We start from the raw sequence: 50,996 nt of genomic DNA, 5'->3' as shown, positions 1-50,996 counted from the left end.
CTACCTACTGAGAGAAATTCTAATGGTCTAGAATACTGCCACCCAAAGCATCAGCACACTGCTTGGCACATGGCAAGGATTATCCCTCACCCGATGTCACCTGTGGCTGACAGCACTAATTCATTACAGCATGCTTTCCCACGGAGCCCACTGGTGGCCCAAAAATCTGTCTCCAGACAGCTTCTGCAAAACCATCAGTTTTGCACTCAGATGAAATCCATGTCAGCTCTAAGTAACTGTGCCGTAGTGGAACTTAAATGCATGTTTCTGACCCCCAAACCTGTATTCTTTTTACTACATCAATTCTGTTGGATTAAAAGCTCCTTTAAGGCCAGAAACTCTGAGAGTCCTATGCAAGGTGCTATTCTGGCACCTGGCAAGGCCCCTGACACAGACCTGATGCTCAAGTTACTACTACCAAATGAGTGGGTGAGTGGATTAAAGCATGAGTGAATATGTCTTGCCCAGGTTTCATCAAATATCTTTTCCTGCATGCTTCCCACAATATCCGACATTGTCACCTCGAGAGCCAGTCCTTTGAGTTCTGCTGCCCATTTCCACTAAACTACCCAGAAAACCAGAAGAAAAGGATACGTCCCTGACTGGAATCTCAGAGGGGCTGTATTAACCGTGTCTTTTATTTGTTATATTCTTTTTTTTTTTTTTTTTTTTTTTTCCGAGACAGAGTCTCACGCTGTTGCCCAGGCTGGAGTGCAGTGGCGCAATCTCGGCTCACTGCAAGCTCCGCCTCCTGGGTTCACGCCATTCTCCTGCCTCAGCCTCCTGAGTAGCTGGGACTACAGGCGCCCGCCACCGCGCCCGGCTAATTTTTTGTATTTTTAGTAGAGACGGGGTTTCACTGTGGTCTCGATCTCCTGACCTTGTGATCCGCCCACCTCGGCCTCCCAAAGTGCTGGGATTACAGGCTTGAGCCACCGCGCCCGGCCTTATTTGTTATATTCTAATGATTTGACGTCTGGGGCCTTGCTGACCCTGGAGAGACTGCCCCTTCCGGGTTAGCCAATTCCTAGAGAGAGTAAACAACTCGCCTACAAGCACATTTTTCAAATACAAACCAATCCAGAGCCCACATCCCCACTAACCTTTTTTATCAGGTTCTCATACTCCAGGCCACTATCCTCATGCCCTAATCATCCCAGAGCTGGATATCAGACAACTAGGCAGAGTCACCATGCCTCAGAGTCCCCTGAAGTGATTCACGCTAGCCCATCCTAAGCCTGCTTACCCTGCCTTACCTGCTCCTTCCTGCAGAAACAATTAAGGCTCTTCCTCACAGTGCCTTCCCACCCCTAACCCTGTAATCAACCTGGGTGTTTTCTGGTGTGCGTGCCTTGCTTCCCATGGTGTAGTGTGGCTCACGCTCCCCTGTTGGGAACTATGAGTAATAAACTATCTTTTGCAGCAATTGTCTCCTGATCTATTGGCCTTGCCAATACCTCAAATTTCGAATTAGTATGTTACATTTTAAAGCAAGGGCAGAGCCAAAGAGAATCCCCTTGCCGGGCACGGTGGCTCACGCCTGTAATCCCAGCACTTTGGGAGGCCGAGGCGGGTGGATCACGAGGTCAGGAGATCGAGACCATCCTGGCTAACACAGTGAAAACCCGTCTCTACTAAAAATACAAAAAAATTAGTCAGGCGTGGTGGCGGGCGCCTGTAGTCCCAGCTACTCGGGAGGCTGAGTCAGGAGAATGGCATGAACCCGGGAAGCGGAGCTTGCAGTGAGCCAAGATGGCACCACTGCACCCCAGCCTGGGTGACAGAGTGAGACTCCATCTCAAAAAAAAAAAAAAAAGGATTCCCTTCCATGAAGCCTAAAATTTTGTCTTTAATATGGAATCAACCTAAGTGTCCATCAAGAGATGAATGCATAAAGAAAATGTGGTACATATACACAATGAAATATTATTCAGTTATAAAATAAGAATTAAATTGTCATTTGCAGCATGAATGGAACTAGAGGTCGTTATGTTAAGTGAAATAAGCCAGGCATAGAAAGACAAAATTGCATGTTCCCATTTACATGTAGGAGCTAAAAACAAAACAAAGCAAACAGAATGATGGTTACCAGAGTCTGGGAAAGGTAGTGGGGAGGGAGAGGGGATAAAGAACAGACAGTTAACGGGTACAAAAGTCCAGTTAGATAGAAGGAATGAGATCTAGTGACTGGTAGCACAATAGGACAACTATAGTTAACAATAATTTATTGTACATTTCAAAATAACCAAAGAGTGAGGCCGGGCACAGTGGCTCATGCCTGGAATCCCAGCAGTTTGGGAGGCTGAGGTAGGTGGATCACTTGATGTCAGGAGCTCGAGACCAGCCTGGCCAACATGGTGAAACACTGTCTCTACTAAAAAATACAAAAATCAGCCAGACCTGCTAGTGTGTACCTGTAAATAGATACTCAGGAGGCTAAGGCAGGAGAATCGCTTAAACCCAGGAGGCAGAGGTTGCGGTTAACTGAGATCACACCACTGCACTCCAGCTTGGGCGACAAAGCAAGACTCTGTCTCAAAAGAAACAAACAAACAAATAAAACCCAAAATAACTGGAGAGTGGAGTTGGAATGTTCCTAACACAAATAAATGATAAATACTTGAGCTGATGGATATTTCAGTTACCCTGATTTGATCATTATGCATTGTATACTTATATCAGAATATCATATGTACCCTGTAAATATGTACCCATAATTAAAAATATTTTTAAAAATAAAGTTGTATCTTTAATGTTTTATTCCAAATTTTTGTTTCTTTGCCAAAATACGTCAGTACCTATTTTCATAGGAAAGTAAATAATTCTCCTATTAACATACTGTTGAGTAAAATCAATGCTTCAGAAGAGAAATCATGTTCATTCTGGAGCTTTGAGTATACCTGGCACACTGCTGAGCCATGCTAGGGATAAATGTACCCAAGGTTGAAAATTTGGCATGAACTCATGTCACCAATTTGTGTTTCAGAACAGATTAATTTTAAATGACTGTATTTAAAAGGCATTGGCACAGTGGAAGGATTTTGATTTCATTTGTGCACAGTGTCCGGGAAGGTAGATTTGGGAAGAGCACAACAGTGAGATGTCCTTTGGGCAATGTGCCGACATAAGTCCCTGGGTAGATATGAGTGGGAAAGAGGAAGGAATGAGAGGAAACTTCAGCTACTGCACAAGCTGGCCAAAGCCAGCCCCACGTGCAAAAGGAGAAGGAGACTCATGTAAGGAAGAGCTGCAAGCCGAGACTGGGCAGGGATGTGGGGAGAAAAAGAACTGCCAAAGTACCTGATTCCCTTGCTCTCAGCCTGGCGCTGTCCAAAGAGGATGAGCAGGATGACCAGGAACTGGCTGTCCACATGCAGCCTGGGTCACCAGTGGCACTGAGGAGGGATGACCATCCTGCTAGACTTACATACACCCTAGGCCTTCAAAGCCCAGCACAGGCTGTGGGAGAGGTAGAGAGGGTGAGGTAAAGGGGGAGCAAGGGGCTCCCTCTCACTTAGATCTGGAGTCTTGCCTGACACAGAGGCCGCCCACAGCCCAGCAGTTCCTTCCACCCCTGCAGAAAACCTTGCTGCAATCCCTGCTTTATGGCCTCTGCCAAATGAAGCACAAACTTAACTACATCACCTCCCCGACAGGACGGGGGAGGGGGCTGGGGGCAGCGTGCTGGGCTTCTTCAGCCCCCTAATCTAATCACTGGCATGGGTCATTTCAATTACGGACACCAGAGTGTGGTGGGGGGCGTGGCTGCTCGTAAAAGCCTCCATGCTGTTGCTCAGCTAATTATGAAGCTCTTACTGTCTCCGCAGGTAAATAACTCAGGACGGAGCAGTTCCGGCTGCTGAGATGGAGTCTGATCCAGGGAACAGGACAAGGTAGGCTGAGCTCGACAGGGCGATGGCTGAGGTGGAGCCCAGGGTCACAAACGGGGTTGCAAGGAAGGAAGCCCAACCTTCCTGAAGGGCTGTCTGCCCTGAGGACAATCCACCACGCAGAAATTGGTGGATTTTACCTTAAAACCCAAGCTCTGAAGTTTCCTAGAAGCCTCAGAGCCACAGGGCAAGATAAAACTTAGACTCCACCCACTTCTACTAACCTTGCCTTAAAATGTGTAATTAGATCTCTGAGAAGTGAGAGCACCTGGGGAAGCCTTGCGGCTGAGCTGAGAGGAGGATGAATTCTAGCAAGGGCGCTTTCACTCTGGCTCCCCTCATGGCAACTCTTTCAGTTCTGGCTTATGCAGGCTGGGAAGTCAGACCACAGGAGACGTGCTATATCACAGTGGTTTAAAAGGTGAAAAAGCTCAGCTTCCTTTATCATGGCAGCTCCTGCTCCTCTAGGACAACTGCAAAAGGTGTGGCAGGTATCTCCGGAGGAAAGGGAGACCCTCTGCCACCTGATTATTGGCAATACTCAAGGCTGCAGAGGCTCGGGGAGGTCATCAGAGCAGCACTCAGAAGTCAGCTTGTAATATAATTGAGGCCAGGTGTGGTGGCTTGTGCCTGTAATCCCAGCACTTTGGGAGGCTGAGGCATGAGGATCACCTGAGGTCGGAAGTTGGAGAGCAGCCTGGCCAACATGGTGAAACCCCGTCTCTACTAAAAATACAAAAATTAGCCAAGTGTGGTGGCGTATGCCTGTAGTCCCAACTACTCAGGAGGCTGAGACACGAGAATCGCTTGAACCCAGGAGGTGGAGGCTGCAGTGAGCCAAGATCACACCACCGCACTCCAGCCTGGGCGACAGAGTGAGACTCTGTCTCAAAAAAAAAAAAAAAAAAAAAAAAAGAAAGAAAGAAAGAAGTATAATTGAGAGAACCAAGTACAAAGGGGGAAGATCCCTGGAGAATCCCTGACCAGCCTGCGTACTGGGAGAACAGGGTAGAGCCATGGAAAGTTCGTGCCCTTTGTCGGGGAGGGGGAGGAGCCTGGCCTCTCCTGTTCTGGGGTGTGGTAACTGGGAATTCAATTTGTGAGGTGGGAAAACTGGCTAGCAGACTCTTGCTTTGCTGAGAGTCCCTATTCCCTTTTTTTTTTTTTCTTTTTGGCTAGTAAATTCCATTTTTCTTACCCTTCAAAGTGTCTGCAAGCCCAATTTTTCATGGCTGAATGACAAGGACCCTGTTTTTAGCTGCACTAAGGAGAAAGTTCTACAACATGATGAACTGGGGCTGCCTGGCTGGCCTGGGAGTTAACTAAGTCTTTATTCTAGACATCAGTGAAGTCCCCAGAGCTGGAGCTGTGATTTCTTGGTGAGTGCTGAAACCACCTTGGATTCTGGGAAACAGCAGATGGTGGGAGCGTTCACAGCTGGGAGAATCCCATTTTTGCTCTGTTCCTCAGTTTCCTTTCTCTATGAAACAGGAATCATGAAATGTATGAACATTTGGAGGGGCTGAGCTAAAGCTGCTCGGCAAATAAGGGCTGCTGGCGCCCCATATTCCTCCCACCACATAGGACACTATTCCAGGAGGAGGTCTGTAGTGCCATTTGTTCACGATGTTGTCGAAGAAAAGAGTCAAACTCTGTAAAATATTGGAAGAGATTTATTCTGAGCCAAATATGCGAGACCATGGCCAGTGACACAGCCCCCAGGAGACCCTGAGAACATGTGCCCAAGGTGGTCAGGGCACAGCTTGGTTTTGTACGTTTTAGGGAGACATGAGACATGCATCAAATACATTTAATGTATATATTGGTTCTGTCCAGAAAGAGGCGACAACTTAAAGCCAGTGGGGCAGAGGGTTTCAGATCCTAAGTAGATTTAAAATTTTTCTGATTGGCAATTGTTTAAAAGACTTATTATCAATAGAAAGGAATGTCTGGATTATGGTAAGGGGTGTGGAGACCAAAGTTTTATCATGCAGATGAAGCTTCCAGGCAGCAGGCTTCAGAGAGAATAGATTGTAAATGTTTCTTTTTTTTTTTTTTTTGAGACAGAGTCTCACTGTGTTGCCCAAGTTGGAGTGCAGTGGCGCGATCTCAGGTCACCCCAACTTCCGCCTCCTGGGTTCAAGCAATTATCCTGCCTCAGCCTCCCAAGTAGCTGGGATTACAGGTGCACGCCACCATGCCCCGCTAATTTTTGTATTTTTAGTAGAGATGGGGTTTCACTATGTTGGCCAGGCTGGTCTTGAATTCCTGACCTCAAGTGAGCCACTTGCCTCGGCCTCCCAAAGTGCTGGGATTACAGACGTGAGCTACTGCGCCTAGCCAGATTGTAAATGTTTCTTATTAGACTTAAGATCTGTGTTGATGTTAATGTTGGTGCTGGCCAACTTTTCCAGAATTCCGAAAGGGAGGAGGGCATAATGAGTCATGTCCGACACCCCCTTCCCATCATGGCCTGAACCCCAGTGGTTCAGGTTAACTTTGGGATGTCCTCACTGAAAGGATGGAGTCCATTCAGATGGCTGGAGGGCCCTTAGAATTTTATTTTTGGTTTGCAATGTCATTGCTTCAGGACGCAGACCTGACACTGGGGCTTTGAATGAGTTCTGGGCTGCAGTTGAAATTAAGGCCACTTGGCACTAGACAGAGGAAGTGTACACGGGGACCAGTTTGGTGGCCAGGCTTCACTCTTAAAGGGCTGCTTGTTAGAGGCTGATGTAAAGAACCTGCGCAGTGTCACCTGAGAATGGAACAAAGGTGCGTTGCATGTGAGACGAAATGGGAAGTCCCTTTGGCAACCCATGCCACACAAGTTTCTCTGTAAGGAGGCATGTGACGGCTTCAGCCCTTGGCCTTTGGATCCTATAATAGTGGAACAACTAGGGGAGTACCAGAGCCCATGACTGGATTCTGAAAGAGGGAGCTGGAAATCGGATCCCACACCAAAACTCAAAACTGGAGTCCATCTGTTGATAGGAAGCAGGTCTTATCTTTATTTTGTGATACATTATTTACTTTTCAAAGCATTGTTCAATACATTCTTTCATTTTGATCCTCATAATTCTGTGAGAGGGGTAGAGTAAATATAAACATTCCCAATTTCAAATAAGGTAAATTGAAGTCTGAGAAATTAAGCTCATGGAGGTCCCCTGGCTAGAAAATGGCAGAGCCAGGACCACGATCATCAGGACTCCTGACTCTGACACTGGTGCTTTCTCCAAGACGTAGTTGGGAAGGAGAGAGACCCCACAGTGAGGAGTTCACCACAGGCCTTTTCCTGCTTTCCTCCTCTGTTAACTGGAGGAGGAAGTAGAGAAAGCCAGAATCGACATGGATGGGAAGCTAAGGGGCCATTGGGACCGTGATGCCTAACTGAGCACATCAAAGCAGAGGAGGCCAGCAGTAGAAAGTAGGAAGTGAGGAAGGAAACAGGTGGAGGTTTGCATGGACACTTCCTGTTCACAAACTTCTTATGTTCCTCATTTCATTAACAGCAGCAGTGGAATTTCATGGACAATTGGCGCTGAGCACTAACTGGGAGGTAATGAGAGAGGGAGGATGCAGGTAAAGGCTGTTTGAATTTAAATTCTTTTTCTTCGGGGGGATGGAGGGGGGCAGATTTTTCTAAAGGCAATTTTAGTGCTGGAAAAGGTTTCTAGCAAACAGCTTTTGGAGTTTTGCGTTTTCTGCTGACAGCGTTAGGACTGATGACTAATCACACAGCCCACTGTGTTCTGTCGACTTTTAGATGATGGCACCAGATAAGAGAGAGAAGGATGCCCAGAGACTGGGGGTCTGACCTTGGATAGATTTTGCCTCTCAGACGTGGGAAAACACACTAGATAGTTGTCCACTCATCAGCAGTGAGCTAGAATGAGTCTCCCGGCAATAGTTATTGCAGAATCACCATATGATATAAAACTCTGTATGGACCTGGGCATAGATGGGGCATTAAACCAGAAGGAAAAAATAGGGTAACTATTCTAGGAGTGTGTTGTCTATATGACAGATCACAAACACACACACACGAAGGCATAAAGCATTCAAAGGGAGAAGGATATAAGGTAAGGTAAGACTAAAGGTAGAGATAAGTGGGGAGTTGGGGTGGTCAGGTGAAAAGGCTGTGGGGAAGAAGGCTGTTTTGAGCAAGGCTCTAGGACAGAGTTGAAATACAGATTGCCGAAGCAACAGAAGAATACGTCAGATAGAAGTAGAAGCTTAGATGGAAATAAACCCTTTCCCGAAGATGGCAAGCGGGTCGGCTTGGCTGGATTGAAGAGACTGTGATAGAAAACAATGGAAGAGGCAAGTAGAGTCAAATACAAAAAGAAGGCCATTTTGTGGGAGGGTTGAATTCTAATCTTAGGATTCAGGTTATGAGGCCACAATACACATTGGTCTACTAGAGAGTATGAGCTGGAAGTTGATTAGTTACCCAAGTGCCAGGGTGACCAGGACCCTCCTGTTCTGGATGGGTGAGTGTGGACATAGATGGGAAGCTAAGGGAGCATCAGGACTGTGATGGTTAATTTTATGTGTCAACATAGATAGACCATGGTACACAGATATTTAGTCAAACTTTATTCTCTACGTTTCCAGTAAGGTAATGTTTAGATGAGATTAACACTTAAATCAGTAGATTCTGAGTAGAGCCGGTTACTGGTTATAATATGGGTGGGCCTCATCCAATCAGTTGAAGGCCTTAATAGAACAAGACTCACCTTCCTGGAAGAAGAGGAAATTCTGCCACTTTTGGACTCAAACTGCAACTGTTCCCCAGGTCTCCAGCCTGCAGGCCTATTCCGCAGATTCTGAACTTGCTAAACCTCCAGAACCATGAGTGTTATGGGCTGAAATATGTCCCCTCTGGCTGCTCCCCACTCCCCCAAATTCATATGTTGACATCCTAACCCCCAGTACTCAGAATATGACTGTGTTTGAACATAGGGCCTTGAAAAAGTACTTAAGGTTAAAAGAGGTCACTAGGATGGACCCTAAGCCAACAACACTAGTGCCCTTGTTAGAGGAGAAAATCTGGACACAGACATGAGCATCCACAGAGGAAACGTCATGTGAAAACACAGCAAGGAGACATCAGCCTGCAAGTAAAGGAGAGGGCTCAGAAGAAAGCCACCCTGTTTGCACCTCGATCTTAGGCTTCTAGCTTCCAGACTGGTGAGAAAATAAATCTCTCTTAAAGCTACTTAGTGGGTAGTATTTCCTAGCTGACTAGTTCAGGGACACTGGATTATAACTTCCTTGAAGCAAAGGACCGTGGACCATGCCTGTCCTCCCTCTCCGTGCATTGCCCCTTGTGTGTGGACTAAATGATGTGCTAGACTGGGCTTAGAAGCCTTGGCACCTGCTGGTAAAATACAAAATATTAGCCGGGTGTGGTGGCGTGCACCTGTAGTCCCAGCTACTCGGGAGGCTCAGGCAGGGGAATTGCTTCAACTGGGAGGTGGAGGTTGCAGTGAGCCAAGATTGTGCCACTGCACTACAATCTGGTGACAGAGCAAGACTCTGCCTCAAAAAAAAAAGAAAAAAGAAGCCTTGGCACCTGGGTTCTCTCCAGTGGGGATGCACTGCTGAGGAGGCACAGGAAGAGGGTGAAGGCAGCGGACTTAGCTGGGAAGTGGTAACAAGAGCCTCAGAAGGTGAGGGCTATGGCAGGAATTTTATGCTCTGGTTGGTTGGTACCATGTTGACCATGGGAATCACATCGAGTGAATAATAATCTGTACTGACTTATTTTGTATTCTCTGGTGTGCCTAACATAATGCCTAGGACTTAATCAATACTCAGTAAAGGTTTTGTTGAATGGGCGACTGAATAAATGGCCAAGGCAGGCCTGGAAAATGGAACCATCTTATACTTTTTAAAAAACTGCTTAAGCGTACATAAATGCATGTGTGTGCCTAGAAATTTTCCGGAAGAAATTACTAACAGTGGTTACTCTGGGTGAGTGGACTGGGATAAGAAGGAAAGTTAACTTTTTTACTGTACACTCATACTGTTTATACATTTTCATGAACATATGATTCTTGGCTCACACAGCAGACTATTAGGTGTATGAACCTGGACTCAGTGGAAAGGCAATGAAGGCAGAAAGCCTTTTATTTATTTATTTTTTTTGAGACAGAGTCTTGCTCTGTTGCCCACGCTGGAGTGCAGTGGTGCAATCATGGCTCACTGCAGCCTTGAAGTCCTGGGCTCAAGCAATCCTCCCACCTCAACCTCCCAAGTAGTTGAGAGTATAGGCATGAACCACTACGCCCAGCTATCTATCTATTTAATTATTTATTTATTTATTTATTGGTAGAGATGGGGTCTCACTATGTTGCCCCAGCTGGTCTTGAACTCCTGGGCTCAAGCAATCCTCCTGCCGTGGCCTCCCAAATCCCACCTCAACCTCCCAAGTAGCTGAGAGTACAGGCATGAGCCACTATGCCCAGCTATCTATCTATTTATTTATTTATTGGTAGAGATGGGGTCTCACTATGTTGCCCCAGCTGGTCTCAAACTCCTGGGCTCAAGCAATCCTCCTGCCATGGCCTCCCAAAGCATTGGGACTATAGGCAAGAGCCACCACACCCGACCCAGAAAGCTTTTTAACCCACTGTTATTCCCCCTCTTCTCTCTCTTAAATGCCAGCACAATTATTGAGATCAGAACACTTCAGTCTTCACACGCCACCCCACAGTGCCCAGAGGGAGCACAGAGTAATGGTGTAGAGCCCCAGCATGAAAAGGTAGCTTCGGAAGAGCAGTCGGTCAAAGCGGGACAGGAGGACCAGCCACTCTGCCTCCTGTTGGTCTGTCTGGTCCTGAGTTTGGAGGTAGTTGCTGATACATTGAAGCTGCGACCAGATTTCCTTCAGGGTTCCTGGCTGGGCCAGGTGCTCTCCATAGAACGAGGACTCTGCATGATGGAGGAAAATACCCTGGGTGAGCCAGGGACTACCAAGATCCACCTGGACTTTCTCTTGAAGCTGATGGCCTCATCCTTCAAGGACAGTTGTGGGTGAAACTGAGCAGTGGGTTGTGTTTGGGTTGGGTACTCTCCCCACCCGATTAGGGGAGGCAAGATTGTACTGCAGGAAGCCTCGGAGAACACGTCAGAGCTGTATTATGTAAGCAGGGTGTATGTGTGCTGGATCCGTTCAGGAGATTTTCTGAGCTAGAGGTCAGCCTAAATGGACTCAGTAGGAGCTTTAGGGGCTGGGATGATTCTTATACTTGTTCACGTTAAGCAACTAGAACCTAAATGTACACAAGCTCCATGTATGCATGTGTGCATGTGCGTGCCAGCACTTTCCTATTCTGAAATCAATGACTCAGTCACTTTGGGTAATTGGTTAAAACTGGGGATAAAAACTGACAAACAGGTCAGGCACGGTGGGCTCATGCCTGTAATCCCAGCACTCTGGGAGGCCAAGGTGGGCAGATCACCTGAGGTCAGGAGTTCAAGACCAGCCTGGTCAACATGGTAAAACCCTGTCTCTACTAAAAATACAAAAATTAGCCAGGCATGGCGGCACACGCCTGTAGTCCCAGCTACTTGGGAGGCTGAGGCAGGAGAATAGCTTGAGCCTGGAAGGCAGAGGCTGCCGTGAGCCAAGATTATGCCATTGCAGTCAAGTCTGGGCGACAGAGTGAGACTGTTAAAACAAACAAAGAATAACTGAGGGCCTGAACTTCAAGCCAAAATTAGACTTTCAGCTGAGCGCTGTGGCTCACACCTGCAATCTCAGCACTTTGGGGTGCAAAGGAGGGAAGATCGCCTGAACCTAGGAGTTCGAGACCAGCCTGGGCAACATGGCAAAACCCTGTCTCAAAAAACCAAACCAAAAAAAACCAAAAAACAACAAAATGAGACTTTCTAGAAAGCCAGAAGGAGGCCACCTTCAGTCTCCAGAGAGATAATATAAAATGCCACACCCAGGTTAAGAAGCAGTTGTTTTAGATTTTTCACATAAGCCAACGCAATACCTAGTACATCACCAACGGGAATGAATTTTTAAGGTGATCAATCCAGACAGGGGAGAAGCACAAGGCTTCTCACATACCTGTTATCAGAGCACGCTGGGCCCTGGGTTCCACTCTAGGCCTGTCAGCATCGGTGTTCCCTCGAAGGCACAAGAAGGGCTGCTGCTGTCCACCACGCCGCTCATCGTGGAGGAATTTGACCAACACGATGGACTTAGCTAAGCTGAGAACTAAGAAGGCCATGCAGATGCTGAAGAAGTGACCTGAGAGAAGCCAGAAGAGGTGCAGTTAGCCTCCAGTCTGAAATGCAGCATCAGATTTTTTTTTTCTTTAGGGACAGGGTCTTGCTCTATTGCCCAAGCTGGAGTGCAGTGGTGCAATCATGGCTCACTGTAGCCTTAACCTATTGGGCTGAAGTGATTCTCTCCTCAGCCTCCTGAAAAGCTGGGACTACAGGCATACACCACCACACCAGGCAAATTTTTTTTTTTTTTTTGTAGAGACAAGGCCACCTCACGGCCAGATGTGGTGGCTCACGCCTGTAATCCCAACACTTTGGGAGGCTGAGACTTTGTGATGCACTTTGGGTGGATCACAAGGTCAGGAGATCAAGACCATCCTGGTCATCACAGTGAAACCCCGTCTCTACTAAAATACAAACAATTAAACGGGCATGGTGGCGGGCGCCTGTAGTCCCAGCTACTCCAGAGGCTGAGGCAGGGGAATCGCTTGAACCCAGGAGGCGGAGGTTGCAGGGAGCGGAGATCACGCCACTGCACTCCAGCCTGGAGACAAAGCAAGACTCCATCTCAAAAAAAAAAGAGAGAGAGAGAGAGAGAAGGCCTCACTATGTTGTCTTGAACTCTTGGGCTCAAGCAATGCTCTCACCTCAGTCTCCCAAAGTGTTGTGATTATGGGTGTGAGCCAATGCATCTGGCTTGTTCTTTTTTTTTTTTCCTTCCTTCCTTCCTTCTTTCCTTCTTCCTTCCTTTCCTTCTTTTCTCTCTTTCTCTCTTTCTTTTTCTCTCTTTTTCTCCCCTCCCCTCCCCTCTCCTTCCCTTCCCTTCTTGCTGTCACCCAGGCTGGAGTGCAGTAGTGGGATCATAGCTTACTGCAGACTCAAACTTTTAAACTCAAGCAATCCTCCTGCCTCAGGTTCCTGAATCGCTGAAATCAATGACTCAGTCACTTTGAGTAATTGGTTGAAACTGAGGATAAAAACAAACAGGCCAGGCACGGTGGGCTCATGCCTGTAATCCCAGGACTCTGGAAGGCCAAGGTGGGTGGATCACCTGAGGTCAGGAGTTCAAGACCAGCCTGGTCAACATGGTGAAACCCTGTCTCTACTAAAAATACAAAAAATTAGCCGGGTGTAGTGGTGTGCACCTATAATCCCAGCTACGCGGGAGACTGAGGCAGGAGAATCACTTGAGCCCAGGAGGTGGAGGCTGTAGTGAGTATGCACTGAATGCCCTGTTGATTTTTAAAATTTTTGGTAGAGATAAGGTCTCACTATGTTGCCTAGGCTGGTCTTGAATTCCTGAACTGAAGTGATCCTCCTGCCTTGGCCTCTTAAAGTGCTGATATTACGGGCGTGAGCCACCATGCCTGGCCAGCATCAGATCTTTCACAGGGGTCAGGTAAGATGAGTGTCCAGTGACCCCAAGGCTGCTTACCAATCAGAGGGGTGCTCCCTACACTCCGTGGCACCTGGTTGGACATGTTGACCCTGAAGACGGTGTAGCCCACCAGCACACTGGTCTTGAACACAATCCTGGCTTGGCAGTTGGGTGGCATGTAGAAGCTCCCCAGGTCCACCAGCATGAGAAAGATGCTAGGAATCAGCAGACTCACGACATAGACCAGGGGGTGTCTGCGCATCACCACCTGGCCAGGAACAAGCGATCTGATGAAAAGAGGGTCTAGGCCAACAGACTCAGATTTGGCCAAATTCACAGCCAGGAATGCTCCCCAAAGTCCCAACATTTTTGCATCATGTGAAAAAGTCTGTGTAACTTATCTTAGAAATATGTTTCAGGTTACTTTTTGGTTTAGAAAAGAGAAAAAAATCCTTTAAATTTTACACAGAGCTAATATTAATACTATTAATAGTATTAACAGTTATAATAAGAAGCAGTAGCTAGCATTTACTTACCACTTGCTGTGTGCCAGGCACCAGACTCAGTGACTCATAAACTTAACTTATTCAATCTTCACAACTTTAAAGGCTGGGTATCATTAACTTCATTTTACAAACAAGGAAACTGAGTTTCAAAGAGGTTGGATTCCTTGTTTAAATTTACACAGCTGGTAAGTGAGAAACTGTTTTGAAACTAAAATCTTCCTTCTGAAACCATTTATTATGCAATATATTGTATTACTTTGTGTGTGCGTGTGTGTGTGTGTGTGTGACGAAGTTTCACTCTTGTTGCCTAGGCTGGAGTGCAGTGGCGCGATCTCAGCTCAACCTCCACCTCCCAGGCTCAAGCAATTATCCTGCCTCAGCCTCTCGTGTAGCTGGGACTACAGGTGTGCACAACCACGCCTGGCTTATTTTTTGTATTTTTAGTAGAGACGGGGTTTCACCATGTTGACCAGGCTGGTCTCGAACTCCTGACCTCAGGTGATCCCCCTGCCTCGGCCTCCCAAAGTGCTGGGATTACAGGTGTGAGCCACCGTGCCTGGCCTATTATATTACTTTTTGGTCTAATATATCTCCTTCCTTGGATTCTGAGCTCCTTACCACCTGTGTGTCTATTATTCTGGGCGAGAAAACTTGCACAATTAAATTTGGAAGTTTGAAGAGGGCTCAATAACGAGACTATCTGCAAGGTGTGAGCAGGCTATAGGGAAACCACAAGATGCAGGGCAGACCCCAGGGCTTTTGGGGGACTGGGTGAGCTGTTAGCACCCTTAGGCCTGAAGGAGCCAAGGGCTGGCGTGGTGACCAGACGTGAAGAGAAAGCTGTGCAGAGGCTGCCAGACAGGACCTGTGCTTTTCTCTTAGTCTGCCTGGTGTTGACTCCACTGGTGTTGGTGGAAATGGAGAGCTAAGTACCCCCACTCAGCCCTCCTCCCATCTCCCGCCACTTCTTCCCCTGCCCACTCCCTCTCCCCACTGGCCAAACATGACCAGTGGTCCCATCTTTGCAAGCCACAGCTCTGTGTCCAGGAGTACAGATGCAGGGGGTGGAGTAGTGGGTCTCAGTGGAGGCCGCCTGAAGCTGTCCTGCTGGCCTGCACCGTGCTGGCCACACAGAGCTGCTCTTGTAGCTTGGAATTTGAGTCTCATAAAATTACTAATATTGTTGCCAATTTTTATACCTCACTTCTTTGAAATGATGATGGACAGTGTCTTTAATAAGCACATACTCTATTCTCATCCTTCGTAAAGAGAAACGGGTGAATGGCAGGGCTGCTTCCCCACTACGGCCTGGACTCTCATCTCATCCCATCTCTGGGGTAATGATAATCCCCCAAGGGGCCAAAAATAAGACCTATCTTATAGTGGGCATTCAATAAATGTTTATGAAACAAATGAGTATTCTGGGCCCTTTGCTGTTGGATTTGGACAAAAATAACATTTGAAATCTCCCATTTCTCTGATTCACCAAACAATGAACTGCTCAATATGTGTCAGATAGTGTGCTGGACACTTTCACACATATGGTGTGATTTATTTAATCCTCACTGCAAACTTGGTAGGTAATAGCCTCCATTTTATAGCTTTTCAAAAGGAAAACTGAGCCCCCTGAAGTGGGTAAGTTGAGTAAGGGACAGAGCCAGGATGTGCCCCCATATCTTCTGATTCCAAGCCCAGTGCTTTTTCCCAGGACAGGATAGCTACAACTCTTGACCTGACTCAACCTCTCTGAGTTGAGTACAGGGTTCTTATCCTTCATCCTCATCTCCCACCGGAGAAGAGTGTCACAAAGAAATGAGCTCAGGGAAGAGATGAAGTGCAGAGACCAGCGATGGAGCAGGAGGTGCTGGGGGAAGAGCTTGACTGGGGGAGATGAAACATCGCCTTGCTGATAAGAGTGGGGGCTCTCCAGCCATTGGGTCTGGGAGCATATCCTGACTCTGTGGAGCTTGGCAAGCCAGAGTTGTTTGGCATATTGTCGTCTGGCTGTTGTCATTCGCATTAAGCCATAATTGGCTGCAAAAGCCTAAACCAGAGCGTCACTCACTGCTTTGCAATAATTTGGTTAAAACACATTTCTGCCGGGCGCGGTGGCTCAAGCCTGTAATCCCAGCACTTTGGGAGGCCGAGACGGGCGGATCACGAGGTCAGGAGATCAAGACCAGCCTGGCTAACACGGTGAAACCCCGTCTCTACTAAAAAATATAAAAAACTAGCCGGGCGAGGTGGCGGGCGCCTGTAGTCCCAACTACTCGGGAGGCTGAGGCAGGAGAATGGTGTAGACCCGGGAGGCGGAGCTTGCAGTGAGCTGAGATCCGGCCACTGTACTCCAGCCTGGGCGACAGAGTGAGACTCCGTCTCAAAAAAAAAAAAAAAACAAAACACACATTTCTACCAAAGTGCAGTCAACAAGAAAAGCAACAACAAAATTAACTGTCATCAGCCTGCACCCCTCTAGCTCCTGTCATCATGCAGTGACTGAGATGGCTGTGGTTAGGTGGGGGCAGGAAAAAGGGAGTCAAGTGGCCAGAGTCCATGGGGGTTTTATGTTGTGACCCAGTCTGGGCTGTTGGTGATCTAGCCTTGTGGTGTCAGGGTGAGGGGGTGACCACGCCTGCTGATTCTGGAGGGTAGAAATGGGAACACTCCCTAGCGACTTGGCAGATACTACACAAAGGGGAAGAAAAATATAAGCAAAGTACAAGAAGGCACGTTGGTTAAGCAGAAAAAAGCCCAGACTCAAAATCAAGGGGACAGGCCAGGTGTGGTGGCTCAGACCTGTAATCCTAGCACTTTGGGAGGCCGAGGCGGGTGGATCACTTGAGGTCAGGAGTTTGAGACCAGCCTGACCAACATAGTCAAACCCCATCTCTGCTAAAAGTACAACAATCAGCCAGGTATGGTGGCGTGTGCCTGTAGTCCCAGCTACTCAGGAGGCTGAGGCAGGAGAATCGCTTGAACTCAAGAGGCGGAGCTTGCAGTGAGCCGAGATCGCACCGTTGTCCTCCAGCCTGGGCAACAGAGTGAGACTCTGTCTCAAAAAAAAAAAAAATCAAGGGGACAGAGTTCCTGAGCCCCTTGATTCCAGGTGTCTACATGGGCTAGTTTAAGTCCTCCTGGATGATGTAGTCAACCCCTCCATGCCTTGATTTCCTCCTTTTTCAAAAAGCAGTTTACTTTTGCCTTGAAAATATCTTGGGTACAACTGAGATGAGCAGCTGTGCTCTCTACAGAAAGTCCCTATGTAAAGAAAACAAGCTGAGATGACACCTCTCCACCCAGAGGCTGACACAACAGTAAATCTATGTCTGGGACAGAACCAGAGATGGATGGTGTGGCCCCTCAAGGTCCCTGATTTCCAAGAAAGTGCAGGTTTATCAGATTATGTGTTCCCCGAGAAATCATCTGAGGGAGAGCTGTGGAAAGAGCTAAGAGGTTAGGAGGTAGGCGGGCTTTGCGGATATGGAGCCCGTGTAGTCACACAGAGCCTGCTCTTGAAAGGGTCCTGCACTTGGTTTAGTGCTCTACTGGTGCTATTTTGAAATTCTTAATAATGTTTGAATAAGGGGTCCTGCATTTTCATTTTTCACTAAGCCCTGCATATTATTAGCTGACCCTGTCAGAAAGATAGTCCTCACTGGATGTCAACAGTAAATGAAGGCAGAGGGAAAAGACACAGGGACAAGGGTGGACAATTAGCTTCTGCTGTAACATAAAGCAAAGACATCTCTCATCTTTGTTTGGCTTATAGAATCGTAAAACTAGATAGACCTTCCAAAACCACCTCATCCATTCTCCTACCTTTAGGAAAGATGTTCACATTTCTAAGACACACGAAATAGTACATATAGTTTCGGTTTTTGGTTTTCTTCCAGAAGAAAGAACCCACATTTTTCTTGTGGTTGATTTAGGTGGCAATGTTGCCTATGGACTAATTTTTTTTTTTTTAGACACAGTTTCGCTCTTGTTGCCCAGGCTGGAGTACAATGACACAATCTCAACTCACTGCAACCTCCGCCTCCCAGGTTCAAGCGATTCTCCTGCCTCAGCCTCCTGCGTAGCTGGGATTACAGGTGCCCACCACCACGCCCAGCTAATTTTTATATTTTTAGTAGAGACAGGGTTTCACTATGTTGGCCAGGCTGGTCTCGAACTCCTGACTTCAGGTGATCCACCTGCCTCATCCTCCCAAAGTGCTGGGATTACAAGCGTGAGCCACAGCACCAGGACTAGACCAATTTTCCCTGCAAACCCAGTGCAGCCTAAAGAAACTCTAGTTTTCAGAAATTTTTTGTTTTTATTATCTCCATTGGATAATCAGAGCCCTTTATTCCTTTGTTCAATAAACATTAATTGAGCATGAACAGGTTGTCTGGTACTATCCTAAATACTGAAGTTAGTACCATTAATAAGACAGTTCCCTGCCCTTATCCCATCTTGTAGGATCAGGAAGCAGATTCTGGTGATTGTTTCATGAGTCTGTTGCGGGAGAGAAAATTTGCCCCAGAATGGACCATAGTCAGGGTCCATACCTGCTTTAGATCATTTAAACAATGAGATTTGGGGCTTTTTGAGTTTATATCTAGATGATATTTTGGACTTAGAGTTGACACTGGAATGATGCTGGGTTAAACTTTGGGGGATGTTGGGATGGGGCTGAATGTATTTGTATGTGGAGCAGAAGTGGATTTTGGGTTGCAGACTCTACTAGGTTGAAAAGGGCCCCCAAGAATTCATGTCTTTCCTGGAACCTCAGAATGTAGCCTTATTTGGAAATGAGATCATTGGAGATGTACTAGAGCAGGATGAGGTCATACCAGAGTAGAGTGGGCCCTCAATCCAATGTGACTGGAGTTCTGATAAAAAGAGAAGAGACACGCGTGGAGAAGGCCATGTGAAGATGGAGGCAGAGATGGGAGCAATGCATCTGCCAGCCAAGGAACACCACCGGTTCCTGGCAACCACCAAGGGCCAGAGGAGAGGCAAGGTGCAGCTTCTCCCTCAGAATGCCCACAAGGAACCAACCCTGCCCAAGTCTTGATTTCAGATTTATAGCCTGCAGAACTGCAAGAAGATGAATTTCTGTTGTTTTGAGTCACCCAATTTGGGCTACTTTGTTATGGCAGCCTCGTGACACTAATACACGTGACTTGCCAAGTAATGCACAGTGGGCGAATGGCAAAGAATGGACCGGAATATACTGCTCTGCCTTTAGTTGTGTGTCAGCATAATATAGGATTAGGCACATAGTTTCTGGAGTCAAGTTGCCTGGGTTCAAGTCCAGGCTCCACCAGTCACTTTGCACCCTTCTGTAAGTTACTTAACTTCTCTGCACCTCAATTCATTTATTTGTAAAAATGCAGATACTTGGAGCACCCATCTCCTAGGGATGTGAGGATTATAGATACAAACTCTTAAAATGGTGCTTGGCATAGAGTAAGTGCTCAGCTTTGTGGTTATTGCTATTGTGTCTCCCTGGGCAGATTTTGGGGATCTGTGATAGATGTCAGGAACCTTCATTTATTCATCATTATGCCCTAAGTGTTCACCATGGAGCCTGGCACATGGTGAGAACCCGAAAGATGTTCGTGGAATTGTATTGCAGTCTGGTAGTAGTGCTACTTTTACTTCCAATATAATGGAAATGTGGAGTTAGCCCGAATGGGAGCTATCCTCTTGAGATCAGTCTTTCTGAGGGTGACCTCTCTGCAGATCATGCAAGAAGCAGTGACTCCAGCTTCTGCTAAGTAGAAGGCATGTCACCTGCTCAGTGAGACACTGCTCTCTGCAAAACTGCCCCTTCCCACAGCCCATCATTTCTAATGGACTAAAGGAGCTGGTGCCTTTAAATTCCACAGAAAGGGAAGAAAAAGCACTTTAGTTTCAGTCCATGTTCCCCATTAGACACCCTTCAGGTGTTAGCAATATTATGCCACAATTTCATTATCCATTAAAGCCAGGTAATAATAAGTACACAAAGGTATTTGGAGCCTATTGATGTTAATGAAAGAGATCAATCTAATTCAGAATGTGTGTGTGGAGAGCTCCTTGGAGATGGAATAGGCCCCAAGGTTAGCCTCTAATTGCCTCCTTGATGGTAGACCCCACCAGTACTCAATTTTGCATGACCGTCTTTATGACATAGTTGGAATTTTGACGCCCAGACTCCGCTTCATACAGAAGCCCATTTTCCTCCTCTCCAAAGCCCCTCCCAGCATTCCCAACTCAGAAAGAACAGGAAAGTTGCTGCCATTTAAGCACCAGAGTCAGAGTTTCTTGGATCTAGACTATGGGTTGCACTGGATGAGCAGAAAGTCAGTCCGTGAGTCCCAAATCACTTGAGTGACCCAGAAAGGATATCTGGGGCTCTAAATTCTCTCTCTCTCGTATTATCTGCTGGCACTTAGAGGGATCTTATCTTCTATCAAGTTTATGAGCTGCATTCAATAAGTATCTCAACAAAGTTACTCCACCTAATCTAGAAAAATATTATAACAGAAAAAGAGGATAAAGGCATTTCTTTCCCAAATGCCCCTTTGCATTTTCTAGGACACCCTGTGGGCACCCCAATTCCTGCCCAAATAAACACTTTACTTGGTGTGAGGATATCTGTGGTTGGGCTCGGTTTAGTTTCCACAGCTGTCCACCCTTTTCCATCCAACACGAGTTCCTAAATTGTATTCCTACCTCCTCCCACTTCTACCCTCATTCTTTAAAGAAAAAAAAAACCACTGCCATGCAAAATCAAATGCTCACCCTGCTGTTTCTGGGAACCAGCACCTCCAATAAGATATTGGAGGAAACCTCCCCTCCCATGGCTGCTGGACCGGGTCTCAGGCTGTGCACAGACATCTTTGTAAGGAGAAGTGCCTGTGCTCTGGGCCCCCTGTGGGACGTAGCCCGACTCCAAAGCATCCGTGGTGTCCTCTGATAAACAATTTGTGTCCCAGAGTCGGCAGCTATGATTGCACATTAGCTGAAACTCATAGGGCATCCGGAGCACTTGATTTAGGATAAATGGCAGCAGTGTACCTCAGGCCAAGGGTAAGGATGAATTTAGAATAGATTATTGCTTCTCCTGCCTTCCCTACCTGTCCCCAACCTCCTGCTGAGCAGCCTGGACTGAGACACAGCCGGCAAGTAGATTAAGAGGAGATGGTCCTTTGCTGTCAGGACCCTGGCAGGCCCAGTGTTGGCATAATAGAATCAGGCTCTGAATTTCACATCACTGGCCAATGGCTGTTGGAGGAAACCCAGGTGCCTTGGTTGCTAAATTCAGAGTGGGATGTCCGGTATGGAGTAAGAGAATGAGCCTAGGCGCCGTGCACAGAGCAGAAATGCATGGAGGCTGAGCGGGGTTGGCAGGCAGAAAACTGATCGTCACTGAATCCACTTTTAGTCTTTCTGAAGCTGCAGAATTGCTCCTGAGTCTGGCTTCCTGCCCCGCCAAATATGATCTGTGACTCTACTCAGGATTCTCTCCCTACTCTGCTCCTGAGGACCAGGGCGGAAGCCAGCCCTGCTAGATAACCCATGTCCACCCCCAGGGCAAAAGGACCCATAGAAAAGTTCCAAGAGCATGAAATTAAATTGCACCTGCCTCCAGCAGACTTCCACTTCAACACGTACCCAGGGGGAAGCATGGTAGTGAGGAGAGCAGAGGAACTGGACCATGGCTCTGAGATCCAGGGAAGCCTCCCCTCCATTAAACAATCTTCTCACTGTCTCTGTTCATCATAATTAAAATGGGGATAGTATATAGAAAACCTTCAGCTGCTGTTGACGAATTAACATTTAGGGTGAAGGAGGGCGACATGTAACTACAAATAATAGCTGCTCTATGGAGAGAGAGAGTGTGTGTGTATGCACATGTGTGCCTGTGCATGCAAGCTCACGCCTTGTTTACCTGCCCCATCTCTTGCCTGTGTTTGTCTCCTCCGTGCAGTGTAGGTAATGGTGTGTGCAGTGTTCTCAGGAGCGCTTGGTAGGTGACTATGTTCCACCTTGCATGTGCTACTCCTTCACATTTCCCTTTAATGCTCTCCATTATTCGGGCTGCATTAATAATGTTTGCGGGCTGATATCTTTAAAATTAATGAGGTGTTTACTCTTAGCCAAGAAACTCATTGAAATTTAAAAAAGAAAAAAAAAAAAACTTGCTTGCTTTCCTTCCCTTTTCCTCACAAGAAAAGTGGACAAACAGCCCACATTGCAAGCTTTGCTTAAAACCGAGCAGAATTCTAGGCAAGAACCCAAAGCCCACCATCAGGAGGGTATGAGTTGCGATTAGCAGCTAGCCAGCATTATACATCAGTCAGGTTCAAACCACAGCTGTGTCTAAGGGGCCCGGATTTAACAAGAGCTTTGCTGGAAAGCTGTGTACACCTTTAACCAATTGAGGGATACCTGTAACCTCAGTAATAGTTCCTTCCTTCCTTCCTTCCTTCCTTCCTTCCTTCCTTCCTTCCTTCCTTCCTTCCTTCTTTCTTTCCTTCCTTCTTCCTTCCCTCCCTCCCTCCTCTCTCTCTCTTTCTTTCTTGCTTGCTTGCTAGCTTTCTCTCTCTCTCCTTCCTTCCTTCCTCCCTCCCTCCCTCCTTTCTTTCTTTTCTTCCTTCCTTCCTTCCTTCCTTCCTTCCTTCCTTCCTTCCTTCCTTCCTTCCTTCCTTCCTTCCTTCCTTCCTTTCTTTGTTTTTTTGACAGAGTCTCCCTCTGTCACCCAGGCTGGAGTGCAGTGGTATGATCTTGGCCACTGCAACCTCCACCTCCCGGGTTCAAGCGATTCTCATGCCTCAGCCTCCTGAGTAGCTGGGATTACAGGTGCACACCACTACGCCCAGCAAGTTTTGGTATTTTTAGTAAAGATGGGGTTATGCCATGTTGGCCAGACTAGCTGGAACTCCTGACCTCAAATGATCCACCCGCCTTGGCCTCCCAAAGGTCTGGGATTACAGGCATGAGTCACCGCACTCGGTGAATGATAGTTTATTTCATCACCACCCCTTAGCATATCCATTGTACCAGAGCACCGTAGTCTAGTCTAAATTTTCCTTCTTATTCCAGAGGTATGTTTTTAGGATAATTCACCTTGAGTGCAGTCCTGACCCACCTGTGGTTTCTATTTTTCAACCGAATCCATTACTTGGCATGAAGGACCACCATCCCCTCACTACCACCACCACTAGCTGACTTTTTGCAGAAAAGAAGAATGCCGGCCGGGCGCGGTGGCTCAAGCCTGTAATCCCAGCACTTTGGGAGGCCGAGACGGGCAGATCATGAGGTCAGGAGATCGAGACCATCCTGGCTGACACGGTGAAACCCCGTCTCTACTAAAAAAATACAAAAACTTAGCCGGGCGAGGTGGCGGGCGCCTGTAGTCCCAGCTACTCAGGAGGCTGAGGCAGGAGAATGGCGTAAACCCGGGAGGCGGAGCTTGCAGTGAGCTGAGATCCGGCCAGTGCACTCCAGCCTGGGCGGCAGAGCGAGACTCCGTCTCAAAAAAAAAAAAAAAAAAAAAAAAAAGAAGAATGCACTGCTAATATACTAATGATGTAGTTTACCAGTTGTGTGAAATTGCTGCAGACCACATGTCAAAACAGTTTCCCAGGGGGCCAAAGAAAGGAGAATGGCTGCCTCTGGAGTACAAATCAGCAGGCTTCACTGTCCTGTATCCCACCATCCCCCAGTTTCATGGCGGACAAATTTCGCTATGAACAATGCAGCCAAGGGCATTCCCAGGGATGCCTTGGAGGAGTGTGGGTTCCCATCATAATTTTGAGGAGTTAATTGTTCCCTCTGATCCAGAAGCTACCAGTGGTTTCTGTGGGTCTTATTGGCTAATCCCGTAAGATATTCAAGTTAATAATATTTTCATATTATGCATCTGCATCTGGAATTAGTTGATAATTTACTCAATAAAAAAATAGGACAATAATGTTGATGAGAAAGTCTTCCCAATTTGTTGTTGTTGTTGTGTGTGGGTTTGTCTGTGTTTTTTCTGAGTAGCAATTAGAAGCCATAATGTGAGTATGTGTGGAAAGATTGGAGGATTCCTGGTGCAGGGCATGCTTCAGGCCTCTGGTGTCTGTTATCTTCTGGAGGGGCCCAGCATCTCCCACTGAACCTCTGTTCTGTGAAATGCTGGAATGTGAGTGGATGCTCAGAGCCCGCTGAAGTCCCTGTTCTTTGGTGATCATGAATGAGAACATGCAATAGAGCAGAAATTCCTCAGCCCAAGAGAGAAGGCCAAAGGCTGTGGAGAAGCAGGCAATAGGGATAGGTAGTAAAGAACCTACATTAAACTGAATCTGTGCAAATCCTCCAGCGCTGCTCTGCAGGATGCTGTATGTGGAGGACACAGATAGAAGTTCCCACTCACTGTCATTCAAAAACACCTTTTTGTCACGCTTAATGTCTTCGGGGCTCCTCAGAAAGGCCAGGTCTACGTCTTCCACTGCAAACAACAGAAACGATTGACTTTCCCAGAGAGAAAGAGATGCCAACATCCACCCACTTTTCCAGCTCCCAATTTGAATCCTTCCTCTTTCTCCTGCCCCCATAGGCACAGTCTCCTTGGCCTTATTTGAATTAGGGGGTAGGGATGCGGAATAAAATCTTTCTAGTCACAAAAAAAAAATAACAACTGTGAATTTATGGCTTGGAATACACTCTCTGTAGAATGATGGAGCTTGTCTGCAATTTCTATAATATTATCCATGGCAGTAGAGGCTTGACACTGTGTTTCCAAAACAACCACAGGGGGCTACAGCGTCATACTTGGTCTGGATTACAGCAGGAACCAAAAAACTGCAAGAAGAGATTCTGATTTTTAAATAGCCAATTATCTGCAAGAATAAAATAGACTTGAAGGATAGTATAATATCATTTCACCTACGTGTACCAACCCAGCATTGATGGGTATCTCTCATGGTTTACCTGTATGCAGAATGCTCTTGAAGGTTAGGCTGCAATTCTGGACATCAAATGGAAAAGCATATGTCTCTAAACTGCATGCGGAGACCACCTGGATGGGCTTAGAGTTCTCAATGGTCCCAGATGAGTTCACATAAACATAGGGAAGGTCGGGGGATCTTTCAACGTCCATGCTATACGAAACACAAGAGAACTTGTTGTCACAGAGAGGACGTTGGTCATTTCAAAATATAGACAGGATGATTAGGAGATGGTAGTGACCATGAGGTCCATGACCAGCCTAGCCCTGCAAAAACACAATCGCATTTTCCGTGAGATTATTCACCCCGGCAAAGATGAGCTTTTCAGTGACAGCCTCGTAAGTTAGCTCATTTGCTGCTATAACAACACAGACATAATAAGTAACCTCAACATTAGTAACCAGATCTGTATCTTAAACAACATCAACACATGGCACTTCTAACCTGAATACTCCCAACGATATGCTCCCCTTCAACTTGAGAAGCAAAAATGAGCAACACCGACTGAAAGTAAGCAGTGACTGGCCTGACTATGCCAAGGAGTCTACATGCCACAGAAATACACACTGGCACACTTACAACTCATTGATGATGATATCCGGGGCCCAGATAGCACTTAGAGGTAGGGAGATCTCTCTAATCTCATCAAACAGGCTGGAGTTCCAGGATAAAAATTCATCATTCCAGACCTGTTAGGAGTAGCCAAAAAGAAAACTTAAATCAAAATGGGGCAATGTCTGCCTCAGTAAAGAACTAAAGAGACATTTGGATTAATAATCCAACTAATCAGCCACTTGGTTCGATCTGTTAGGAGAAAGGACTTCCCATCTGAATGCTAAAGATGGTAGTCCCAACCAGAAACCAGGGCCATACATCTTAAATGAATTACAATAAATTAGGTCTGCTGCAGATCTAAGGAACTAGAAATATAAAGATAATACCTATTTCTTAAATAACTATATTTTGCAGCAGATCCAGATCAGGAGTGCAGTATATTTAGAAGGAAACATAATTATTTACCTCCCGGTACCATACACTTGTCTTTAATATTTGATTCTCTGCATCCTGCAAGGCAAAAATAAAATCCACACCAAATCTTAGAATGTCAATAAATCAAAGGCCAATTCAGCAGTAAGGCAATTCAGAAGAAGAAAATCAAGTCTAACCAAATAATGCTGACATTAAAAACATTACCTAGACTCTTCAATACCTAAGTATTCTCAGTTCTTACTTATCATGCACACCTGTTGCTATAAGCTTTACTATATTATCTACGACAAAACGGCACTTTGCCTGCCCTTGACATTTTGAATGATTTGCTAATCTCTTTCCCACTCTAATTAGTTACTCTACCATTAATCAGACTAAAAAATGTTATGTAGTCTTAGTAATTTGGGGCTAAAAAGATGAGACCAAGCTTTGATTTGTAATCAAGATATTATTCATAATCTCTCAATGAGTGTTAGCTCAACTGTTATTGGCAGCCATTCCTGTTAAGTTACCGTATGTTTAGATTTCTCTGCTTATAAAACAGACTGAATGAACTTATTATAAATGAAACATATTTTAGATGATATAATAAATGTGATTTCCCATGTCTGTAGTGAGTCCATGATATTTTTAAAAGACCCCCAAAAGCAGCAATTCAAAAAACCCTCCTGGCTGGGCACGGTGGTTCATCCCTGTGATCCCACATTTTTGGAGGCCGAGACAGGAGGATCCCTGTGATCCCACATTTTTGGAGGCCAAGACAGGAGGATTGCCTGAGCTCCGGAGTTTGAGACCAGCCTGGGCAACACAATGAGGCCCTGTCTCTACAAAAATATTAAAAATTATCCAGGTGTGGTGGCACACAACTAGTGGTCCCAGCTACTTGGGAGGCTGAGGTGGAAGGATTGCTTGAGTCCAGGAGGTCAAGATTGCAGTGGGCCATGTTTGTGCCACTGCACTCCAGCCTAGGTGACAGAGAGAGACTCTGTCTCAAAAAAAAAAAACAAAAAAAACAACAACCCTCCTCACCAATTTTTTCATATCTAATCTAGTAGAGAACATTCTGAAACTCTGATGTTCTTAGGAATTTTTTAAAAAGGGATATCTCACACCGTATATAAACATTAACTCAAAATGAATCATACACCCAAATGTAAGAGCTTAAACTATAAAACTCTTAAAAGAAACCAAAGGAGTAAGTAAATCTTCATGACTTTGAATTAGGCGATGATTTCTTAGACATGACAACAAAAGAAAAATAAATGAGACTTCATCAAAATTAAAAACTTTTGTGCTTTAAAGAACACCATCAAGAAATGAAAAAGACAACCCACAGAATAGGAGAAAATATTTGCAAGTCACATATCTGCTTAGAGGCTTGTATCCAGGATATAAAGCATTCCAGCAACTCAATGACAACAAAAGACAAGCAGCCCTGTTTTAAAATGGGCAGACTGGGCGCAGTGGCTCACGCCTGTAATCCCAGCACTTTGAGAGGTCAAGGCAGATGGATCATGAGGTCAGGAGATCGAGACCATCCTGGCTAACACAGCAAAACCCCGTCTCTACTAAAAATACAAAAATTAGCCAGGCGTGGTGGCAGGTGCCTATAGTCCCAGCTACTCAGGAGGCTGAGGCAGGAGAATGGAGTGAACCCGGAAGATGGAGCTTGCAGTGAGCTGAGATCGTGCCATGGCACTCCAGCCTGGGTGACAGAGCAAGACTCCATCTCTAAAAAATAAAAATGAGCAAGAGACTTGAATAGACATCTCTCTAAAGTAGGTATACAAATGACCAATAAGCACATTAAAAGATGTTCGAGGTCACCGCTATGGGCCAAACTGTCCCCCCAAAACCCATATGTTGAAACCCTAACTTCCAAGGTGTCCATGTTTGGAGATAGGGCTTATAGGGAGTAATTAAGGTCAAATGATGTCATAGGGATAGGACCCTAATCTCATAGGATTGGTGGCTTTATAAGAAAAGGAAGAGAGAAAGATCTCTCTCTACCATGTGAGTACACAGTGAAAAGGTGACCATCTGAAAGTCAGAAAATGGCTCTCACCAAGAACCAAATCAGCCAGAACCTGATGTTGGACTCCCAGCCTCCAGAACTGTGAGAAATAAATTTCTGTTGTTTATGCCACCTAGTCTGTGGTATTTGTTATGGCAGCCTGAACTTTCTAATACAATCACTAATCATTTGGGAAATGCAAATCATCAAAACCACAATGAGATACAAACTCACACTCATTAGAACGGCTACTGTTTTTTAAAAAGCAGAAAATAACAAGTGTTGGTGAGAATGGGGAGAAATTGGGACCCTTGGGCACTGTTGGTAGAAATGTACAATGGTGTGGCTGCTGTGGAACACAGTATGGCACTTTCTTAAAAAGTTAAAGATGAAATTACCATATAATCCAGGAATTCCACTTCTGAGTATATACCCAAGAGAACTGAAAGCAGGGCCTTGGACAGATATTTATACACACATGTTCATAGCAGCATTATTCACAACAGTCAAGGGGTAGAAGTAGCCCAACTGTCCACTGATAAATGAATAGATAAGCAAAATGTGGACTATACATAAATTGGAATATTATTCAACCTTAGAAAGGAAGGAAATTCTGACACGTTACGACATGGATGAACCTTGAGAACATGATGCTAAGTCAAATAAGCCAGTCACAGAAGGACAAATACTGCCTCATTCCACTTAAATGAGGTACCTAGAGTACTGAAATTCATAGAGGCCAAAAATAGAATGAGTTGCTGGCGTGAAGAAAGGGAAAGTTATCATTGAATGGGTAAAGAGTTTCAGTTTTCACTGTTCACAATAGCAGAAACATGGAATCAACCCAAATGCCCATTAATGATAGACTGGATAAAGAAAATGTGGTACATATATACGATGGAATACCACACATCCGTAAAAAGAATGAGATCATGTCCTTTGCAGAGGCATGGATGGAGCTGGAAGCCATTATCCTCAGCAAACTAACATAGAAAGAGGAAACCAAACACCACATGTTCTCACTCATAAGTGGGAGCTGAACAATGAGAACACAGGGACACAGGGAAGGGAGCAACACACACTGCGGCCTGTCAGGGTCCGGGTGTGGGGAGGGAGAGCATCAGGAAAAATAGCTAATGCATGCTGGGCTTAATATCTAGGTGATGGACTGATAGGTGCAGGAAACCATGGCACACGTTTGCCTATGTAACAAACCTGCACATCCTGCACAGGTATCCTGGAACTTAAAATTAATTAAATTAAGTTTTACAAAAAAGAGAAAACAGGGCCGGGTGCGGTGGCTCACGCCTTGTAATCCCAGCACTTTGGGAGGCCGAGGTGGGAGGATCACCTGAGGTCAGGAGTTCAAGACCAGTCTGGCCCATGAAACCCCGTCTCTACTAAAAATACAAAAATTAGCCGGGCATAGTGGCACATGCCTGTCATTCCAGCTACTCAGGAGGCTGAGGCAGGAGAATTGCTTGAACCCAGGAGCAGAGGTTGTAGTGAACTGAGATTTAGCCACTGCTCTCCAGCCTGGGCAACAAAGCGAGACTCTGTCTCAAAAAAAGAAAGGAAAAACATATACTCTAAAACACATTTGTCCAGAATATCAATTCTATAAGAAAACATGTGCAGAGAAGAGTAAAAATTAGCAGCAATGGTTGTTTTTATAATTTGAATTATGTGAATTTTTTCCTCTATGGTCTTATACTCTTCTGTATTTTCCACATGTCTACAATAAGTATATTATAATCAGGAAAAACATTAGTATTATTTATTAAGTTAACAAGCTGTCCCACAAAGAAATATGAATGGCCAGTAATCACATGAAAATGTTTAACCTCAGCAGTAATAAAAGATGGAAAGAATGCTCAAAAAAAGAAAAACAAAAAAAAGAGTTTCAGTTTTGCAAGATCAAAGGAGTCCTGGAGACTGGATCATGGTGATGATAACACAAGAATGTGAATGTACTCAATGCCACTGAACTGTATGCTTAAAAAGGGTCAAGATGATAAATTTTATGTTGTGTATTTTATGACAAGTAAAAATGATAATACAAAGTGGGTAAAGGATTTGGCTATATATTTCTCCTAAGGAGATATATAAAGGGCCAATAAGCACATGAAAAGATGCTCAATAACATTAGTCACCAGGGAACTGCAAATCGAAACCACAACGAGATACCACTGTATCCTCACTAAGACAGCTAAAATTAAAAAGACAGACAATAACAAATGTTGGCAAGGATGTAGAGAAGTTGGAGCCCTCAAATATTGCTGGCAGGATTATTAATTGATTCAGCCACTTTGAAAACCAGTCTGGGCTGGGCTCGGTTGCTCACGCCTGTAATGCCAGCACTTTGGAAGGCTGAGGCAGGCAGATCACCTGAGGTCAGGAGTTCGAGACCAGGCTGGCCAACATGGTGAAACCCCTGTCTCTATTAAAAATACAAAAATTAGTTGGGTGTGGCGGTACACGCCTGTGATCCCAGCTACTCGTGAGGCTGAGGCATGAGATCACTTGAACCTGGGAGCTGAAGGTTGCAATGAGCCAAGATTGTGCCACTGCATTCCAGCCTGGGTGACAGAGTGAGACTTTGTCTTAAAAAGAGAGAGGAGAGGAGAGGAGAAGAGGGGAGAGAAGGGAAGAAGAGGGGAGAGAAGAGGAGAGGAGAGGAGGGGAGAGGGGAAGAGAGGAGAGGAGAGGAGAGGAAAGGAGAGGAAAAGCAGTCTGGTGTTTACTCAAAAGATTAAACATACATTTATCATATAATGCAACAATTCTACTCAGAAGTATATAACCACGAGAACTGAAGACATAAGTCCACACAAAAAACCTGTATAAAAATATTCATAGCAGCATTATTTGTGATTGTTAAAAAGTGAAACCAATGTATTGACTGATGACTGGATAAACAAAATGTGATATATCCATACAATCAATTATACAGCAACAAAAAGTAATAAAATACTGATGCATGTGACAACATGTATGAACTTTGAAAGCACGCTAAGTGAAAGAAGTCAGTCATAAGAGACCATTTATGGTATGATTCCACTTATATAATATGTCCAGAACAGGCAAATCTATAGAAACAAAAAGTAGAGTGTTTGCCTAGGGCTGCTGGGGGTGGAATGTGGAGTGTGACTGCTAATGGATATAGGGCTTCTTTTTGAGGTGATAAAAATGTTCTGAAATTAGATAGTGGTGATGGTTGTGTAACTCTGTACTAAAAAACACTGAATTGTATACTTTAAATTGGCGAATTTTGTGGTTGAATTAAATCTCAAAAAAACTGCTATTTTAAAAAATGTTTAATAAAGAAAAGGGCAACCATTTTTGAAGACATTTCCGGTAAATTTATAAGAAGGCTGATGCATACTATTAAAGAACTCTCCTTGAACTCTTTTTTTTTTTTTCATTTCTTTCCATGTATAATCCATCACTAAAAACTGCATCCTTAAAAGAGAATAAAAGGATTAAAAAAACACAAGATGAAGAAATAGGAAATAAAATGTGTAAGACCAGCCTGGCCAACATGGTGAAACCCCTTCTCTACTAAAAATATAAAAATTAGCTGGGCATGGTGGTGGGAGCCTGTAATCCCAGCTACTTGGGAGGCTGAGGCAGAAAAATCGTTTAAACCCGGGAGGCAGAGGTTGCAGTGAGCCGAGATGGCGCCACTGTACTCCAGCCTGGGTGACAGAACGAGCCACTGTCTCAAAAAAAAAAAAAAAAAAATTGTAAAACATTTCCCTTGCTGATTTAGGTTCAAAGCTCAAGAGTCACTTAGGTAACATTTGTATTTCTGTAATATTTAGTACAATACCAAATTTCAGTACATAAAAGTGTTTAGGAAGTTGATGGCATGGAATCAACTAACAGCTCTGTTTTCCTCCCCAGAACTGGGTATAAGAAATTAAATGGCCGGGCGCGGTGGCTCACATCTGTAATCCCAGCACTTTGGGAGGCCGAGGCGGGCAGATCATGAGGTCAGGAGATGGAGACCATCCTGGCGAACATGGTGAAACCCCGTCTCTACTAAAAATACAAAAAGATTAGCCAGGCGTGGTGGTGGGCGCCTGTAGTCCCAGCTACTTGGGATGCTGAGGCAGGAGAAAGGCGTGAACCTGAGAGGCGGAGCTTGCAGTGAGCCTATATTGCACCACTGCACTCCACAGACTGGGCTACAGAGCCAGACCCCATTTCAAAAACAAAACAAAACAAAACAAAAATTAATTGTCCAATTATCCAGCCACATAAAAGTCCATTTTCTTTGTGCACAGGGTCAAGACTATGTACTACTCTGGAGAATTCAGACTGGGTAGGGAGTCAGAAGGCACCACTGATACTATTGCCCATGTTGATGGCGCAGGTGGAATTGTGCAGTACACAGACTACACAGTGGCTCTGCGCCAGGTGGCATCATTTGAAAGAGAAACAAGAAACTTTTTAAAATTTCCCCTTTTTATAATCAAGAAAGCAAATTACTATCAAATAAGCATTATTCTTTCTCTTTGAGAAACAGAAGGCATTAGGAACACATAGATACGTAGTCGCCCTGCTTTAGTGGTTCAACAAGGCCTGGTCTGAGTGAACTTGCTCTACAGATATTTATGGAATTTAAATAGATACTTGGGAAAGGCAAGTTTTAAAGTAGTATAAAAAGTGAAAACCTTGAATTCACAAGTATTTCCCCAAGGAACAGCTTGGACCAGATGGACCAGAGGGGACTCCCAGACAAGACTGGCTCAACAGGAGTCCTGGTGGTTAAAAACAAAAGCCTCTAATGAGAGCTCAGGATTAGGTGACAGCACTTCCTGGCTTTTTTTTTTTTTTTTTTTTTTTTTTTTTTGAGACAAGGTCTTGCTTTGTTGCCCAAGCCAGGGTGCAGTGGCACAATCATGGCTCACTGCAGCCTCAACCTCCCAGGCCCAAGTGATCCTCCCATTTTAGCCTCCCAAGTAGCTGGGACCACAGATGTGCAACACCATGCCCAGCTAATTAATGTATTATTATTAATTTTTGTAGAGACGGGGTGGTGCTATGTTGCGCGGGTTGGTCTCAAGTTCCTGGACTCAAGCAGTTCTCCCACCTTGGCCTCCCAAAGTGCTTGAATTACAGGTGTGAGCCACCGTGCCCAGCCTTCGTTGCACATTTTACCAACTGAGAGATCATGAAACAGATTATGTCTCACCCACTAAAGCACAAAAGTTTCCATTCTAGGCTTGGTTGCAATCAGTGAGGTTCCCCACAAATAAAAAGAAAAGTTCAAAATGCAGTTTATATCACTGAGATATATAGTAGTTGACTATGCTTTCACAAGAAATACATTTTTATGTCTATTCAAAGTTCTTACCAGTTTGTTTATTACTGTCATACCCCATGAATGTGTCTCAGTGATTCAGTCATATGGCTGGGAGGAGGGTCTCTGTTTTCATGTTTCATTTCACTATCATTTTATCCAGTTGATTCTTCTTAACTGCCATATTGATGCCTTAGCTTGTTTTTCACTTCTTGCCCATTGCTTTGCCACATTACATATAACAATGATGTTAAGAATTTTTTTGTAACATTTTATGGGGGTGTTTGGGAGGATTCGTCATTCAGCCCTGAAGAACACAATGTCAAAAAGTATTTTGAGGCTAAAACTAAAATCTTTTTTTGTCAAAGGAAACAAGTTTCTCAATGCCAGCTGGTGAACATAATTGGTTCTCTGGTGGCATTATTCACAGCTTTTCCCTCTGTGTATCTCGCCCCGTTTTTTTTCTTTAGATACCTTCCATCTTGCTTGTTAAAAGCAAAGGATATTTCAGAGAATTGGAATTCATTAGTCTTCCTAACAGAGGGAGTCTATTTAGATCTAAATTGGTGGTTAGCAAATATACAGATAATTCCCCTACATTCTTATTTATCTTTTCCAGTTCCGGAGACTATAGAAACAGATGCCTCAACGTCTGGCTGGGAGGCTCTAGTCAATGGACTGGAATACAAAGGTATCTGGGATTCGAAATTGACAAAACTCAATAGAAACAAATTGAAACTCTTCACTGTTGAGTAGATTATCTCTATAATCAGATTTCCCTAAGGTACTCATAATACCCAGAAATTCTAAGACAAGACTGTAGTCTTTTATATAAACAAAACAGGAGGCAAAACATTATAATGGAGGTGCGGTGCTGTGCTGAAAGCTCTTCATTCCAAACAAAAGTTGCCAGCAGTTCAGATGCTGGCAGATGCATCCAACAAGTTATCTATTCACATTGGGAGTGTCCTTGTCTGTGCAGAATCTGTGAGTGATTTTTATCAAGTCCTTCAGAACTGTCCCTGCCTCTGGAACTAACTTTAGGCTTATCCCACCTACATGCAATAGAAACATTTGCCAAGCATTTTCAGAGTAGCCATTTGTAAAGACAATCCTAGAATTGATCCTTATATTTTTTAATTCATTCATTCATTGGACAAGTATCAATTGAATGTCTTGGAAATCAAATACACAGTGCTGCATGTTATGGAAAATATGAATATGAGTAAGAAAGTCCTTCCCTCAAGTAGCGTACACTACATTAGGGCATATTTTAACATTTTAACAAATAACTGTGTGCATTAAGAAATACACAGACTTGGCTGGGCCCAGTGGCTCATGTCTGTAACCCCAGCACAAGGTAGATGGATTACTTGAGGCCAGGAGTTCGAGACCAGCCTGGACAACATGGCGAAATCAAATCTCTAAAAACATACAAAATTAGCCCGGTATGGTGGTGTACACCTATAGTACCAGCTACTTGGGAGGCTGAGGTGGGAGGATCACCTGAGTCTGGAAGGTTGCTGTGAGCCAAGATCACGCCACTGCACTCCAGCCTGGGTGATAGAGTGAGTCTCCATCTCAAAAAAGAAAGAGAGAGAGAGAGAGAGACAGACAGACAGAAAGAAAAGAAAGAAAGAAAGAAAGAAAGAAAGAAAGAAAGAAAGAAAGAAAGAAAGAAAGAAAGAAAGAAAGAGAGAGAAAGAAAGAAAAGAAAAGAAAGGAAAAGAAAATCCACACAGACTTAGTGGATTTAAAGGAAATGCTCTCACCTTAGAGAAATGAGGAAAATTGATTTTGAGAGCTGAGATTTGAAGGACTACAGTATTTTGCAGATGGAGAATGAAGAGAAAGACTTTTGGTAGGGGAAATAGCAGAATGAATGACTTACAGGCAGGAAACAACCAGGGGTCCAGGTTCACTGTTGTACTGAGAACTTGGAGAAGATAACATAAGATGGTAGACAGGGATAAAACTAGAGGGGTAGAATATAAATTGTTTTCAGATTTCTGTAAGAAAATTTGCCATATTCAATATGATGACATGTCTAACATAGTCTAACAACAAACAACTCTGGTGGGGAAATCCCACATCTTTAAAAAGATAACGGTGTTCTCCTTACCTACCATAAGGAGTCTGATTTTACTTTCTTTTGTCAGGGTAGGAAGAAAGAGAAAAGTATTTTCAATTTGATATACTTGTTCCAAGGGAAAATATTAATATAAATACTTTACACCTTTTCCATTTATCTCCAAATAAACCTCTAAAGGAAAGCCTGATCAATTTTCTTTTTTTCTGAGACGGAGTCTCGCTCTGTCACCAAGCTGGAGTGCAGTGGAGCGATCTCAGCTTACTGCAATCTCTGCCTCCTAGGTTCAAGCAATTCTCCTGCCTCAGCCTCCCGAGTATCTGGAACTACAGGTGCCTGCCACCATGCCCGGCCAGCAATTTTCTTTATCTTAATAAATATGAAGAGGCCAGGCACAGCGGCTTACACTTGTAATCCTAGCACTTTGTGAGGCCGAGGCAGGCAAATCACAAGGTCAGGAGTTCAAGACCAGCCTGGCCAATATGGTGAAACCCTGTCTCTACTAAAAGTACAAAAATTAGCCAGGTGTGGTGGCAGGCACCTGTAATCCCAGCTACTTGGGAGGCTGAGGCAGGAGAATCACTTGAACCTGGGAGGCAGAGGTTGCAGTGAGGCGAGATCGTGCCACTGCACTCCACCCTGGGCGACAGAGTGAGGCTCTGTCTCAAAAAAAATAATAAATAATAAATAATAAAAAACACGAAGTCAGAAAGGAAAAAGATGAACTGAACGTGATGGTTCAAGCCTGTAATTCCACTACTTTGGGAGGCTGAGGCGGGTGGATCACTTGAAGTCAGGAGTTGAAGACCAGCCTGGCCAGCGTGGTGAAACCCCATCTGTACTAAAAATACAAAAATTAGCCAGGTGTGGTGGTGGGCACCTGTAATCCCAGCTACTTGGGAGGCTGAGGCAGGAAAATCGCTTGAACCCAGGAAGCAGAGTTTGCAGTGAGCCGAGATCACACCACTGCACTCCAGCCTGGGGACAGAGCAAGATTCTGTCTCAAAAAACAACAACAACAGCAACAACAAAAACAACAACAACAACAAAAAAAACTTGAAGAAGTTTTCTATTCAAGCTGTTTAAGACTAGGCTTTTTAGTAAGAGGTATTTCCTGGTATTTAATTAAACAATATTTTCTAAGATCTTAGGGCTAGCACTCTTACTTAATAGGATAATTGGGAAAATATGGCCACACACAGTAGCTCATGCCTGTAATCCCAGCACTTTGGGATGCCAAGGCAGGTGGATCACTCGATGTCAGGAGTTCGAGACCAGCCTGGCCAACATAGTGAAACACTGTCTCTACTAAAAATACAAGTTAGCTGTACATGGTGGTAGGTGCCTGTAATCCTAGCTACTCAGGAGACTGAGGCAGGAGAATCGCTTGAACCCAGGAGGCAGAGGTTGTGGTGAGCCAAGATCACGCCGTTGTACTCCAACCTGGGCAACAAGAGTGAAACTCCATCTCAAAAAAAGTAAAAATAAAAACAAAAATAAAATAATAATAAAAAGGAATTTTGGGGAGTACCATTTAAATATTCCTATTTACAATGAAACAATTGATTAGGGGTTTATCTAAGTTAGGGAAAAATGACACCAAAGTAACCTGTATCAGTAAAAAGGAAAAAAATTTAAACTTTGTACTCTTTTTGTTTTTTTTTTTTTGGAATGGAGTTTTGTTCTTGTTGCCTAGGCTGGAGTGCAATGGTGCGATGTCAGCTCATTGCAACCTCCACCTCCCAGGTTCAAGCAATTCTCCTGCCTCAGCCTCCTGAGTAGCTGGGATTACAGGCGTGCACCACCACACCCACACAAGATAATTTTGTATTTTTCTAGTAGAGAAGGGGTTTCTCCATGTTGAGGCTGTTCTCGAACTCCTGACCTCAGGTGATCCACCCGCCTCGGCCTCCCAAAGTGGTGGGATTACAGACGTGAGCCACCACGCCAGGCCTAGACCTTGTACTCTTAAGTTTCACATTTATTTTTTCATTGATTTAAATGCCTAATTCTCAGGCCAAAAAAAAAATCAAAGATTCTGATTCACTGCTAGCACTAAGATAGTAACATAGAAAAACATCTCTATTAACATAAATTGAAAATGAATCATTAAATTATTGCAACAGATTACCTTAAAATAATAACATCATTTTGTGGGTATATTTTGTATGTAAATGTAAAATTGAAGATAAAAGTAGCACAAAAGAAGTGGGAGCAGATAAATGGAATTTTACTGTTGTAAATTTCATACATTTTATGTGAAGTGTCAAAATACTAATTCTAAGTACACTGCAATAAGTTAATGATGAATATGGAAATTCCTAAGGCAAAGTCTAAAAAAAATACAAAGATGGATCGCTAAAAAGCTAATAGAGGAACTATAATCCAATATTTTAAATATTTTAAATATTTTATTATTTTTAATATTTATTAAAAATTTAAAAATTATGGAAAATAAAGTAGGATATAAGGAATAGAACAAAAAACAGATGAGACAACTAGAAAACAAATAGCAAGATGGTATTGGCAAATGAGCTAAACATTTCCACTAAAATGCATAGATTGGCTGGTCACAGTGGTTCATGCCTGTAATCCCAACACTTTCGGAGGCCAAGACAGGCAGATCACTTGAGGTCAACAGTTCAAGACCAGCCTGGTCAACATGGTGAAACCCCATCTCTACTAAAAATACAAAAATTAGCCAGATGTGGTGGTGAGCACCTGTAATTCTAGCTGCTTGGGAGGCTGAGGCAGGAGAATCACTTGAACCCCGGAGGCAGAGGTTGCAGTGAGCTGAGATCATGCCACTGCACTCCAGCCTGGGGGACAGAGTGAGACTCCATATTGGAAGAAAAAAAAAAAACAAATGCATAGATTGTCAGACTGGTAAAAAAAAAAAAAAAAAAAAAAAAAAAAGCCCTAACCTGGAATAATATTCAGCAACAAAAAGAAATGAACTATTGGTGTTCACAACAACACAGATGGACCACAAGGGAATTATGCTAAAGGAAAAAAGCCAGTCTCAAAGGTAATATATTGTATGATTCCATTTATATAATATTCTTGAAGTAGCGTAAAGATGGAGAGAAGATTAGTGGTTGCCAGGGGTTAGGAGTCAGCAGAGAGAAAGGACTGTGGCTGTAAAGGAATAGCACCTGGGGGCCCTGTGGTGATGATCCAATTATGTACTTTGATTGTGGTGCTGATTACAAAAAGCTACACATGTAATAAAATTACATAGAACTACATGCGCGCACACACACACACACACACACACACACACACACACACAAGTACAGGTAAACTGGAGAAATCAGAATAAGCTCTATAGAGTGTACCCGTGTTAATTTTCTAGTACTGACACTGTACTATATATATGTAAGATGTTAACAGTAGGAGAGACTGGGTGAAGTGTACACAGGGCCTGCCTATATATTTCTTTTCAGCATGTACCTAACTATATATTGTCTACAAGAAATGACTTCAAATACAAAGGACATCAAATGACACAAATAGATTGAAAATAAAAGGATGGCCAAGAATATGCCATGTGGGAAGTCAGCATAAGAAAAACTTCATAAAAGGGAATATTATTAGAGATGAAGTGAAGTGTTTCATAACAGTAAAAGAATCTGTTCATTAAGAAGACATATAGGCTGGGCACAGTGGCTCACGCCTGTAATACCAGCACTTGGGGAGGCCATGGCTGGCAGACTTCTTAAGCTCAGGAGTTAGAGACCAAGGTGGGCAACATGGCAAAACCCTCTCTCTACCAAAAATACAAAAACCAGCTGGGTGTGGTGGCATGTGCTTGTAGTCCCAGCTACTCGGGAGCCTGAGGCAGGAGAATTGTCTGAACCCAGGAGGTTGAGGCTGCAGTGAGACACAGTCATGCCACTGCACTCCAGCCTGGATGACAGAGTAAAATATTGTCTCAAAAAAAAAAAAAAACATATACATACATATATATATATGTCTAAATGTGTATGCACCTAATAACATAGCTTCAAAATACATGAAGCAAAAGTTGACAGAACCAAAGAGAGAAACAGACAAACTACAATCGTAACTGGAGATTTTAACATCCCACTCCATGAAATTAATAAAACAACTAGAGGAAAAAAAATAGATTTCGGCCAGGTGCAGTGGCTCACACCTGTAATCCCACCACTTTGGGAGGCCAAGGTGGGCAGATCACCTGAGGTCAGGAGTTCAAGACCAGCCTGGCCAACATGGTGAAACCCCGTCTCTACTAAAAGTACAAAAATTAGCTGGGTGTGGTGGCAGGCACCTATAATCCCAGCTACTAGGGAGGCTGAGGCAGGAGAATCACTTGAACCTGGGAGGCAGAGTTTGCAGCGAGCTGAGATCCTGCCTCTGCACTCCAGCCTGGGGGACAAGAATGAGACTTCATCTCAAAAAACAAAAAAGTATTTCAACATCACTATCAACCACATTTATTGAATTAATATTTATAGAGCAGTATAACATTCTGTTCAACATTGTACTGGAGGTCCTCATCAGGGTAACAAGACACTAGAAGAAAACAAAGGTATAAAGATTGGAAAGAAAGAAGTAAAACTGCTTTTCCTCACAGACAACATGATTTTCTACACAGAAAATCTGAAAGAATCTTCCAAAAAAAAAGGCTCTTAAAAGAAAAAGAGATGTCAGGGTCACAGAATCCCAAACCAATATATAGAAATCAACTGTGTTTTTGTATGCTAGCAACAAACAACTAGATTCGAATTTAAAATACCATTTATAATAACAAATACTGTGAAATACTTAGGAATAAATTTAACCAAATGTAGGCAAAACACTAAAAATGATGAAACATTAATAAAAGAAGTTAAAGAACTAAACAGAGAGATACACTGCATGTATGGACTGGATAACTCAATATTGTTAAGATGTCAATTCTCCTCAAATTTATCTATAGATTCAATGCAGTACCAATCAAAATTCCAGAAGTTTTTAAAAATAGACATTGATGAGTCAATTCTAAAGTTTATGTAGAAATGCAAACAACCTAGAAAAGTTAAAACAATTTTTAAAAAGAAGAACAAGATTAGAAGTTCACATTATCTTATTTCAAGACTTCCACAATGCTACAGTAATCAAAACAGTGTGGTATGGTAGAAAGACAAACATCCACATTAGTTGAATAGAAGAGTCTAGAAATAAGCTCAGAGTATATAAATAACTCTTGTAACCTGATAATAAAATAATAACCCAACTTTACAAATAATAAAAGATTTGAGCAGACATATTACCGAAGATATACAGTTGGCAATTGGCAAATAAGCACGTGAAAAAATGTTCAACATGTTCAAATGTTAGGGAAATAAAAATTAAAAACTACATTGAGATACTACTGCAAACCTACTACAACGGTTAAAATTTTAAAGATTGGACCCTGCGCCGTTGCTCATGCCTGTAATCCCACCACTTCAGAAGCCCAAGGCAGGTAGATCACCTGAGATCAGGAGTTCAAGACCAGCCTGACAAACCTGGCAAAACCGTCTCTACTAAAAGTACCAAAATTAGCTGGGCATGGTGGTGAGCGCCTGTAATCCCAGCTACTCAGGAGGCTGAGGCAGGGGAACCACTTGAACCCAGGAGGCAGAGGTTACAGTGAGCCAAGATCACACCACTGCACTCCAGCCTGGGCGACAAGAGCAGGACTCTGTCTAAAGAAAAAAAAAATTATAGATTGACCATGTCAAGGAGTAATGATTATGTGAAGAAACTGAAGCTCTCACACATTGTGAGTGACATGCAAAATGATAACAGCCACTTTGGAAAACAGCTGGACAGTTTCTTACAAAATTAGACAGACCCATCATACAAGTAACCAATACTATACCTAAGCATGTATCCAAGAGAAAGAAAAACATATGCAAATGTTTATAGTGGCCTTATTCATAATTGCCCCCAAATGGAAACAATTCATGTGTCCAACAACTGGTAAACAGATAAATTGTAGTGCATCTGTACAATAAAATACTACTACTGAGTTATGCAATGATATGGATAAATCTCAAAGGCATTACGCTAAGTGAAAGAAGTCATGCACAAAAGGTAAAATAACATATAATTCCATTTATATAATATTCTGTATAAGCCAAAACTAGAGGGGAAAAAAAATCAGATTACTGGATCCCAGAGATTCTGTCTGTCTCTTGCCTCTGTCTCAAAAACACAAAGAAAGTAAGTAGAAGAAAAGAAATATGTAAAGATATCTAAAGAGCATGGGAGGTTGAGGCTGCAGTGAGCCGTGATCATGCCACTGCACTCCAGCCTAAGTAACAGAGTGAGACCCTGTCTCAAAGCAAAATAAAACAAAACAAACACACACAAAAAATGACAAAGCCCAAAGTTGGCTCTTTGAAAAAAATGAAATTAGTAAAACTATGACAAGATGAGTCAAGGGAAAATATGAGAAAACACAAATTACCAATATGAGACACAAAAGCCATATCACTAGAGATCCTATGGGCATGAAAATAATAGAAAAAAAATGAACAACTAAGTCAATAAATTTGACGAACTGGATGAAAGAGACAAATTCCTTAAAAATACAAATTAACAAAACTGACACAAGAAAAAATTGAATATGTGTAAATAAAGTTGAATTTGCATTTGACTACCTTCCCACAAAGAAAGCTCCAGACCCCTATAATTTTACTCATAAATTCTATCAGACATTAAGGAAGAAAAAAATATTCACATTACACAACGCCTTCAGAAAACTGAGAAGGAAACAATTCTCAACAATTCTGTTTTAGAAGGCCAACATAATCCTGATACCAAAACCAAATGAGAAGACTAGAGTCTAATGCCCCTCATCAACAAACATATAATATATGGTGAGCCGAGATTGCGTCATTGCACTCTAGCCTGGGTGACAGAGAGAGATGTTGTCTAAAAATAAAAAATTTAAAAAAAAAAAAAAGGCCAAGCATGGTGGCTCACACCTGTAATCCCAGCACTTTGGAAGGCTGAGGTGGGCGGATCACCTGAGGTCAGGAGTTGGAGACCAGCCTGGTCAACATGGTGAAACTCCGTCTCTACTAAAAATACAAAAAAAAAAAAAAAAAATTAGCTGGGCATGGTGGCAGGCACCTGTAATCCCAGCTACTTGGGAGGCTGAGGCAGCACAATCGCTTGAACCCGGGAGGTGGAGGTTGCAGTGAGCCGAGATTGTGCCATTGCCCTCCAGCCTGGGGGACAAGAGTGAGACTTTGTCTCAAAAAAAAAAAAAAAAGAAAGAAATTTTGGGGACACATTCGAACCATAACAAACATCAGCAATTTTGAAAATTTCTATTCATTGTAAGACCCATTAAGAAAGTGAATAGCCAAGACACAGACTGGGAATAAACATTTATTATATAATATATGTATGTATTAGGTAATTATTATATGTTATTATAATAATGATATAACTACATGTTATATAATAATATAGGAGGTAATATGTATAATACAATACATATCTAACAAAAGACTTGTGCCCAGAATGTATAAATAGCTCCTATAAATCTATAATAATATTAGAAAAACAAAAAACCAGTGACCCAATTTTAAAAATAACAGAAGGCTTAAATGGGCACTTCACAAAGAAAGATCTATAAGTAGTCAATAAACACATGAAAAAGAGCTCAAAATCATTAGTCATTAGGGAAATTTTAATAAAACCTCAATGAAATTCTAGTCATTTACCAGAATGACTAAAATTAAAAAGACGGGTAACACTAAATGTTGGTGGGTATGTGTAGCAATAGGAACTCTCATAGCTTACTGGTGGAAGTGTAAATTGCACAACCACTTTGCAAATCAGTATGGCAGTTTCTCACTAAGTGTACACCATCCTGTGACCCAGTCATAGAACTTCTAGGTTTTACTTAAAAGAAATAGAAACATATACACAAAAAGACTCGTGCAAGAAAATTCTTAGCAGCTTTATTCATACTATCCTAAAATTAGAAACAACCCAAATGCCTGTCAACAGGAGAATGGATAAACAAACCATGATATAGCCATAACTGAATACTACTTATTAAGAAAAAGGAATAAACTACTGATACACACAACAGCACAAGTGAACCTCAAAATGCCGAGTGAAAAAGTACGCCGAGTGTAAAAGCCAGACACAATCAAATACCCACGATAAAATTTCATTCACATGGAGTTCTACAACCGGCAAAACTAATTACTGCTGAAAGAAATAATCAGAAGAGTATTTGTCTCTGTTGGTGAAGAGGATGGGGATGGACTAGAAAGGGAATAAGGGACCTTTTTGGGTATCTTGGATATCTTGATAGAGATATGGGTTATATGGCCAGGCACAGTGGCTCATGCCTGTAATCTCAGCACTTTTGGGAGGCTGAGGTGGCTGGATCACTTGAGGTCAGGAGTTCAACACCAGACTGGCCAACATGGTGGAACCCTGTCTCTACTAAAAAATATAAAAATGAGCTGGGTGTGGTGGCAGGTACCTGTAATCCCAGCTACTCGGGAGGATGAGGCAGGAGAATGGCTTGACCCCGGGAGGTAGAGGTTGCAGTGAGCCAAGATGGCGCCACTGCACTCCAGCCTGGGCAACAGAGTGAGACTCCATCTCAAAAAATAAATAAATAGCTGGGCATGGTGGTTCACACCTGTAATCCCAGCACTTTGGGAGGCCGAGGCGGGCAGATCATTTGAGGTCAGGAGTTCGAAACTAGTCTGACCAACATGGTGAAACGCCATCTCTACTAAAAATACAAAATTAGTTGGGCGTGGTGGTGCATGCTTGTAATTCCAGCTACTCAGGAGGCTGAGGCAGGAGAATCCCTGGAACCCGGGAGGCAGAGGTTGCAGTGAGCTGAGATCGTGCCACTGCACTCCAGCCTGGGTGACAGAGCCAGACTCTGTCTCAAAATAAATAAATAAATAAATAAATAAATAAATAAATAAATAAATGTTATATGGGTATATGTAATTAGTAACACTCGTCAGCTTGTACAATTAAGATCTGTGTATTTCCATGTATGTATATTTTACCTCAATTAGAAAACAATTTTTGAGAAGTAAATGGAAAAACAATGATTAAATTACTTTAACAAAACAAGCTCAGTAAAGTCTGTTTTTAAGAGAAATCATTGGGCGCGGTGGCTCATGCCTGTAATTCCAGCACTTTGGGAGACCAAGGTAGGAGGATCACTTGAGGTCAGGAGTTCGAAACCAGCCTGACCAACAGGTGAAACCCCATCTCTACTAAAAATACAAAAATTAGCCAGGTGTGGTGGCACATGCCTGTAATCCCAGCTACTAGGGAGGCTAAGGCAGGAGAATTGCTTGAACCTGGGAGGCGAAGGTTGCAGTGAGCTGAGATTGTGCCATTGGACTCCAGCTTGGGCAACAAAGAGAGAATCCGTCTCAAAAAAAAAAAAAAAAAAAAAAGGTAGAGAGAAATCAAAATGACTCTGGAACCAATTGAAATCAAAGACTTTGTAATTAGAAAAAAGGAGGAAGAGGAAGAGGTGGTAACCATCAGGACCATCACTTGCTGATGGCTTCCTAAGAACTCTGCCAACTACTTTACAGGATTCATTTCATTCCCACAGCCTATCTTTCAGATATAGGAGAAAAAGGATGCTTTAATAAACAAATTCTCCCCAACATCCTTAGCAAACGCTTTAGATGCAAAAGCCCCCTTATAAACTCAAGATAACAAGGCATTTTTTCTCTCTTTTAAATTTCAAGCAATAAGTAGTGAATCTCCTCTTAAATCTGTTATTATCATTAACAAATGTGAACCACAGGATAAAATACCTATTACTATTTTTGGTTTCAGCAATATTCATACAATATGTACTGTGATCTATGACATATATATATATATATATATATATATAATTTTTTTTTTTTTTTTTTTTTTTTTTGGAGACAAGGTCTGGCTCTACCACCTAGGCTGCAGTGCAGTGGCATGATCATGGCTCACTGCTGCCTCAACCTCCCAAGCTCAAGCTATCCTCCCTCTTAAGCCTCTTGAGTAGCTGGGACTACAGATATGCACCACCACGCCTGGCCAGTTTGCGTATTTTATGTACAGACAGGGTTTCACCATGCTGCCTAGCCTGGTCTCCAACTCGTGTGCTCAAGTGATCTGCCTACCTTGGCCTCCCAATGTGCTAGGATTACAGGCATGAGGCACCACACCCAGTTTCACAATTCTTAAAACATCTTAATTCCATGATCTAGACGATTTGCCCTTCACAGTGTCTACTGGGGGCTAGAAAGCATGATCTGCCTAATGAATATTTTACCTAACTGCTAAAATGAATCTAGCACAACTTCCCTGCCAGTTCAACTACAGTCTCGAGAATATAACCTCTCCTAGGCTCCTGCATGAACTGCAGACTGTTTTAAAAGACGTTAACAAGAATAGGAAGGGGCAAGATGGTCCTTACCACATCCAATATAGCATGGACAAACAGGTCCAGGTAGACTGTGGTGGCCTTGGTCCAGTTGTAAACTGGCCTCACTTCTTTATGATAGTTCTGTAATAGTTGCTTGCTGAGATGATACAGAGCAGAATCCCGGGGATGATGTGTATCTGTGGCTAGAATTCCTGGAAAAGAAACTATCATTGTGAAGATAAAGTAAGAGGGGCTTGGTTTCTTTAGGAGGTTTCAGACTGTTCAGGACTCGGTGGCTCTTACTAGAATATAGCTTTCAGCTCACCAAAATCTGCATCAATTCCCAGCCAGTTGGTGTAGCCTTTGGCAAACGCTTAAAGTAAGCTGATGGCCTAAGTGCCCAGTGGAGAAATCTCATCGTAAAAACAAGTAAATCAACGCCATCTCCAAGTCTGCAAAACTGTACCTACAATTTCATTTTACAACAAGCCTGCATTTTGGAGACAGAATAATTTCTTTATTCCTGTATCATATTCTCCTAGCATCTAGAAAAAAACCACCTACACACTTAGCCAAAACTTAACTCCCGCCTTGGTTTTTCTTTTGATTTTTCATTTGTAATTCAAAAATTTGATAGAAAAATCTAGCAAAAAACACATGAACAAACCCATTAACCCCAAAAACTTGTATAGATTTCTAGATAATGAGATTAACGGGAGCCCAAATTTGTACTTTTCTCCTCAAAAATCTCTTTTCTCATTTCCTCTGTCCCTAAATAAAATGCACTTGTCAGAAAATGAGATCTTTGTTTTGAGAAAATTCTCTCTGGTTCCAGGGAACAACCATTTCTTCTGACCCAAAAAATCTTGATTTGTAGAGGAGCTGTGATTGGTGTTGAGGCCAGGGAGGCCAGAGGAAGGGAAGCAAGAGAAATGAGCACCAGCAATTGGAAGTGACAAATTTGTGAGGGCTTTCTCTGAATTGCAAAAAGATATTTTGTTCACAAGCTTTGCCAGCCCTTAGGGGATTCAATGCTTCAGTCAGTCATTGGACCGAAGCAAATTGCACACCTCCTGACAAAGTGCGTGAGTGAAATCTCTCTGTAGTGCCCTGCGTGTGAATTTGCCTGGGCTCTCAGTGGTTTTGATGGTTATTTTGATGAGCTGCCGAAGGTATGAGGGATCCAGCAGGAAACTGTAAATGAGATCGCTTCTCCCTGTGTGACAATCCCGTTTATACCCATTTCTTTATGAATGATGTCACGTCACTTGCCGCCACAGGCAGCAATTTCTATGATTTAACAATGTCAGTGTGACCAAAATGCTAACAACAATGCTGGAGGTGCAATGCCAGACTCCTTGTGGGCAGTTCTATATACACTTTCATTACCGTTGGAACTGGGAATCTAATGAGCATTTTAACTCCCTAACTATTCACCCAAGAAGATGCCTAAAATGGCGTTAGCTATTCAGGCGTACAGGACTAAGGTGGGTGGCTTGCATCAAACATCATTTGTAGGGTTTTTGTGAGCTGTTATTGTCAAAAAGTGTGCTGTGAATCTCTCTACCTGAGAACATTTCTTGCTGGTGTACCCCAGGGCAGGGAAGTCAGGAGCATAAAGCAAAGCTGGCCCAGTGCTTTTCCTGCCAACTTTGCTGTGGGCAGCTTCACATTTACCTCGCTTGGAAGCTCCCAATTCAAGTCTCAGTTGGGGAAACACCGAAATGAGCATGTTTCAATACAGGAAACTACCTGAGACAGCATTAAAACATAATTCTGAGCAATGAATATGTGTTCCCCGCACCGTCTGCTCACAAAGACTCAAATTCCCCTCTGCGATCTTGTCTAGGAACCAATCCATAGGTTCCCTATGGATAAACTCATGTTTTCTAGAATGGGTCAAAGTTTTGGTTAAAAAGAGAAAGTTCTGGACGCTAGGACTAGGAACAAAAGAGAATCAAGCACTGAAAGGAGAAAAACAATAAGCAAATGGAAACGTGCTTAAATAAACCAAAAGGGGAAAGAGTTCTTTGTTTAAGATGGGAAGAAATAATAAATTACATTTCTACTATGAATGCAAATTTGCCTGAGGAGAAAGATCAATTACAGGAGAGAGATTAAGGATTTAAGTGACCATTAATTAACAGTAAATTATGCCCCTTGAAAGCTAATGTGACATTCACACAAGCACTAAATGACTCACAGTTCAGTGATGTTTCAACAGACACTGATGGAAGCTATCAACAGACCCAGAAAAGATTCCTCGCCAAAACTGCCTTCTTGAATGCTAATAATCAGCTTCAAATAATTCACTTGTAAGATTTCTGGAAAGTAGAATGTGTTAGGGACTGAGCTATGAAGCACTTGTAGGTGAAGAGAGATTGAAAAAGAAGAAGATAAGAACACAATAAAATTATTCCTTTGTTTTCCTTGTTTTAATGACTTACTCTCCCATGCACCTATCTTAAAGTGTTCAGGGTACTTTGATGGAAAGCGCTATTCTTGCTTTAGCTGCTATGTATCTCTAGGATTTTAAGAGAGTTACAGATACATCTGAGAGGTTAAAAGGAAATGAGATTTATGTATTGAATTCCTAACACTGATTGAATGCTGACTGTATGCCAGGCACCAGGCTAAGCCCTCACATGAATGATCTCCTTCAACGTTCCCAACAAACTTATGAGACAGGTACTCTACAGATCTATGAGAAGTGCACTATTACTGCAGGTAAGGGACTATTGGCATAGTGAGGTTAGCACTGCCCAAGGTCATGAAGCTTGCAAGCAAAGGGAGTGATATTTACACACGGCTGGACTGGTTTTGAAGCCCAAGCTTTTAATTATGACACTACATGATTAAGTGTAACCTGACTCCCTCAGAATATTAGGAACAACAGCAAGAAACCTTTCAACAAGAAGACTGACATGTTGTGTGGAGTATATTATTGGACAGAAATAGCCAGTGGTATTTTCCGTATGTGTTTTCAGGTTAATAATATCTTACATTTGCATTGCACCTTACAATTTAACAATGCTGTCTTATTTGATTGGCATGAATACCCAAAATAAAGTTAACTTACAGGAAAACTGAGTCTCTAAGAGATTAATTGACTTCCCAGGGTTACGTGGCTGGTGAGCAGTGAAGCAGGAATTAGCTGGCTCTCCTTGTTCAGGCCTCCTTCTATGCCAACACACTGCCCCCTGGGATTGGTTCAGTGCTCTTACATTTGCAAATCATCTTGATTTGTAAATATAGTAAAATATGTAAAGTAAATATAGTAAAACCCAGTAAAATTCCACAGGGCAGATCTTCCTGCAACAAGTATCCTCGGAATGATTTATGGTAAAGCACTGGTTGTCAGACACTATTAAAACACTTATTTCTGCTACATTTAGAACAAAAATCATGCATAATACAAAACATTAGAGAGATATTGTTAAGAACTTAGTCTGTTTTCTTACCTTCATTTTTCTATTTTATCTTAGTTTAATGCTCACAATTATTTTCTGCTAAGAAACCCATTTGGCATTTAATGACATTTCCTCTGTTTTTATTTTTTACCATTAAGATATGCTTTTATCCTTTATGTTCAACATCCAAGATTTTTATACTTTACTGATAAGTGGCTATTTTTCTTCTCTACCCAATAAAAAAATCATTTCCAGCTTCCTGGGTACCAAATTTCTAACTCATCTCTGTAATTGACTCATTCCACTTCCAGTTACATTCTAAAACTTTAAAATTCAGATATGAGCTCTAGGAGAAACCTCAAGAAAACGGGACATTGAGAAACACCACCATAATCATAAATTCTTGATTTGTGCACGTGTACTAAGAATCAATTGTATCCTAACTAAAATGATTCAATTCAATAGAGTTAATACTGGTGCCATGGAAGTATAGTTCTAGATATTTAGAAAAAAAAAATATTAACTTCTAAATTACTTTTAAGAGGAACTGTAAATTCAAAACTTGCAAGTTTACAGTGCTTGTCTTTAGAGATATACTCATCACCTACATAGATTTTGTAAGGCGAGATGTTAAGGCCTCTAATACCAAAATGATATACATATGTCTGTAGCCATGACAAATCTAATGGACTTTTTCTCTGGGCTGCTAACAGCTGATAATGAAGCCAAGACTATTTTGGATAATAAAAACATATTGTCCACACATAAGAGCAAATTTGAAAAAGAATGCCCCAAACTCTCAATCAAGCTGTAGAGAGCTTGATTTCTAGAGAAGCAGAGATTTATCAAGCAATTATAACATTTCAGAGCATATTTTCAGCTATGTGTAAAAAGCCCCACAGTCTAATGCTATATGTATGTGTATTTGCAATCATAGGAACAAAGTCAGAAACAAATCATTGTTTTCAATGTAGCTTCACAGGACTGGCATTTTACAGATGATGAATAAAAGCAAACACGCCTGAGAAGTTCTATAGCACAGTGTACAAAAATGTTGTCTCTATCTTCTAAGAGTTAATCCTTAGTGCCTAGTAAAATCATTAAAAGGACTCACCTGCAGCCACCAGGATGCAGGCCCACAGGGGAGCCATCACGCTTGCCAACATTCCTAGGCAGATCCCAAAAAGGAGCAACGCAAACTTGCCTACCAGATGGAATGCCGCTCAATTTTTCCTAACAGGGTTCCTCTCCACTCTGTTCTCCTCCTTCTCCGTTTGCCAGTTGATGCTATCCTTACTGGTGCTATTTTGTAAACACTCAGTGGGACAAAAGGCAATACCAGCACCATGCAGATGTTTTGGAATTGATGCCATGATGAAATCCCTTAACTTCTCCCTTTGGTTCTGCCCCAGGATCAAACTGTGGCTAACATTTCCATTTTCCTGACAGGAGATAGCTAAGTGAATAATGTAATCTAAGAGGAGCCCCTAAGGAGAGGAAATTCCACACTAATATGATTTCCTTTACAGCCTTTACCTAAGGCAGTGCTCTTGCTGACATTCAGGACACTAATTTCATTAATAATTGAAATCCAAATAGCTGTTCTAAATCAGACTTATGCGGTAACATCTTCAGCATTTGACAATGATTCTTGGGCTCTTGAATTACACAAGGCTAATGGAAACCTGGTATTGTCTAATGAAGAACAACTGCAAACAATGCAATGGAAAAGTGCTTTTTGTTTTTCCTAAGTCCCTTTAATTAAAAGAAACATTGATTTTTGATGAAC

General features: G+C 43.1%; 1 protein-coding gene across 1 annotated transcript; it reads right to left on the bottom strand.

The window, feature by feature from the left end:
• Positions 1–10,249: 10,249 nt before the first annotated feature.
• HTR3B (5-hydroxytryptamine receptor 3B) lies at positions 10,250–50,373 on the bottom strand. Its single transcript, XM_015115754.3, has 9 exons — positions 50,322–50,373; positions 45,849–46,009; positions 26,009–26,053; positions 25,568–25,677; positions 24,972–25,141; positions 24,332–24,489; positions 13,573–13,783; positions 11,977–12,159; positions 10,250–10,829 (listed from the first exon to the last, which is right to left on the bottom strand). Exons 1-9 carry the CDS (start codon positions 50,371–50,373, stop codon positions 10,594–10,596), a joined length of 1,326 nt encoding a protein of 441 aa, XP_014971240.1. The 3' UTR covers positions 10,250–10,593.
• Positions 50,374–50,996: the final 623 nt, after the last annotated feature.

The sequence above is a fragment of the Macaca mulatta genome, chromosome 14 (assembly GCF_049350105.2).
Source record: "Macaca mulatta isolate MMU2019108-1 chromosome 14, T2T-MMU8v2.0, whole genome shotgun sequence".
Taxonomy (NCBI): domain Eukaryota; kingdom Metazoa; phylum Chordata; class Mammalia; order Primates; family Cercopithecidae; genus Macaca; species Macaca mulatta.
The sequence above is the reverse complement of the archived record's forward strand: the minus strand, read 5'-3'. Positions and strand labels throughout refer to the sequence as shown.

What these genes read in the sequence shown, in the direction of transcription:
- HTR3B (XM_015115754.3), bottom strand. Translation starts at nt 50,373, where the DNA reads ATGTTGGCAAGCGTGATGGCTCCCCTGTGGGCCTGCATCCTGGTGGCT. An exon ending in CTGCATCCTGGTGGCTGCAG is followed by an intron (nt 46,010 to 50,321) that starts GTGAGTCCTTTT and finishes TTTCTTTTCCAG; the next exon opens with GAATTCTAGCCACAGATACA. An exon ending in TTGCACAGATTCAGTTTAAT is followed by an intron (nt 13,784 to 24,331) that starts GTAGGTTCTTTA and finishes GTTCCTGGCCAG; the next exon opens with GTGGTGATGCGCAGACACCC.